We start from the raw sequence: 72,089 nt of genomic DNA on the forward strand, positions 1-72,089 counted from the left end.
TTGCTGCCCCCAACAACTTTCCACTTGTGTCCTCTTGAATGCAAATGTCTACCATTTGAACATCACACCTAATTCACACAGGACTGTAACTGTAAAAAACACGGGTAAGTAACCCAACTCGAAACTTTTAAAAATCATTTCAAATCGTCCTCATAAAATAAGCATTCTATTAAACATCGAGACAGTATTATTAACGAACATTATGAAAGGGAGAAGATCTAGGTGGCTACCTTGGGGAACACCTGATGAACACTGAATTTCCTTTGAGTATGTATCTCTAACTTTAACTTGTTGTGTTCCGCAAGATAAATATGACAATAACCAACGAAGAAAGTGAGAATGAAAACTAAAATCTCAAGTTTTTCAGAAGTGGGTAGTGGTTTACAGAATCAAAGACTTTACTAAAGTCAGGGTATACCAATGGCCAATTCAGGGGGTCGGGGATGTCGTAGGGGTTATGACGTGGGAGATAATTTGTTTGTTTTTTTTTCAAAGGAATTCACTTTAATTCAAAACTAATCGTATTGCGTTAATGGGCATGACCCCTATTATAATTTGAATTATTAATTTTTTGTTTATGTTTACAAAATTTGTATATTTCTTTCTTAAACGTTGTTGCTAAAAGTACAACTTTCAACTGAAGACTGGACCAAGAAAATAATATGAATCGGATTTTCAGCCCTATTCCAAAAGCACAGCACAAATTCACCAACTTTTGACCAATGGACGATCCAGGAAGGGGGGGGGGGGGGCATATGAGCCATAAGGCTTATACGGTCAAGTTGTATAAGTAAAGATTTCATTTAGGGATTTGTTAGTAATTTAACGACGTTCACCAAAAAACTGTTTGCTGTCAAAAACAACTCAAATTTTTGTTTTCACTAAATTTAGAATTTGAAAAAAACTTTAATCATGCTTAAATTATTTTTATAAAATTTGCTTCTAAGAAAAAGAGAAAATATTCAGGTTCTTTAGAGGAACATATTGTATAAGAAATCATCAATTTAAAAATATGTGATGTTTTTAAAACATTCTTTAAATTTTGTATTTTTAATTTGGCTTCTTTCTATAAGAAAAACATATTTTGATATTGCTCCAGAAGGGCACCCCTCACAAAAACCTTAATTTTTCTTAAGGTTTCTCAAGAACTAATAGAACGATTTCAATAATCTTCTTTTTCTGTGCAAGCTCTTGTCGATGATCAAATTTATGATGATTTTTGATGATCAAAAATGATTTTTTTTTTATAATTTAAAAAAAATTAATTTGTTTACAAAACTCAATAACGAAATTTAAATGTAAAATGTAAATCTATAAGCACTTTATTTAGTGCTTGCCAAAAATATTTTTAAGACAAAATGATTTATTTTTAAATCTTGAAATATGTATAAGAAATTTTTTTGAACAGACATTTTGGAAGACAATAAGCAGTTTTAGCGAACTATTCGTGCATTTTACTTCTTTCAAAATTGATTTTGTGTTGAATATAAAAAATTAAATAAATAAAAAAATAAATAAATCTACTGTTGAAGCGAATTAGCTTTGGATGCTCTAGAACTAAGATCCATAAACGAATTTCAATAATATTAATGTCCCAACAGCAAAAGTGACACTTTTGTTAAACTTATGGGTGATTGAAAAATATAATGAACGTTTCATATTTATTGATATAAAAGCTTTGAATCTCTTGAGAGACACACAAACGTTTCTTCTTAACTTATTTGTTTACCTTAATTAGTTTTATTTTATTTTTTTTAAGATAAATTATGTTCTTATATGCACCTATATCAAATTCAAGAACCGAGCATTTTTCTGTCTACAATTTCAAAGTTAAATTGACTCCTTTAAGGTCAAAATAAGGGTATGCAGATTGATAGCGATAGTAATAACAGACTCACGAAAATAGAGTCCGAAAAAACTGCGCCAAAAAAAGACCGTCAGTTCTTCATATCAGATCATCTCTCTTGAATTATCGTAGCGTTCTTCGCATTAATAGAAATGGAAACAAGAAAAGCATATTTTATTTTTCTAAAAAAAGCTACGTTTCAAAACAATTGCTGCATGAAATGCACCAAACACCCTTTAAACTATTGTGTTTTAGCTCTTAAATATGGCATATTAAAAAACTATTGGAATCTTGGAATGCATTCATATGTAGGGAATCATCCAAGTTGACTAGTTAGACTATTCCTTTGCTGGATAACAGTGTTCTAAAATAATTTGATAACTATAGTTGCCATAATTATTGAAATCTGTAAATGCAAGGTTAAGATACACATTATGTTATTTAAATTTTGCTAACCTCCTTTATAAAACACTAAAGAACATTTTTAAGCGGTTAGTAAAAAAACTCATTGAAGTGTGTGACTTAAGCTTAGTTTTCAGAGAGCTTACATATAATTTTCATTTTCTGAACCTGGTTCATGAATTGGTACCAATTAAGAATGTTTCCATTCTTCAATAACTTCCCATCCAGTCTGTCGATTCGTCTTGCTTAAAAGTTTGTAGGTTTTCGTGTCGGGTTAAAAAAAGTTGTTAGTTGAATTATTCTTAAATATTTTAAAATCAACAACAATATTTTCCATATAAAAAATAGTTTAGTTTGAAAATAGATTTTTACAAATTTTTACTAATTTAATATTTCTTAAATTTTTACAAATTGGATTTAATTCAACCAAGGGGTCTTGAGTTCAATCCCTGCCTGCGCCACCTAACTTTTTTCAAGAGTAATTCTTGTCATGAAAAAGTGCTTTCTCAAATTAGCCGTACGGATTCAGCATATAAACTGTAGGTCCCTTTCATCCCTGAGAACATTACTCACACACAGGAATGGTTGAGAGTTGTAAGTCACTAGGCCCTGGTTCTTCATGGACTGTTGCACCACCCAATTTATTTATTTTTTTTACATATATTATTCGCAATAAAAAAAACAAATTGGTACTCTTGCCTTTTAACATTTCATTTACTTTAAGGTTAAGTTTATAACATTTAAGGGGTAGTTAACTTATGTGCAATACGCAATACCAATACAAAATTTGGTTAACATTTTAACTTTGAGTCAAAATCTTTTTCACAGCATATTTCATGCATTTTTTAAGAAAATTAAAAGCTTAACATTTTGGATTTAAACTGCAATTGTACAGATAATGAAAGCCTACTTTAAGTCAAAAATTGGCTAACGGAGGTTGTGTTTAAAATTTTCTTGTTGAATGTATCAACATACGAACTTCACCAATTATTTTCTTTTAAGAATTGAATTTCATTCAAATTGGTGGCAAGGAGATTTTATCATAATTTTTGTTATATCCAAGAAAACTATTTGGGGAACTCCTGATTTATGTTTAATTTATGTTAACCAATATTTTTTAAACAAAATATATCTTTGTCTATTCCCTGCAAATTAATATGCAGAATAGTTTTTCCAAAACCTGTAACTCATAAGATGTAGAAAAAATGAAGTACTTTCATTTTATTGTTTATAAATGTATTTTTCCTGAAGGTTATCAATCAACTGAAAAGTAAAGAATCTACGATCAATTCTCAAATTTTGCTTGCATAACACCAGGCAAGTTAAATGCATAGTAATTTAAAGCTTTTATCGATTCAGTGGGGTGAACTTTTTTAAGCTTGGGTTTAAGATTCACGACGCAGAGCCTAAGCATATACTACTTATTTTTCGTATATTCTTCTTATTTCTAATCGTAGTTTGAAATTAAATTTTGAAATAAGAAAAACCGTTAATAGAATTTCAGTATTGTTATAATAAATGTCAAGATAGAAGTTTTTAAGTACAGAAAATTAACTTCCACCCGAGTCTATACTGTACCATTTCCACTCAAAATTTAAAGATAACATTTGAAGTATGTCATTTAAATACATATGTACTTCAAAAATACTGGTATTTGTCTTTGTAAATAAATCATTTTTTTGTTAGAAAAATGTTTACAAGAAAAAGATATATTGATATATTTAACTTTTTAATACTAACATACAAATTATAAAAAGAAATTAACCAAAAACGAATGACAACGAACAATGACTAACTAACCTTGTCTTATGTCCATAAGTCAATTTTCGATAATCGTTAGCACAGAAAAGTAAAATGAATAGAACTGCCAAGCTTAAGTTTAAACTTGTTAATTTAATTTAAGCTATTGCTGACGAAAAGACTGTTAAACTCTAACAGGCTAGTCATTTGGGCTCTTTCTGTACTCCATACAATGTGTCAATGTTAAATCTGTTAGGAATAAGTTCTAGCGTTATGTACAGTACACATCTTTTTCAACAGAACACACAGAACTATGCTTGTATAGTTTTTAGCCTTTTCTTACTTATGGCTCCTTAGTACTAAGTTCATAGCAACTTTATGAGGAACTAAAAACATTATGCAAAAAACGTTTCTTTAATTTTGCTTATAGTTTAATTTTTAATTTTTGTTTTCTTAATATTATATACATATGAAGTTCAAAGAACGTATTCAGTGACGCCTGTATTTAAGTTTTCTTACAACCTTATACCTGTATCCATCATTAGCGAGAACGGTCTCAGGCTCAAAGACAGCACTGGTTGGTGGCAAGTACTCTTGGGAAGGAGCAAACGACTGTTGAACTGGTGGAAGGTATTCGTTGGAAGGCAATTCATTGACATCACGACGATGACGGTATTTCAACCTGCGAACAGTCTTGTAACGGTAACCGTCATCAGCGAGAACGGTCTCAGGCTCAAAGACAGCACTGGTTGGTGGCAAGTACTCTTGGGAAGGAGCAAACGACTGTTGAACTGGTGGAAGGTATTCGTTGGAAGGCAATTCATTGACATCACGACGATGACGGTATTTCAACCTGCGAACAGTCTTGTAACGGTAACCGTCATCAGCGAGAACGGTCTCAGGCTCAAAGACGGCACTGGTTGGTGGCAAGTACTCTTGGGAAGGAGCAAAGGATTGTTGAACTGGTGGAAGGTATTCGTTGGAAGGCAATTCATTGACATCACGACGATGACGGTATTTCAACCTGCGAACAGTCTTGTAACGGTAACCGTCATCAGCGAGAACGGTCTCAGGCTCAAAGACGGCACTAGTTGGTGGCAAGTACTCTTGGGAAGGAGCAAAGGATTGTTGAACTGGTGGAAGGTATTCGTTGGATGGCAATTCATTGACATCACGACGATGACGGTATTTCAACCTGCGAACAGTCTTGTAACGGTATCCATCGTCGGCCAAAATGCCAGATGGTTCGTTTCCAAGTGGAGGCAAGTATTCGTTGCTGGGCAATGACAATGTACTTTCCAATGGTGGAAGATACTCATTTGATATTTGTTCAGCAACAGTACAGGCCGCAATTGCCAAGAGTACAACAAAGAATTTCTGAAAAATATTTTTTTTTTAGAATTTAAAACCTTTAAGTAAATATTACAAACAATTTATTTACCATCTTGGTGTTTTTTCCTTCAAGAAGAACCAAAACTAAAATGATGTTCAAGTAAAGTAACTTGTATTTATACAACCCTTAGAATAATATTTTAAGCAGTCTGGCATTTTCATTTTAACTTCACAACTTAAGCAAAGTTGCTTCGACTGGTTTTAAAATAAAATCTAAAATTGAAATATTATCAAACCTTTTTTCTAGCACCCACGGGCAAGTAAATAATATCCGTAGGCTTTTAATTACGTAACGTATAAGGGTGTGTCTCAAGTTACTAACTTATAATATAAGAATATTATAAAAACAAAAATAAACTGGCAAATAATTTAGTTTACGGATTCTAAAAATTATCGTAGAAGAATCTAAGATTCGATTTTGGTGGAATAAATAAATTTTAATAGTATCGTATTTCTAAATTAATTAAAAAGGTGAGTGGTACCACGATACATGAATTAATAATAAATTTGGTATCATCATTTTCTTTAAAATATGTAAATATAAGAAACACACAGAAGAACAGGATTTTCAACTTTTGCTATTCAAATTAAAATCATTTCATGTAAATAAAACAAAAACAAAGTGATGTTCCAAATAGAATGTTATATCTTTTTGTTCGCGATGGAAACTAGTTATGTGTGGTTTAGTGTCCTATCCTTGTTTATATATTCTTTTTATACATTGTTATTACTTGCGATATGAAGACACTATGCTTATATGTATGTCTAATTGGATTTGTAAAAAAATTCGAACTCTCGTTTTTAATCAAGCATGACATAACGATAGCAGAAAAGTCGAAAAAAGTGGGTCCTTCAAAACCGACAGATTTCATAAAATTTTTTTTTAATTTTTTTCTTAACTTGGCTTCTTTAAACAAACAAAAAATAAAAAGTTTTTTATTACTCCAGAAGAACAGTTATTTTGTTTTTAAGTTTTCTTAATGCACCAATTTCAATAATTTTCTCCACAAACTCTTATACTGCCTTTATAATATTTGATGTTCAAAAATTTCATTATTTTTTGTTTGAATTGTTAATATTAAAACATATATTTATTAGCAGGGTCCTCTTTAGACTTTTGGGAGCCCTGGAACCAATAGGATTTTTTTATGATTTCATATTTCATATTAAATGTGGCACGCGAGCTTCATACTAATTTTCGTTGCATTAAGTCTTTATAATTAGCATGCGGATTCTGAATTTTGGCACACGCTTCAAATTTATCAAAATTTCTCCCTTAGATCATTTATAAAAGAACATAGCAAATTGGCAGCAACGTCAATCGTTACTGTTTTTTTTTTAACGAATTCTTTCTAATATTGTGCTCCAAATTTCTGTTAAAATGAGGACAAGTTTTGACATTTTCTTTTGCTTGCAAACCAGAATATTTTCCCGACATATTAGACGAACCGTCATAGTTTGGCTTGCACAATCCTCTATTGAATAATGATGATTTTCCAGAAATGTCAAAATTGTGTCAGCCAAATATTCAGATTTATGCTCTTGAATAGTTATACATTTTAAGAACTTTACGATGTTAACACAATTTTTAACATACCGAATTACAAACGTCTAAGGGTGTACTGTCAACACTTGTGCAGAACTATATGTTCACAGCGTGTTCAGGTATATGATTAAGGATTCATGCTGCCAGAAGTTTAAGATAAGTTTAAGGAAGGAGAATTTCAACGGAACGGAGCGTAAAATGAAACTTGTTTTTCTGTTACTGTCTACTACACTTATTTCGTTTTCGATATAATTCTTGTATAAATTCATTCATTTTGAGTCAGTGGATTCGGGGCCAAATAATTGCGGGGCCCTGGGTCCTGTTTTTTAGAGGATATAAGTTATTCAAAGATACTTTTTCAGAAGAATCTTCCGGCTGCCGGCTTGATTTCCCAACGAAGAAGGGATTCATCAACACCAAAAGCAAGCATTTTCGATAAGAGAGCTTGGTGTCAAACTCTATCAAATGCTTTCGAAATATCAAGTGCAATAATCTTACTTTTTCCAAAACGATGTAAAGATTTGTTCCACTGTTCGGTGAGATAAACCATGAGATCACCAGTGGACCTATTACAACGAAAGCCATATTGCCGGTCATTAAGAAGCTTCCGTTCTTCAAGATATTTCTTAAGCTGATAATTAATCAGCGTTTCCATGACCTTGGAAAGAAGGGAACTGAGTGCTACTGGAAAATAGTTCAGGGGGGCGAATCATCTGCCTTTTTTAAGGACACGCTGTACAAATACTGTTTTCCATCCGCTCGGAAAGAGACCTGTAGAGTAGAAAAGATGGAAAAAGCTTACGCACTGGTTTTGCCAGCGTTGAAGAACAACTCTTCAGAACAATAGGGGGAATACTATCCGGGCCAGCGGATTTGTGTATGTCAAGGTTTCTCAGTTCTCTTGCAACTGCACGAGTGCGAAAGAAGATTCGTCCCATAGAATCGTTTACACTCTCCGATAGCGTCGAATTAAAACAAAATCTGCTGCAAGCAAATTGGCTTTATCGATCGAACTCACAAAGGGAGTGTCATTGTGGACGAGCATTGGAACCGAGGATGACGTGGTGTTTCGTACGTTTTTTACAACTTAATGTCTGGTCATGCAAAAATTTGGTTTGTCGAAAGTGCCGTTACAAGTCTTTCTAGATTATTTGAACTTATTCCGGTTTTTCTCAGTGGGGTTGGCTTTATAAATCCCGAAACTTACATCTCTGATCCCAATTACCTCTTTACAGCTCGAATCAAACCATGTGTTCTCTTTAGGTTCGATATATTTTACCCTATTCGGGATAAAATTTCTCGTTCCACAAAGAATTAAATTTGTAACTATATCTGCGCTTGAATCCACGTCACTATCGAGGAATCATAGTGACCAGTTAAAGTTCCTGAAGAATTCATTGAGACCGCCCCAGTTATCTTTCTCATATTGCCAAACGGTTCTCGTAGTAGTTTTTTCTTTAACTGAGTTTTTTTGACATGAATTTTGCAGATACGATGCAATGGTCTGATGTGCCTAGAGGCGGTAAAACACTGATTGTGTATTTATTAGGGTTAGGGGTAAGAAACAAGTCTAGGGTGTTGGCGAATTGACCTGCAACGTCAGGGATTCGAGTTGGCTCATCGGCAAGCTGAGTAAATTGATTTAACTCTGTGCTCTAACAGAAACATTAACTTCATGTGGTTAAACACAAACTAAAACTTCACACAGAGCATCAAATTCGTTAAAAGGTGAAGTTCTGTCTAGATTTTGACTTCGATATAAAAAGCATGTGTGGATGATGTGCCTATGTACCGTAAATTTCAACCACATGAAGTTAAAGTTTGTGTTAGAGCACAAACCATATTGTGGCTGAAGTTGGTACGCAACATCATTTCTTATATATACGGCTAATCCATGCTTGTTAGTTTTTGTTTCTATTGTAAATTATTATCTATCTATGTTATTATAAAAAAAAATGGAATGTATTCAAATTTTGTTATACAGATAATAATGCAGAAAGTAGTGTTTTTATTTTATGTCAGTAATCATAAAATTTGATTAAGATATATAAAATATTTTCCAAAATCTATTGTTACTTAAATACTATTGCTTAGAATAAAATTTAAGATACCTATTGAATAATTCTACAGTTAAATATTTTAACTCATATTTCCAATTATATACATTAAATACATTCTTTAAAAAACTGACTACAGCTCTTATTGATTCGACTAAAATAGTTTGGGAATTTTTAAAATTAATTTTAAATGTGTAAATTTAAAATAAAAAAAAAACTATAGTTTTTACAAAGCTATCAAATCAATGCATTCGATAAATTAAAAAAATACGAAATGAAGAATACAAAAAGAGGCTGAGATGCGACCCACACTGATAACTACCCATGCCATCGTCGATTTGTCTGACTTTTTAACTTTAACAAAATATTCATAACAATATTTTGAGTAGCATAAATAAATTAGATCCATATTTTTCTTTGTTCTCCTAATACTTGAGTCGAAAACCGTTTTTATCAGCTTTTTGTTGTTTTTATAGGTTTTCGTGTTTTGTTAAAAAAATTGTCAGTTGATTTTTTTTTCTGAAAAAATTGAAATTACCTACAATATTTTTCATATCATAAAACAGTTTGATTTTAAAATTTGTTTTGCTATCGAGATTGTTAATCGAAAATCAATTTCTACAAATCTTAGTTTTTATTTCTTATGTTAACAAATACAGATTAGATTTTTCTACGACAATTTAGCACAAAGTGATATCATTTATTAACGAGATATCAAGAATCAAACAAACATTTTTCGTACTATTTTTGTAGATCTTAAATTTTATGAAAAAACTGGTTGTCGGGTTTTTATAAAAATGTTACTGAATGTCGAACACGATATTTTCTATAAAACCAAAATAGTTTGAAGCCAAAATTTTTAGTTTTTGAATAATATTTGAGTCGAAAATTAATTTTTACCAACTTTAAGTAAAGTTTTCTTTAAAAAATATTCGAAGTGACAGTTATTTTTTTTTCAGTTTTTTCGATTTATAAAAAAAAACGTTAATTGAATTTTTTGCCGTTCGGATTCGGCCTTAAATTGTAGGTCACTTCCATTCCTGACAACAGTACTCGCACACAGGAATGGTTGAGAGTTGTAAGTCACTAGGCCCTGGTTCACAACGGACTGTTGCGCAACCCCATTTGATTTTTTTTGAAAACGTCGAGAAATGTCAAAGTTTTCAATTCGAAAAATCGCACCTATTACAATAACTTAATTTAGGAACGTAAAAAAAGTTATTTAAATTAAAAATTCAGGGAGATATTACCAAAATGACCTTCACCAATAACTTAACTGAAAAAAATTATTTGAGATCAAAATGTTTTATCCTTGGATCCTAAAACGAGTAAATTTTACTTTCTTTCTCTATAATTTGTTCTAAATATTATCTTAGATCTCTTCTCCGCGATCTCCGCCAAGATATTCACGAAAACAGCTATTGATTGTCTTCGTTTTTTTATTTCAAATGGCATTAACACTCTCATTGTAGTTGTCAAAAAAACAAAGTTATTCTGCAATCGATTAGCAATTTAAGTCAACCAGTGTTTTTAAAAATCTTTTTTTAAATTGAATTTTTTCAATGTTCATCTAAGCCTATTTCTATTTTTGCACAAACAAAAATAATTATCCTAAAAATTCAAACTTATTTAACTAAAAGCCAAAAGGATGGACTTTTAAATATTTAATTCTGTATCGTTGATCATAGCTAATCAAAAATTCAAATAGATGCCTTGTAAATTTCACAATACCAGAAGAAAAAAAAATAAATTACCGAAGAGTGATGATATAAAATCAAAATATACATAAATTTATTATGTGCAGGTAAACAAACAAAGCGGAGAGTTTTGTTTTGAAACTGGTTTTTCTTGATTAACACAAATCAAAAACTATATATCTAATTTTTGATTACTTTTAGGAATTTTAAACCTTATCAATTTTTAGTGAATAAATAAATAATTTTAAGAGCATGTAATTTAAATACTATTACACAGCACAAAATTCACTTTTGGTGTTTGGTATTTCGAAGACGAAAATAACTTTTCTTCAGTAAATAATGATTAAAAGTTTTGTGAAATAAATTATTTAATTTTGGAATATCTTAATATTCATTCTGTTTATAATTCTATACATGTGTAACAATCGTAATTTTAGTTTTATACACTAAATTTTAAACAGCTGTTCATATCTGGTGCATATTCTATCAGACATATAGAGAAGCGAAAGTAACACATAGCAGTTTATGGCAGTGGGGTAACAACAACATTGGCCACTCCGTAATTCCTAATTCCTAAGTATTTAGAATCAATTCCAAAGCACACAAATTACACATCCCTAAACTGCTATTCGAAAGAAGCTTCTAGATTTCTATACCCTCCACATCTTTTTGTTAAGATAGGGCATTCCTGGAAGACTACTCAGTCTACTTTTATACAGATGGATCACAAACAAATGAAGGGGTTGGTGGAATTGTGTATTCTGAACGACTCAAATTAAGTCTTCATCATTCCACCTTTCCAATCGTTTTAGTGTTTTCGAGTTAAACTTACTTACTTACTTACTTAAGGTGGCGCTACAGTCCGGAGCGGACTTGGGCCTCAACCAACAAGCGTCTCCAGCCAGCTCGGTCCCTAGCTAGCTGTCTCCAGTTTCGCACGCCAAGTTGGTTGAGGTCCTCTCCCACCTGCGTGCGCCACCTGAGTCGCGGTCTTCTTATGTCGATAAAATAAGTCTTGTCCTAGCTTAAAGAACACATGGTATCAACATCTGATATAAGTATTTTCTTAAATAGTCAGACGGCTATCAAATCTCTGGACTCTGTCTCTACAAATTCTATTAAAAAAAGCCCATAACTGTCGATCATCTCTAATGGAGATGGCACAGCAGTTTATTATTCGCCTTTGCTGGGTGCCGGGCCATTCCAGTACAGTATAACCCATTCTTCCACGTTTGGCATACACTGGCTTACCAATTGCTACTTGTAAATTGAAAAACATCTGCCCAACACTAGATTTAAAGCATTCAATGTGCTAGCTATCTTTAAGCAGATAGGTGTTTTAACCGGACACTGTCTTATAGGTAAGCACGCCACGCGGTTAGGCATATTCTCAAATGACTTTTGCAGAAGCTGTATAGACGAGGAAGAGGAGGAAACAATTCTTCACCACCTCTGTACAGAGTACATGCCCTGCTCTAGTTCAAAAACGCGAGAATTGCCTTCGAGAATTTCTTTGATAACGATCTTAACGACCTCAAACATATTAACATAACTGGTCTTTCAAAAGATTCTTGTGGCGTCACAATGGGCCATTAAACTGGCTTAAGTGTCTCCTACTTCTAGTAACTAACTCGAAACTTGTTTGGTTTTAAAAAATCTGTTTTCGACTGTATCCGCGAAAAAAATACTTTTTTACAGCAACAGAGTACCTACATGCTCCTTTGGTATTGAGTCTTAAGAACAGTCATTTTTGGTTTTGGTTTATGATTTCTTTATACAAATTTTGAGTTCTTCTCTAAAATATTTTATTTGTGCATATTCAAAGGTCCAATATAATTCAAGGGAGCATTAAAAAACTTGCTAATTTATTTCTTCCAAAACTTTCCAATAACATCAAACTTTTGAAACAATTTTTTTTTTAAACTAAAGACTAAAATATTATCATAAAAATAATATTGAACCGTTAGGGGTTTGTTATTCCTCTAAACGGCCTTTAATACTTAATTTTGTCACTCATTGTATTCACACATAACTGGAATGTTAAGATGACCTAACAACCAGCTTACAATTTTTTTGTCGCTTAGGTCAAACCAAACTATTATAACTTGCCATGACAAATTAATGAATTTTTAATTAAAAAATATTCACAGGTGGGTCTTGGTAGGTTTGAATATTGTTATTTAGTAATAAAAAGTTATGACTTTGACAGTTAAGTCATAAAATGTATTCAAAATATCTTAATACCTAAATAATTAATACATAAAGATGTCCTAACAGCTGTTCTGTTTCCATTTTCAAAACGAAGTTTTATTTTCAGTCTTCTGAAGCAGCTAGAGTTTGTTTATTTTGTTAAAGCCACGCTATTTATCTAAGATATTATATGACTTCAGGTTCTTTTAATTTAATTCCTTTTTAATAAATTGCGTCACAAAATTAATTAATAGGCATTTGTTTATAATTTATTTTGTTTAAAAAATTAAAAGTTGTTCCTTGCAAGAATTCATTGGAATTCCTTTTCTATGAAGAACGATATGATACTGTTTTCAATAACAAATTGAAAAAAAGATCACAAAATAAATGGTTAAAATAATATCCACAGAGAAAGAATAAATATTTTTGATTTGTTCCTAAATCCTGAGTTAGATCGAGGCGGTGTGTAGACAATGTTTGTTACTACGGCTATAGTACCAAATAATTTTCATGAAATGTTCCATGATTAATTTTTACACTTAACGTAATATGTCCCTTATAGCTTTTTATCTCATCTTTTAGGTCTTAAAGCAACGATTTCTACTTCTTCTTCGTTTCTGGCTGCTAGTAGTAGCACTTTAACTCCTTGAGGAGCTTAGGGCGGCAACCAGTTCCTTCCATCTCTCTCTATTCCGAGCACGATATCTCAGCCGGGACCACGTCTCCAAGTTTTGGGACCGAGCTTCCTTCATTACAGATGATCTCCATGTTTCTCTTGGCTTTCCTGGCCGCCTTCTACCTTGAGGATTCAGGATATAACGTAGACAGCGGTTGACAAAAGTTTGCAACCTTCTCGAGATGTCAGCAGAGCACTTCCACATTTCGCAGGCATATAGCAGCACTGACTTTACATTGGACTCAAACAACTTTAACTTGGTACGGAGCGCTATTTTGCTGGAGTTCCACACTTTAGAAAGCATTCCGAATGCACTACGGGCTTTATTTATTCACCATCGAGTGCCAAATAGCTTCCCAGATAGTTGAACTGGGTGACCTCTTCTAATCCTATTTGTCTCACTATAACCTGTTGTTGTTGTAGTCTTACTGGCATTAGTCCTTAAGCCCACCACCTTCCCATTTTGTTGAAGAGAGTGGCACATTTGCTTGACGTTTCCATTTCTGTTTGCCACTAAGTATATTTCGTCAGCATAGTCCAAATGGCTTAATGTTTCCTTCAGGCGACATTCCCAGTCTCTCGTGTTCACTCACCGTAGCAGTCATAACATCATCAATAGCAAGCAATAACAGAATCGGTGTTTATACATCACCCTGTCGCACTCTCTGTAGCACTTTAAATGCGTCGGAAAGCTGTGCATTGTGCAAAACGAAATACCCTGCGTTGTTGTAAGACTGTTTTATTATAGCAACAATTTTATCAGGAACGCCTCTAGCACCAAGCGATCTACAGATAACATCACGATGGGGTTTTCAAAATCGACGAACATGAGGTAAAGCAGCGATTGGTACTCCGAAGATTGTTCAAGAATAATTCGCAAGGTGTAAATGTTGTCGACACATGCTTTGAAATAGACCTTATTTTTTGGACGCATAAGAAAAGTTAGACACGTTCACCTATCATTTTTTTGCCTTTTTTTAATTCTGTCCAAGAGACTTAAGTGGCTTATAGGAGCACCTGTCCAAATATTGGAATTGTTTTGGACGAATATAGGCTTTGAAAATTATAGCTAGATCAGAAGGGGTAAAACACTTCTTGCATCGTCGGTCGGAGAAAACCTAAACACTTAGCAGTATTTTTGGCGATGTCAAATATGTGATCATTCCACAACAAGGGGTTTGTATTGCCTAGGACTGATAGCTGTTCAGTCTCCTTGATGCAAGTACCACTTATGGATAGTGGTATTAGGGGAGGGTTACGCTCTTGCGACAGTAAACAGCATTGAGTTTTTGAAGCATTAAATTCTACACGGTTTTGGATTCCCCATTGAACAATTCTGTCAAGATCAGAATCTAAAAACAAATATGAAAAGCTGAGCGTACTGTCACCCGCGAAACAATTTAGTGGGTTAGAAGTTTCAGACCAAAGATCATTCATAGAAATAAGAAAGAGCGAATATCAGATTTTAACCCGTCCAATACTACTTGAATTGAACTGTCCTAAAGGTAATTTCTAACCCAACGAAGAAGGGATTCATCAATACCAAACGCACCCATTTTCGATAAGAGAGCTTATCATGCTGCGAATTGCAACGAAAGCCATACTGCCTTCCATTAACAAGCCAACGGATTTGTGAATGTCAAGATTTTTAAGTACTCTAGTAACTGAACGAGTGCGAAAGAAGATCCGTTCCATAGAATCGTTCACGCTTTCAAGTACAGGCGGAGTCATGGCACTCACTAGCAGCATAGAATTAACAGCAAGCTGTGCTGCAAGCAAATTTATAAATCGAGCTTACATAGGAAGTGTCATTGGAAACGAGCGTCGGAACCGACGAACGCGTATTGTTACAACTCACCAGACATTTTTACTACCATTGGGATATTGTAATATTTTTTGCCGTAATTTCTGGTCTATATGTCCGTTACCGGTGGTATATGTCCGTTACCGGTCATTCTAGCTTGTTTGAACCTATTCCGGTTTTCCTTAGTTGGGTTGGCTTTGTGATTCCGGAAACTTACATTTTTCATCCTAATAAACTCTATACATCTTGAATCAAACCATGAGTTTTCTTTGGGTTTGATAGATTTTACCTTATTCGGGATAAAATTTCTCATTCCACAAAGAATTAAGTTTGTAATCATATCTGCACTGAAATCCACGTCACTATCGTGGAAACATAGTGTTCAGTTAAAGTTCCTGAAGAATTCATTGAGACCATCCCAGTTGGCTTTCTCATATTGGCAAACGGTTCTCGTAGGGGTTTTAACTTTAACTGACATTTTTTTGCATAAGAAATTTGCAGATTTGACACAATGGTCTGATGTGCCTAGAGGAGATAATACACTGGTAATATATTTATTAGGATCAGAGAGAGGTAAGAAGCAAGTCTAGAGTTTCAGTTTCAATCTTCTTTCAACTAGTATATACTTGGGTCGTAGCAGTTTTTCGAAATTTGTTGGTATAATTGGTACAGGCGGTACTTCTCTGTTAAGGTATAAGAATGACTTCTGCAATTTTCCAATGTTTAAGGGATGTGTTAATAATAAAGTTCTTTGAAGGATATTGAAAGCATTTTTCTCAAAACCTGAGAAGTGATCGTAACTTCGTGATTTTGAATTATATAAGTTATGTCGACACATCATTATCTTTATTTATTTTGAGCGTGACTAAATGAATTTTACATTCATTTTCAGCACAAAGATCAGTTTTTTTAAATTCGGTTTCCGATCCATTTGATTATTATATTGGCGGGTTTTGTGTGTGGGGTCTTTTTGGAAACATTGCTGATTTCCATAAAGATTAAGTAGCAGAAACATCTATCGTCAGACTTTTTCAGAAATTTGCTAAGTGATTCTTTTTGTATTTCGTTGTTTAAGAAAGTCTTCCCATTTCCCTCGAGGTCTGCTTTTTTCCAAAATCAACTCCCTTCTTTCGAAAGGGTATTTTATTTCTGTTTTTCATGAGTTCGAAATAGTTGTGCAACAAAATGATAAAAGTACAATTTCGTACTGAAAACAATTTTTGAAAATTACTTAATTTATTAACATTGATGCAGATGCTTTAAATATGAACAAAATATGAAAAATGTTAAATCAAAAGAGATATACAAAAACACGCGCAGCCCTTCTATTTTTAATGATTCTATTTTATTTGTTTAGATTTAAAAAAACTTACTTACTAGCTTTATATCAATATCTAACATTTCTGGGACAGCGTCAGCTGATATTTTATGAAAGTTAAATAACTTGAATGCCTACTTCAATTTAATTTAAATATATAAGAGCAAGTACTTAAGACCCATTCATGCGTTTTATTTCTCAAGTAGATATTTACACATTATATTTTGCAGATTGATGTGATTTTAAATTAACGTAGATAGGTTTCCATATTTCCTGTTATAAATGCGTCAACGGAGTTGTCTTACTCGTCATTGATGTTGATTAGTGTCTAAAAACATAGGATTGGCAGTCCATCTTTATGAAGTAGTTTATTTCTATCATTCAGATTCAGACTTAACAAGCGACACCAGCTTTGATCGATCAAAGTTTTAAATGTAAGCTTATGCTTGTGGATCATTGCAATTTTGTTTAACACCGAACGTTACCTTTTCGTCGCCCATCGCTGAAAATAAAACAAATAAACAGAAAACCTGTTGTTATTCTAATTGATTTTATTTTATTGTTTGTTTTGATTATTGTATAATATGTCAAACAAATGGAATGACGCGTTTTATAAAGAAAGTAGTTTGCACATTTTTTTCTGTCAGCAAGCTCATTAGCCTTACTGAAGAATGTCAATTTAGATGACTCGTATCTTCTATCGTCTCTTTATTGCTGGTCAAATCTGATTGGAATATAAATAACACTTATCTGTTTTAAGCATTCCTAGTGGCAGTATATTTAATGTTGATAGGGAAAGGAAAGCTGCTTTAAATAGTTTCATTTTAAAAGATTCACGAAAGGGCCCTACACACAATAAAGTATTATTACCCGCGTTTTGTTGGAAAATCTATCAATAGTATAGTAGGATTTTAGTAGAAGTAGAATCTTACTACGGATGTGTTTTTGATATTTATTCGAGTCACGAATGAAACTTATTTGAACTTATGTGTTTTTCATTGGGGAAAAAAATCAATCTGTAACTGTTGATTATATTTCGTTTTGTTTATGAAAATGCAAGAATAGAAAACTTTTGCTATGTTTCCACTAAATTTATATATCAGTTTAGATCAAAAAAATCTTTTTAGTATTTCCACCGCACAAGAAGATTTAAAAATGATTAAGTTTGACAGCACTTTCTAAAATGCTAATGGTGTTTTGATGTTTCTGATTCGTGTTAAACAATAAAGAACTGAATAGTTGAGCACCATTTAAGAATATACGTTACCTAAAACAAAACTATATTTTTTGTTCACAAACATGCAAATAAACAGACCATAATGCATTATCTGTAAAACCGACTCTTCTACACAGGTTTTTCTTCACAAATTTTGACTCGTCAATCAAGCTCATTTCAACTCGATTCAGATTTATAAAGAATTTAGACGAGCTTCAATACCACATGTTAATGAAGTAGTCTACGAACAAACCCCCTTCTTATGTGAAATGATGTACATATTTTTATAGAAACTCAATTTCCACATGTTTTCTTACCATTTTTTCCCGAAAATTTCCGTTTTATTAGTTTTTGTTGCTGAAGTTAATTTTAACTTTTGATTTTCACAAAAGTTTCTTCTATTTGTGTGAATACCTACCAAAAAAACACGGGTATTGACGGTTTTTTCTGTCAGGTTACATTGATGAAAACTAGTCACCACACGTAAAGTTGACATTGACAACCATTTTCCTATATTTGTGTTAAATTTTTTCTGGATTTTCAAAGACAATAGTGATTCGTGTGTGCTTGCAGCAGAATCTGGAACAAGTTGCTCAACCCACTTCAGGAGATTATTGATCCTTTAGGACTAAATACTCATTGAAATACAATAAAGTGGGTGGGTATATTTCATCTTCTGACCTTTAGGAATTTATAATTTATTTTGTCATGCTCGTTTTAGCTAATACGACAGTCTTCAACTTCAAATACCATACGTTTTATTTCACCTTGGCCAAAATCGAAAGCGGCTAACAATCTCATTAAATGTAAAGACTCTAAATCCTTTTGGAGCAATGTCAGGGTCTTGGGATGGAGTACTAAATCGGTGTCATTAAGTATGTGCACATTGATCACCTCGCTTTATACTTTAAAAACCTTTTAATAGCGATCCAAAATAAAATTCAATAAGTTTTGCACTCCCAACTTTAATCCAACTTTACAATGCCTGAGCTTCTTATATCGTTTTTAAAAAAATGAAGAACAATAAATCTGCAGGGTCGGACAGTATTCCCATAAAGTTTTACAAAAAGTAAACTCCGAAATTTTAAAAATATTTACTTGGCTTATTGAGTAAAAGGTTTAGTACGAAGACCTTCTCTAACTATTTTTGCATGGCAAGGATATCTGCCAAAAAGGTCATTCAATTCAGTCAGAAAATTAACGAAGTACATATTTCTGCTTCAAGTTCTCTGAGAGTGATAGGTTAGGTTGGAGTGGCTGTCCAGATGTTATTGACGCACGTAGACCTCAAGGGTCCATTGTGATACCACTAATGGTTCATGGGAGAGTAATGAACTTAAACAAACCATTTCGTACTTTTCATAAAGTTAGAGAGACGTTTTGTGTCAATCGTTGCCAGTTCACTGGTATTATCGAAGAAGGGATTACCGAGAAAGTTATTCCTTCTAACGGAGAGTGCTGGACATTTACAGTACATAGAAGGTGTTGGACTGTTTCCTCTTCCTCCTCGTTCATGCAACTTCTACAGAAGTCATTTGTGTAGACCCCTAGCCTCAGAGCATGTCTTCCTATGAGGCAATGTCCTGTTATTACTCCAATTTTAGAGCTTATACTTTGTCTGCTCAGTGATATCAAGCCTTTTGACAGTTTTAAGTCTATACTTGGCCATATTTGCTTAGTTGCTAGGCAGGTGGTACTCTGTATTTGCATGTAGCAAGTGGTGTTCCTATGTTATGTTTTTGTCTAACATAAGGCAGAAGTGTTCCGTTTTTGGCGAGCTCATCGGCTTTGCAATTTCCCGGAATGTCTCTGTGGTCCGGCACCCAAATGAGGTGAATGTTAAATTGTTCCGTCATCTCATTCAGAGATGATCGACAATCGTGGACTGTTTGAGAGTTTGTGGAGACAGACGCGAGAGATTTAAGAGCGGCTTGGCTGTCTGAGAAGATTTGTATATCCTTACAAGATATAACGTTTTCTTTGAGCCAGGATAGTGCTCTTTAATCGCCATTACTTCTGCCTGGAATACACTGCATTGATTGGGAAGACTATAGGATAGACTGAGATTCAGTTGCTCCGAAAAGATACCACTTCAAATCCGTGATCGGTCTTTGAACCGTCTTTATAGAAGTGTACCGCATCGTCTTCCAGGGGTCTCTCTTCTTCCCAGGAGGATCTTGAAGGGATGGACACATGGAAGCTTTTACCGAATACCATTTTTGGGGTGGTATAGTCTAATCGATCTGGGATAGATCTGAAACTCGCTAGAATAGTAGTATGTCCAGTATTGTTACTGGTGTGATATGTGTTGGACAAAAAGGAGTCAACATCATTTTTTTCCGAAACTGTCGTCCCACAGGTATGTGTTTTGAGTCCCTTAATGTTCGCCCTGTTTTTAAACCATATGACGAATTATATAACAGGAGGAGTTTCTTTTCGAGATATATTTGTAAAAATGTCATTATATGTTGACACTTCAGCCTCCAGGTGTTTAGCGATTGATGGCATCTAAAAATGAATTCTGCAAAATTTAAAATAATCATACAAGTCACCAGTTAATTTAATGTGGTCACAATTCGTTTCAAAGCCTTTTGTATACAAAACGCCCAAATTCAAAGTGGTCAACGCCACAATTAACACCTGTTTCTGCTATTGTAACGAAGTCTACGGCTATTAATAGATAGAAACAGTTGAAAAATCAAAAAAAATGTCTTCGAAAGAATAGTTAATACTCAAAACTATGATATCTGCGTTGAGTCCGGTTTACATCAAATTTGTATGCAAAACCTGAAGGCTAATGCTGAATTTTTAACCTAAGTTATAAAAGATCTGACAAAAAAAAAAACCTTATTTCTCTTCGTTTCGGTTATACTCCTTTTCAGAATTCGGAAGAACTTTGCTTTGAAACGTTGTTTCCCTCTCAATTTAAGTACAATCAATGCAGTAGAATGGGAAAATATTTTGTATGAGTTTATTGCAAAAGTGCACATTGATAAGTATAGAAAGTCTACCTATAAATAGAGTTTTGCGCAGGTAGATTTTTGCGCCTCGTGACGGCCATTTTATTTTGGTGACATCTGTCAGAGGAATCTGGAGGTCTTTGTTCGTTGCAGTAACGAAAAAATGGTGAAGCAAGAAAAATTAAGACTAAAGCTATTCTTTTAATAATGCTTGCTTTTGATCGAATGAATTTTAGGCGCAATCCCTAATTTTTATTATATACAAATTATTTCAGCGTGATCGAAAGAAGTTTAAGCCAAAATGCCCAATTTCCGACCACTTTTTGCAGCAATAACGAGTAGAATATTCTTTTCCAAGGCTTTTATCATATCTGGGGATTACATATCTGCGTAGACATCTGACTTCACATACCTAACCCCACAAACAAAATTCCAGCGGTGTTAAATCGTACGCCGCCGCAAGCCCACGTACAACGTGACGTGCGATGATGCCCTTACCAAAAGATTTCTTCTTTCTTCAATTTCTTATGGTTTTATTGAGTCAAGTCCAAGAACCCTGGGTTAAAACAGTACACGGCCATAATTTTTAATCCTAATTTCGGAATCACTTTGCTTGCGATGTTTGACCAATAAAACTTTTAACAAGAATTTTGACTAAGGATCGATATTTTAGCAGCCCAGGAGGCGATGGATAATAAGTCCTTTTTGGTGTGTATAATCAAAAAACCAACTTATAACGGTTCACTAAGCTGATAAATTCCCTTCTTGATGCGAACTTTAGTTAATTACACCCTTCTTATATGAAGACTTGGCTACCAAGTAATAGTTCAAACCGGCAGGCGGTAAGGTGATGGCCTTAGACCTAATGCAGAAACTAAAAAAGCAATTAATCACATTAATCGCTTAGATTAGCATCTTTATGAACAGATATTTATTTTATATAAGAAATGGTTTAACATAAAAACAATACCAATTCTATATGAAAATTTTATATTTTCTTTAACGAGTATAGTTGCGTGAAGCCTTAAACAAAAAACAAACAAAAACACAAAGACATTACTTCTATAGATAGAATAGCCCAGAGGTTCAAGGTAACGGACTTAAAGTTTTTGAAAATTTAAAATTAATAGCACTTGGGTGTTTCCCAGTCGGAGATCCGCTTATAATACCCTAACACAAAAGCTGCAGCAGATCGTAACAGGTTGAAGCCAAGCCGATGACCAACGTGTGAACTATGAAGAGTTCAATATCTAACCAGAAATATGACGATTCCATTTGCTTCTACAGCCAAGATGTCAGATTTTTGATGAACGTTAAACATGTATCATCTTCAGCATGGCTTAGGTTTTATAGCTTCATATACAAATCGATAAAAATAAAATTGAAAAAATTAAAAAAATAAACAAATAAACTTGTTTAAAATGTGTACTGGGATCAAAACCACACAATAAATATACTAAGATTATTGTCTTTCATTTAAGCTTCAAACTTACGATCTGTTCTATCTTATTGGGGGGGAAAGTAAAATCTGAAAATCTACGTACAGTCTTTATAAAATTTTGAATGAATGAACTTCCTCTGATGACCTACCTCATTAATATTTTCTGGTTTAGGCTGAAATATGCTGTTTGGTTGTATCTTTTGTTGATTATTATCAATTTAGAATATCAAGAAATTAGTGGATTATGCTAACCTTCACAGTTTCTATTTAACATATTTGCACATACCAATAAAACCCAGAAATATTAAATAAATTATGAAGGAGTTTTCGTATGGTTTTTTATATTGTTGTAGTGGTGATGTAGAAATCCGGTAGGTAGCTCAAACAGCTTTGGGTTTATTTTTTATTTTTTTGTCAACTTATATATAAAATGTGAATATATTCTTAGTCAAGTCATTCGTCTACATTTTGAAGTAGAGAACACACCAAGTTCTTGATTGGGAATATTTTTGAAAAATGGTAGGTTAAGGAGAATTTTACACTTTGGATTGAGTTAAATGTTAAGTGTATATACTTTTTTTCTGTTACAGAAAGTCGTTATTTTGTTCGCTCTGCTAGCTGCTGCATGCGCAGACGTATCACATATTCTACAAGAAGATGGATACCATTACCAAGTTCCAAGCCAGCCTTTCCCTGCCCAAACACCGGTAGTGGATATTCCAGTTCCTGCACCAACTAGACCACAACCAACCTACGCCCCAGTGCAGCCAGCTCCAAGGCCACAACCAACTTACGCCCCAGTGCAGCCAGCTCCAAGGCCACAACCAACTTACGCCCCAGTGCAGCCAGCTCCAAGGCCACAACCAACTTACGCCCCAGTGCAGCCAGCTCCAAGGCCACAACCAACCTACGCTCCAGTACAGCCAGCTCCAAGGCCACAACCAACTTACGCCCCAGTGCAGCCAGCTCCAAGGCCACAACCAACCTATGCTCCTGCTAAACCTGCTCCCACACCAGCACCATACAAACCAGTAGCACCACAATACTTACCCCCGGTTGCACCTGCCCCTAAACCACAACCTACTTTTGCTCCAATCCAGCCAGCCCCAAGGCCACAACCTACTTTTGCTCCAATCCAGCCAGCTCCAAGACCACAACCAACCTACACACCAATCCAGCCAGCACCAAGGCCACAACCCACCTACACCCCAATCCAGCCAGCTCCAAAGCCACAACCAACCTATGCCCCTGTGCAGCCAGCTCCAAGACCACAACCAACCTACGCTCCAAGGCCACAGCCTACTCCCGGCAAGGAATACCTACCACCTTCCCCAATCGCCCCTAAGCCCCAACCCGCTCCTCAACCAATCTATAAGCCACAGCCAGCTCCTCAACCAATCTACAAGCCACAGCCAGCTCCTCAACCAACCTACAAGCCACAGCCAGCTCCTCAACCAATTTACAAGCCACAACCAGCTCCTCAGCCAATTTACAAGCCCCAGCCAGCTCCTCAACCAATCTACAAGCCACAACCAGCCCCTCAACCAATCTACAAGCCACAACCAGCCCCTCAACCAATCTACAAGCCACAACCAGCCCCACAACCAATCTACAAGCCACAACCAGCCCCTCAACCAATCTACAAGCCACAACCAGCTCCTCAACCAATCTACAAGCCTCAGCCAGCACCACAAGTACCAGAATACGAAAGTCACCAAGATGGTTATGTTTATAACAACAACCCAAATCCATCCTTCAACTTCTAACTTTAAGCACTACGATAAATTAGATAGCAATCGACTTAATTTGCCATGAGTTCCATTAAGTTATAAAAGTTGAGTTTTATTGCTTTTTAATTTTTTTTTTAATTAAATTGTTAATGCAACTTAACTTTACAAACAAATTAATAAACAAAAACTATGTTACATTTTTGCCAAAAAAGAAAACTATGTAAATATAAAAAATACAGAAAACTTTGCTAGACTCTTTTTGAACGAAGAAAAGATGACATAAGATAGGAACAATTTATGATTCGGTGATGACGACTTGAGGTCATCAATATTTCTACAACAGATTGAACTGTAATAAGTTGTTTTAAGTGAGTATGCGAATATTGAACCGGTCTAAAGTATTTTTAGATTTTATGTATAATTTGCTAGAACCTACCTGTTTACCCTAAATGCGATGTTGCAATACTAAAGGTTCATTCACACTTGAAAACGACACAAAATACAAGAAAAGCTTTAAATGTTTTCTAAAAATTAATTCCATTCCAGAAGTCACAAGGTCAGGAAGTCTTATAATAGTTCTTGGTACTTATTTTAAAAGTGTGTAACTTTACAAATCGTTACAAAACTATTTGATAATTAGTCGTATTTATGAATGCTGCACAGAGGCTACTTAAAGTTACTTAACCTCTAAACGCCAAAAGGTAATTTGAAAAAAGTTCAAATACAAGCATTTTAAGCTGAAAACTTGAGGTTGTTTAGAGCTTGTTGGTAATTTATCTGACACAAAGCATCGTGGCTATTAAAGACTGGAATTGATTTGACATTTGAAAAAGAGTCTTTAATTCTTCTAAAGGCCTGCAAATGCTATGCTCATCCTAAATCAATCAACATCATCAATTTTATTTTTGAAAACAAATCATCAACTCATATCTAATCTTTAAAATACTGGAGAATTGTTTCAAATGTAAGAAAACAAATACAGTTTACAAGAACGTTTTTAACTATTTCGTAAAGCAAAACGAAACAAGTGTGTGCGACCCATCACGAATGTGTTTAGTTTTTAAAATCTTAGAATCAAAAATATTTTATTTAATTCTTCTTTTTTATTATAATTTTTTGATGAGAATAAAATTGATACTAAGCTTGTATATTCCGAAAAGTTACCTCATGCGAAAGGTGAGATGTTAATTAATACTTGAGCTGCTTAAGGTGTTGTTTTCGTAATCGTTAGATTAAAGTTAGCGGTACTGTTTAGATCTGACGATAAATCAATGCCATAATAATTAACATACGACTTCTTTTGGTTAATTCAGAACAAGAATACGTTTTTAATAGCAGTCAAATTAGTAAAATCTGTTGGAAAATGTTTGAAAATGTTGAGGGTTTTTTTTCCAAAAATGTATGAGACTTATGTAACTTATAGAATTCAAATTTTCCAAAAGGGTTTGTTAATGGTTTTCAAATAAAAGTTGTCATTTTTGACATTTGGAAAGCAAAAACACCGACATTACTGACCAAACTGTGACCGTTTGTATACTTCCAACTGACAAGAAAAGAACTTGCAATATATAACAAAATAAGGAGGAAAATGAGGCTGGGATGTGACCTACACTAATAATTTCATATCCCGTCTGTCGATTTGTCTTACATAAAAATTATATAAACCATTCATAAGAATATTTAGTTTGAGATAAATTATTTTAAATCGATATTTTTCTTTGCTATCCTAATACTTCAGGCAGAAACCATTTCTTATCAGTTTTTTTGTTATTGTAGGTTTTTGAATTTTGTTAAAAAAGTTGTCAGTCAATTTTTTTCTAAAAAAAATAACTAAAAATTACAATATTTTGCAAATGATGAATTAGTTTGATTTCACCATCATTTAGTGCTAGGTTTTAGAGATTTTTAGCCGAACATAAATTTTTAACAGTTTTAGAATCATTTCTTATAAAAATCAATACAGATTGCTTTTTTCTAAGAAAACTTAACACAGAATGAAATCACTTTGAAGTTAATTATTTTATCTATACACGAGATATCGAGAATTGAATGTCAATTATTACAATTTTGCATATTATTTTTTGTTGGATTTTATATAAATTTTACTTAAAATGTCGAAAACAATATTTTTATAAGATTAAATTAGTTTGAAGATATTAATTTTAATTTTTAAAAATATATTAAAGTCCAAAATCAATTTTTAACAACTTTTATTATTATTATTGTTGCAAACTTTGATTGCCTTATTATTACCTTATTACAATATTATCAACCCAATGTTGTAAATGCTCATTAAAGTCTGACCTTAACATCGTTGTTCAATGGGGATTCAAAAACCGTGTAAAATTTAATGCTTCAATAACTCATTGCTGTCTACTGTCACAAAAGCGTATCCCTCCCCCAATGCCACTATCCATGAGTTGTACTTGCTTCGAGGAGATTGAACAGTATAAGTCCTAGGTATGTGCAATTCAAACCACTTGTTGTGGAGTGATCACATATTTGACATCGCCAAAAATACTGCTAAGTGTTCAGGTTTTTCCGACGCTGCAAGAAGTTTTTACTCCTTCTGATCTGACTATAATTTACGAAGCTTTTATTCGTCCTAAACTCGAGTATAACTCTCATATTTGGGCTGGAGCCCCAATAACTTACCTGCGTCTTCTATTTAGATAGAATTGAAAAAAGAGCTCTAAAAATGATAGGAGATCGTTCTCTCTCCGAGACATTTTCTTCTTTTGCACACCACTGCAAGGTCTCATGCCTGTCATTGTTTTATCATTATTTTTATAAACAATGCTCTCGCAAAATAGCCAGTAGCATTCCTCCCCTTAAACGATTCAACCGTAATACCCGTACTGCTAGGAATGCCCATCAGTTTACCCTTGAGCCCAATTTCGGACGTACTCTTAAGTACAGAGAATCTTTCTTTAGCTGTTCTACGCGAATGTGGAATGCTTTACCTGACTCAATATTTTCCACTCATTACAATGTGCAGACATTCAAAATCATTACATTACATTTCACACTACTCAGCAGATTAATGTGCAGAGTAGAGAACACAGCACCTTGAGAAACTAGGCTATGGAAGGTGATAACAAACACTAGACATTAATACAAGACAGAAGGGCAGAAGAGAAGGAACAACAGAAAGAAAGAATACATGACAACAGCACGCGGTAGGTTTCGAGACGGTCCCCATTCAAAATCAATGTGCATCGGTTTCTCCTTTCTGTTCGGACTGTGTTTAATCATTATAAGGGTATTCATAACCCTTTAGTGCGCGCTCAATATAAACAAAAATTTAAAAATAAGATAGATACGTACAATTTTGAAAAGTTACTGATGTTGGTTACCTCAAAGCTATCCATGTGTCTCTATTTTTGGCTTCTTTGTACCAATTTTTTCTTATTTATGATAGATCAGCACTCTGTCGTCCTGCTGGTCCAACTCCCCCCTGGGAGATAATTTGTTTGTTTTTTCCGTAGGAACTCCCTTCAATTCAATCGTATTGCATTCATAGATATAAACCCCATTATATTTTGAGTTAGTTATTTTTTCGATATGAAAACAAAATTTGGATTTTAATTCCCTAAGCTTTGTTGCTAAAAGTATTACTTTTAACTGATTACTGGACCAAGAACTTTATATGAATCGGAAATTCTGCCCTATTCCAAAAACGCAGCACAAATTCATCAACTTTTGACCAATGGATGATCCAGGAGGGTCATATCAGCCATAATATAATTAAAGATTTCACCTAAAGATTTGTTAGAGATTTAACGACATTCACCAAAATGTGGTTTGCTGTCAAATTTTTAAATTTTTGTTTTCAATATATAATTTGGAAAAACTTTAGTGCTTAAATTATTTTCATAAAATTTGTTTCTAAGAAAAAGAACAAATATTCAGGTTCTTAAGAAGAAACATTGAATAAGGGAACGTAAACTTTATATTAAGTTGCCTTTAAATTCCTGAAACAAGCCTTCCATTCCATCTTATTTTTTGATGCACATAAATAGTGACATCGAAGTGATTTTTATATTGCATTCGTAAAAAAAATCTAGCTCGAGCTCAGATGTGACATTACGATGCTAGAAAGTTCGAAAAAGTAGGTTCCGTCCGTCTATCTGTCCTGTCCCCTACAGCTTAAACCATTGTGCCGATTGAAATTAAGGTTTTCAACCGTTTAGCGTAAGGTTCTTTTTTTTCATTTTTTTAATACGAAAAATAAAAGCAATCCCCATAAAAATTTACTGATGATCAAAAATGTCATTACTATTTTTTGGTTTTTAAAAAAACATAATTTTTTTAAGATTCTCGATATCTTAGAATGCGGTGAACGTTTTTTAACGAAATTTAAATATAAAATGTATATTTATAAGCACTTTATTTAGTGCTTACCAAAAATATTGTTAAGACAAAATTTACAATTTTTGAGACCAACTTATTTTGCAGGTAAATTTTCAAATCGTAAAATATAGGAAATATTTTTAAACAGACTTTTTGGAAATAAGCAAATTCTAGTGACAGAGTCGTGCATTTTATTTCTTTTAAAATTGATTTTCTATTGAATACAAAATTAATTAATAATCAAGAATATAAAAGTCCCAAATCAGCAAAAGTGACACTTTTGTTTAAATAATTACTAATTGATAACATTATGAACGTTTCGTACCTATAAGTAACAAACCTTTGAATCTCTTGAGAACTGAAATAAAAAGAAATTCTGAAACGCGTAATTTGTGAGTGCCAGACAAAAGGTTCTTCCCAAACTATTTGTTTACTTTAATTTGTTTTTATTTAATTTGCACCTATTTCCTTAAATTCAAGAACCAAACATTTTTCTCTCTACAATTTTTAAGTTTTTTTGACTCTTTTAAGATCAAAATAATTTCTAGCATCAGCTCCAACCTACGAGTAAGCAGACTGATAACGATAGTAAAAAGAGGCTGGGATGCGACCCACAATGATAACTTCCCATCCCGTCTGTCGCTTTGTCTTGCTTCAAAGTTTGTCTATATGTACTCGTACCAATTTTTACCAAATTTGCGTACTATTTTTGTAGATTTTTTTTTAATGAAAAAACGGACTGTTGGATTCTTATATACAAATTACTGAATATCGAAAACAATATTTTCTGTGAAATAAAATAAGTTTCAAGCCAATATTTTAAAGTTTTGAACAGCTATTTGAGTCGAAAATAATTTTTTACGAAGTTATAGTATTGTTTTTTTTTTTAAGTTTTATTTTTTGTAAAAAAACTGTCAATTCGATTTTTTTCCAAATTTTATCGAATATTGAAAACAATATTTGTTGAAAGATAAAAGTTGTTAAAAGCCAATATCTACAATTTTTGGAAAAATATTTGAGTCGAAAATCAATTTTTACCAACTTTTATTAATTTTTTTTTAGGTTTTTAGTTTTTGTAAAAAAAACTGTCAATTCGATTTTTTTCAAACTTTAACTGAATGTTGACAACAATATTTTTTGAAAGATTAAAGTAAATCAAAGCCAATATCTCAAAGTTTTGAAAAGATATTTGAGTCGAAAATCAATTTTTACCAACTTTTATTAATTTTTTTTTTGGTTTTTAGTTTTTGTAAAAAAACTGTCAATTCGATTTTTCTCAAAATTTTTCAAAATGTTGAAAACAATATTCCTTATAAGATAAAATAAGTTTGAATCATAAATTTTAAGTTTTTGAAAAGATATTTGAATCGATATTCAATTTTTACCAACTTTCGGTAATGTTTTTTTTAGATTTTTATTTTTTATAAAAAAAACTGTCAATTAGATTTTTCTCAAAATTTTATCAGGTATCAAAAACATTATTATTCGTTGCACAAAATTGTTTTGGAGATGAAATCATATTTCAGTCGTAAAATTTTGGAGGTGACAAATTTTTAACTTCCCATAGGAAGTTATTGTAATGGGTCCGATTTGTCAAATTGAAAATTTTGACATTTCTCGACGTTTCAAGGTCCCTAGAGTCGAAATAAAAGATTCTTAGAAAGATGTCTGTGCGTGCGTGTGTACGTACGTTCGTACGTCCGTACGTCCGTACGTCTGTACGTCCGTACGTCCGTACGTCTGTACGTCCGTACTTCCGTACGTTCGCGACGTTTTTTTCGTCGTCCATAGCTCAAGAACCAAAAAAGATATCGACTTCAAATAAATTTTGTTATACAGATAATAAGGCAGAAAGATGCAGAAAGGGCTCTCAAGAAAATTGCGTGGGTGGTTTTTTTTCCATAGCAGTTTAAAAAAAAGGTTAACATTTTGGTTAACCCTAAATATCTTACGAACCAAAAACGCTAGAGACTTGAATTAGATTTTATTTTATATAATATATAACGTGATACCAAACAAGTATATTTTTTGAAAAAAATCAATACAACGGTTTTTTTTTCTAAATCAAAAAACCTGAAAAAAAAATTTGTCACCTCCTAAATTTAACGACTAACATATGATTTCATCTCCAAAACAATTTTGAGCAACGGAGAATAATGTTTTTGAAATCTGATAAAATTTTGAGAAAAATCGAATTGACAGTTTTTTTTATAAAAAATAAAAATCTAAAAAAAAAACATTACTCAAAGTTCGTAAAAATTAAATATTGATTCAAATATCTTTTCAAAAACTTGAAAGTTAGACTTCAAACTTATTTTATCTTATAAGAAATATTGTTTTAAGCATTCTGAAAGATGTTGAGAAAAATCGAATTGACAGTTTTTTTACAAAAAATATAAACCTTAAAAAAAAATTTATAAAAGTTAGTAAAAATTGATTTTCGACTCAAATATCTTTTCAAAACTATAAAATATTGGCTTCAAACTAATTTTATCTTATAGAAAATATTGTTTTCAACATTCGATAGAATTTTGAAGAAAATCGAATTGACGGTTTTTTACAAAAAATAAAAATCTAAAAAAAACAATACTAAAACTTGGTACAAATTTACTTTCGACTCAAATAGCTTTTCAAAAATTAAAAATATTGGCTTCAAACTTATTTTATTTTCCAGAAAATATTGTTTTCGATATTCAGTGATTTTTCGTACGGACGTACGAACGTACGTACACACGCACGCACAGACATCTTTCTAAAAATCTTTTATTTCGACTCTAGGGACCTTGAAACGTCGAGAAATTTCAAAATTTTCAATTTGACATATCGGACCCATTACAATAACTTCCTATGGGAAGTTAATAATAGACTCCTGAAAATTAAGTTCGAAAAAATCACGTGTTTAATATGTATGTAAATTAAGTTAGACTATTCCTTGATGGACAACAGTGTTCAAAAATATATTAATAACTAAAGTTGTCACTTTAGCCTTTATAATGAGGTAATTTAAGGTTAATATACACAATACTTTTATAAGTTTCCTTTACCAAACATTAAAGAACATTTTTTAAGCGGTGAGTAAAAACTCGTCTATATGTTAAGTGTGTAAGTAGTGAAGTAATGGCGTATTCACTAAGCTTTGAAAAAAAAGTAGTGAAATTTTGCTTAGAAAGCTTATAGGATGGTCGTGCCACAGAGGTATAAAGCGATTGTACAAAACTGTCCACAAGTCACGTCACCCGAAAAAATAAAGGAAGTTAAGTTATTGGTAGATTTGAATTATTTGTATGGGAATGCAGAGAATAAACTCTCTTCGTATTTAGAACGATCTAGAGACTTCATCGTGATCGTTATCTTCAATTTTCACATGAACTGCATTAAAGGCTTTAAAGGAAGCATCTAAAACTTCTACACGAACTTGCAGAACAGGCAAAGCAACTGAATGCGAATCGTTCTTGGCTTGGAGAGTGAATGTGTTTGTTCTTTCGATTTGATCGATTGCCAGAAGTCGTCAAACTTTAAAAGCTTCTTGAATTTTATAGGAAGTAAGAAATCATATTTTGACAACCGGAAAGTATACATTAAAGTCTGCATTGTCATTATAAACGGTGATTTTTTAAGAGCTTGAGAACTTTTTTAAAAAAAAAACGCATAAAATTTGCAAAATCTCATCGATACTTTATTTGAAACGTTAGATTGGTCCATGACATTTACTTTTTGAAGATAATTTCATTTAAATGTTGACCGCGGCTGCGTCGGAAAGTCCAATTTTGGGTAACTTTTTCGAGCATTTCGGCCGGAATAGCCCGAATTTCTTCGGAAATGTTGTCTTCCAAAGCTGGAATAGTTGCTGGCTTATTTGTGTAGACTTGACGTAGCCCCACAAAAAATAGTCTAAAGGCGTCAAATCGCATGATCTTGGTGGCCAACTTACCGGTCCATTCCTTGAGATGAATTGTTCTCCGAAATTTTCCCTCAAAATGGCCATAGAATCGCGAGCTGTGTGGCAGGTAGCGCCATCTTGTTGAAACCACATGTCAACCAAGTTCAGTTCTTCCATTTTTGGCAACAAAAAGTTTGTTAGCATTGAACGATAGCGATCGCCATTCACCGTAACGTTGCGTCCAAAAGCATCTTTGAAAAAATACGGTCCAATCATTCCACCAGCGTACAAACCACACCAAACAGTGCATTTTTCGGGATGCATGGGCAGTTCTTGAACGGCTTCTGGTTGCTCTTCACTCCAAATGCGACAATTTTGCTTATTTACGTAGCCATTCAACCAGAAATGAGCCTCATCGCTGAACAAAATTTGTCGATAAAAAAGCGGATTTTCTGCCAACTTTACTAGGGCCCATTCACTGAAAATTCGACGTTGTGGCAGATCGTTCGGCTTCAGTTCGCATTAATTGTTTACTCACTTGGTCGATTATGTAGACCATAAATCGGACGTAAAGCGCGAAACACATTTCGAACCGAACACTGATTTTGGTAATAAAATTCAATGATTTGCAAGCGTTGCTCGTTAGTAAGTCTATTCATGATAAAATGTCAAAGCATACTGAGCATCTTTCTCTTTGACACCATGTCTGAAATCCCGCGTGATCTGTCAAATACTAATGCATGAAAATCCTAACCTCAAAAAAATCACCCTTTACTATTGAACTTATTTTCAAAACAAAATCATAGAATTATTAATAAAATGATTCATTTTTAAATAGAAAGTTAAATTGTTAAATTCATAATTCATGATGATAAGCAAAAACAAATAAATCAATTTACATTATGTTAAAAAAGTATTTAAGACTTAACAGTAGGTACAAGGCATAGTTATACATACCGCAACAAAAACCTCCCAAGTGCCAAGTGTATATAAAATGTTAAAATTGCAACAAATAAATTACAATATAATCAAAATCCAATGATTGAAATGAAAACCATCCGAAACAATTCCGCCAGCTGACCTCTATTATGTATCTTTGTACTCTACTCGTATGACCATTAGTGAGTGCAGACTTCACTTATTAATGATCTCAGATGAGAGAAGAGCTCTTGCGATGATGGTGTATTATATTTAAGCTTAAGTATATTACTTAACGTTAAATTAGCAGTATATTTTGTATAACAATTAAGGAATTTAAATATGTGAATTTATTTTTTGATCAAGGTTATTTTGGGTAGGTAATTAAGTAATTTAAAGATTATGCATAGTTTAGAATAAAAAAGAAGAAAATTGAAAACAGCACCATTTGTACAAAATGTTACCGATGTGGACTTTATTTAAGACTTCTTTAATTGTATGTTTTTTTTTTGTACCGCGATTTTAAGTACCAACAATGCATTCCCGCCATAGGCCAAGTAAATCAATAAATAAATTATTAATTTATTTACATTATTATAATTATTATTATTATTATTATTTTTTCATAGACAATTGGACTGATTTATTGAAATGAAAATTTTGGCATTTCTCGAAGCCTCTAAGATCTAAATAAAAGGTTTAAAGAGAAATGTATGTACGTACGTGTGAACGTTCGGTATACCTTATTTCGTCGACAATATATGGAGATATAACAAAATTCCTTGTACAGATTATAACATCAAAAGTGAAAAACTTGGTTGACTCCAAATATCACCCAAAATAATTACTTTAGCTACTTTTATTACACATTGTGACTTAAATTACGTGAATAACATTTTAAAACTCAACTAGCTGACCCAGCAGACTTCGTACTGTCCGAATCGATAAATAAAAGACTTTAAGTTTTGAATACATTTATTTCAAAACAAAAAAAACGTATTGAATAAAAAATCATTTTTTTAAGGAAGCGTACATTTTTATTACTATTTTCGACACATCATGTTGCTTACTTAGAAAAACAGATTTTTCCCGAAATACTGGCTATTTATAAGGTTTAAATTTTTAGTTACAGACACACACTGTTATGATACAGTTTGTTAATCAATTTAAAGCAAACAAATTTGTTGTTTTGTTTTGTGGTGCGTAAATAAACAAAGAAGACGGTTTTCCGACGAGCGAACACGCGACGCATAATTGTCAATGCGAGAAACAGGGAAACTCCAAGCTGATTCCGCAAACTTCTAAAGACTGTTCTTGCGATTTGTTTATTGTCATCGCAAAGGCCAGACGTACTGAAAACTGTAAGCATTTAAAATCGAATGGTAAATCCGTTGGAATCATCGGTATTCGCGGGATCAAGACTTCCTCTCTTTTGTATTTTCCTTTTATGATTATTGATATTTGACGATAATCATTAGCTTTTCACAGTCAGCCTTGTTTCATTGCATAGTCGAGGTTGATTAATGTTACGCAGCATGATGAAACTGATCCTACTTTTAACTGCAAATTGTGATGTGGTAATCTATGCAATTCCAGTGAATTAAAAACTCCGTGGGATAATTGACCACGTCATCCTGGTTCATAACGGTGTGGCTTGATTTGAAGGAAACCAACCGTCCTGGAAGAAAATTCTGAATGGTTGCATTGAGATCCTCGACATCTTTATTTTTCGCTGCCAATATTGCTCGTTCACCCTGCCAATTATGGTTATTGAACTTTTGCGCTATATCTGGGAAAACACGCTGAATAAGCTCCTCTTTTGTATCTGTGATGTGGCAGAAATCTGTGGGTAATGTGATGAATCCGGTCCATTGAAACTTTAATATTTCTAATATCTAACAACTGCTTCGCAAACACATTTGCAGTTTCATCATGTTGCAAAAATGCTCTCATGTTAGTTATTAATTAGAGTGCCTTTACGTAGCATATCCACTTCATTGTCACTCACTAAATAACGCAATTCTGACATCTGTCTCTCTCTGGTCATCAGTGCGGTTAGCACGTAAGGTAGTTCTTCGCACATTTGATTGACTGCGACGAACTAAGTCAGGTCGTCTTCTCCTCGGCATCGTAACGTAATTAATCAAAGTGAGAAAATTTCCTTCCAATTTATTTAACATAACCTGAAGTGATGACGATGTGGAGTAGTATGATTCCTCATTATTCATTATCCGATTGAGTTGTAGTTTTAATTTCGATGGGATGTCCTTCTCAAATTTTTAATTGAACCTTTTGAAAGTTCGCGAACGATTCCATGAGTGCCTCGTGTCGAAGTTTGATTTCTGGAATTGATGCTAAATCGGGTTTTTGCTTAACTCGCAACACAAAATCACTGCAGCGTTTTATTTCATCGATGAGAACAGATCGTCGTGTTCGAAGTTGTTCCAATTGCTTCTGCTTCGTTTCGTTCACTGAACCCTTGTGCCCATCGTCCTCTTCGTTTTCTTTACCCATGTGGTTGTGGTAAGGTTATAAAAAGTTTGTATTATTTGACGTGTTTCTTGATGAAATCATTAATAATACAAATTTTTAGTTTGTTATTAATTTGAAATTATGACTAATTTTTAATTTCTTAATGATTTATGTATGTTATTTTATTGAAAAATTACAATTATGGCAAGTTGTGAGTCCAAGAGAAAAGAACACATATAGGATTTTGCAATTCATTTTATAGGTTAGTTAAGTTAAGTTGAGTGAAGTGAAGATGTTTAGCATGCAAAATGTACTAAACACCATGCTTTGAATTACTATTTTTTATAAAAAGACGATACTGGTTTTTTACCCTGGAGTCCATTGAAAACTATGGAATCAGTAATGAATTTCAGTTAACCCTTTATAGTTTTATATGTAATCAGACAAGTTATTGGACAAAATATCACCTCCTTAAAAAATAGTCATAATTTAAATATAATAAGTTCTTCAGATACAAGCAAATAACATGATACAGTTAAATCAACAAAATACACTAAAAGTTTTATTGAAAATAGATCACATTATTATTTTTCTTCAAGCATTATTAATAAACAGTAGCCTAGGAGAATTAGATTAGATGTTTCAGATACCACAGAAAAAGTTAAAGTCTTTCTGTTCCCAACTCGACGAAGAAGTTAACTTTGGGCCGCTATTACTTAAGAACTAAATATAACGAACACATCCTTAATGTGTCGTTTTGTAGATAACTAAAATGTCTCAAAATTGTAAACAATTTAGTTTATTGTTATATCCATTCTTAGCAATGTACTAGCTAATTTTTAACGATTTTAACATCTTAATATCTCTTGACAATTGGCTAAAGTCAAAAGCATAAAAATGGCTACTTTTACTTTAAGCAATTTGCCAAATCTATATGACATCTGTACAGTTATTGTTATGAGAACAGTGGATGGAATGATCGAGTACACAGTTCGGAATTCCAACTAATAGGTCCGTTTAGGCGTATTTCCTGCGTTTATTTTAAAAAACTGTCACTTTTTAGACATGTTTGGAGCTCGTTTTTTAATAAAAGGCAAACAGCAATTTACTAGTTACAGGTTTAACATTTTGTACTCGAGGATAAATTGCTAAATATCTAGATATTGCTTAATAGTAAATTGTTAAACCCTTAACAATAGATTCTTTAAAACTTTGCGCCAATAATCTTCTAGAGAGTTATAAAGTAATATGAAAAATCTTATATTTCTACAAAAAAAATAAATAAATCAATTCAAAACTAGGTAAGCTTTTAGATTTGTAAGTCAATATCCAAGTCAAGAAACACAAAATAAATTTCAACTGATAAGATTTCATTACACTTTAACTTTACTAATGATTTTTTTCAAATTTGACCTACAACTTTTATTGACAGTTTTTTTCAATTTTTGCTTCTAATTTATAACAAAAACATATTCTAAGCTGATCGGAATAGGAATAAAGAGGCTAGCATCCGATTTACACTGTTTACAATATTTCATCCGTGCCCGTCTGCAGATATTTCTGTTTGTAAGTTATGTACAAAACATAAATAATAGTAAGATAAAATAAATTTGAAATAAATATCTTTCTTTATTCTCAAGATACTTGAGTTGAAAACCATTTCAGTTTTCAGAGCTTTAATTTGTATTATTTTGGATTTTAGTTGATTGTAAAAAAAGTTGTCAATTGGATTTTTCTTAAAAAAACAACCAAAAGCTAACATCGTCATCACTTCAGGTTATGTTAAATAAATTGGAAGGTCTATCGTTGCACAAAGTTTGTTAATTATATAGATTATTGATACGAAATCCTTCTCAAAAAGAGGCTGGGATGCGATTTGTCTTGCTTTAAACTTTGACAAAGTATTCATAACAATATTTTTTGTTCTATAAATAATTTGAAGCCAATATCTTCCTTTGTTCTTTTAATTGGTACTTGAGTCGAAAACCAATTCTTACCAGCCAGTTTTTTTTTTTGTTTTCATGGTGTTCGTGTTTTTTTTTTAAGTTATCAGTTGAATTTTTCTAAAAAATTAAATCAAAATTAAAAAAAACAATATTTTGCATATGATAAAATAAGTTTTATTTGAAAATCTTGCTGTTGCGAGATTTTTAGTCGAAAACTAAATTTTATAAAGAGGAAAGATTTGTATTTTTTTTTTTGTATGTAACTGGACCGATTTTAATAATTCTTTTTTCATTGAAAATTTACAATATCACTTAGTAACATAGGCTTTATTTAATACTAGATTACTATAGAAATCTTTAGAAATTAATATTAAAACGAACCAAAGAAGGTGTGGGATGTTCAAATGGCATTCAAGAGGACACAAGCGTCCATAGGTTTTTTTTTTTTTTTTTTTTTTTTTTTTTCTTAAAACCAACCTCTGTCTATCAACTCCTACTCTCACCTCCACGTGTTGAACATCGGGTGCCTAGTACCTCAACTGGAGATTGGGTTCCAACCCCAGTGGAAAGTTGTTGGGGGCAGCAAACGAGAGAGGTGGGAAGAGGTGTTTCCACTAAGGCACCTCTCCTTATCCAGACGGCAGCGGAGGAATTCCCGAGATGGAATCAACGGTGGCGTCTACAGTTCCAGTAAGGTTGAACTACTTAGTGAACACCTTATAGGGCTTCTTCGACTTATTCGGAGCCCAGGCCTGTAAGGAGCGGTTTTATCCGGCTCCCCATCCTTGGAGTTATACTTAGGATCTGGCCCTCCAGGTTGGAGGTTGTGCGTCGGGGTGACTTCCTGGCCACGTAAAAGCTTTCAAAGTTGCGAAGCACCAACAAGCCTCGGATACGGACGGATTTACTGTTGACAACCAACGCAAACGAATAAAGGACAACGAACTTCGGATATGCACGTGAAATGTTAGGTCCCTTAACAGACCACGTGCGGCCGAAGAATTAGCGGAGGCCCTAGAACGATATAAAGCAGATATCACCGCCATCCAGGAAATACGATGGGATGGGCCGGGCAAAAAGAGGATGAAAAACTGCGATATTTACTATGGTGACTGCTACCACGAAAACCAACAGCGCTTATTTGGATGCGGATTCGTCATTGGAGCCAGACTTAGGCAAGAAGTCTTGAGTTATAGGTGCATCAATGAGCGCCTCATGACCATACGCATCAAGGCTAAATTCGGCAACATTAGCCTGATATGCGCGCACGCCCCCACAGAAGAGAAAGACGACAACACCAAAGATATGTTCTTCGAGCTCTTAGACAAAACATATGAGCAGTGCCCTAGCTACGATATTAAAATAGTCCTGGGCGATTTTAATGCCAAGCTAGGAAGGGAAGACATCTTTGGTGGAATAATCGGGAAAAACAGCCTGCACGACAACACTTCCGATAATGGATTCAGGCTCATAGATTTTGCTGCGGGGCGAAACGTCATGGTAGCCAGTACGCGTTTTCCACACCTCAACATCCACAAAGGAACTTGGACTTCTCCAGATCAATCTACCGTCAACCAGATTGACCATATTGCGATCGACGCCAGACACGCTTCCAGCATTATGGATGTACGAACTTTCCGAGGAGCTAACATCGACTCGGACCACTACCTCGTTGTAGCCAGGGTAGCACTTCGGATTTCCAGACCCAAGGAAAAACAGGGAGGTGCTGGGAGAAGATACAACGTCGAACGGCTACAATCGCCAGAGATCGCCAAATCCTTTTCCGACCGAGTGACAAGTAACCTCTCTCGAAGTTCTCTGCCGCCAACACAATGTATCGAAAACCAGTGGCAACATTGCCAAGATGCAATCAGAGAAGCCGCCTCTGATGTGCTGGGTTTCAAACAGCCACCAACAAGGAACCCCTGGTTTGATGAGGAATGTCGGCAGGCAAATGCAGCCAAACAACAGGCACGCAAAGCGGCGCTGCATAAAAGGACGAGAGCTGCTCGTGAGCTCTATGAGCAGAAGAGGCGAGAGGAACGCCGACTTTTCAGAAGGAAAAAGAGAGGGCATGAGAAGCGTGCGGTCGAAGATGTTGAGAGGTATAAAAGCAGGAATGAGGTTCGAAAGTTTTATGAACAGGTGAAAAGAAATTCACAGGTACATAAACCTAGAACCGAAGGCTGCAAAGACGAAAGTGGAAACATCATAGTGGAACCGCAGTCAATGCTGAGGATATGGAAGGACCACTTCTGCAGACTGTATAACGGCGACGAAGAACTGAATCCCGCTGTCAGGCAGGATGACCCATTCGATATAGACGACGAAAGCCAACAATCCCGTCCTCCCGACTTAGACGAAGTAAAGATTGCCATATCTAAGTTGAAGTCTAATAAAGCCGCTGGAGCAGATGGCTTGAATGCCGAGCTCTTTAAAGCAGCTGGAGATAAGTTGGTTAGGAGCATGCACCAACTTATCTGTAAGATATGGTCGGAAGAAAACATGCCCGGTGAATGGAACCTCAGTATTGTTTGCCCGATCCTGAAAAAAGGAGACCCTCTAAACTGCACCAACTATAGAGGAATAAGTCTACTTAACATCGCCTATAAAATCTTCTCTGCCATAATATGTGAACGTCTAAAGCCCATCGTCAACAACCTGATAGGTCCTTATCAGTGTGGTTTTAGACCAGGAAAGTCCACAGTTGATCAAATATTCACATTACGGCAGATCCTGGAAAAAACTCAAGAGCACCAAATCGACACCCACCATCTTTTCATCGATTTCAAGGCCGCATATGACAGCATCTACAGGGACGAGCTGTATAGAGCCATGTCTAGTTTTGGCATCCCTGCCAAACTCGTCCGTTTGTGCAGGATGACCATGGAGAATTCACGCTGCTCCATAAAGGTTGGAAACAACTTAACAGAACCTTTTGATGTCAAAAAAGGTTTTAGACAAGGTGATGCGCTGTCATGCGATTTTTTTAACATCGTGCTTGAAAGAATACTGCAGAGCTCACACGTCAACACTAGAGGCACTATCTTTCAAAAGTCTGTCCAATTACTGGCATATGCTGATGACATTGACATAATCGGAAGAACTCAGCGTGATGTCAATGGGGCTTTTGTGAGTATTGAGGCAGAGGCGGCAAAAATGGGTTTAACGGTTAATGAGGGCAAAACAAAGTACATGCTGTCGTCTAGAAAGGACATACAACACCGACGTTTTGGTCAAAACGTCACAATCGACAGACGTACCTTTGAGGTAGTCAAGGACTTCGTCTACCTAGGCTCCGCTGTAAACGCTGAAAACAACACCAGCGCTGAGATCAAACGCAGAATAACTCTTGCTAACCGCTGTTTCTTTGGACTAAGAAAGCAATTGAGTAGTAATGTCCTCTCTCGAGGGACCAAAGTGTTGTTATATAAGACCCTTATCATCCCCGTCCTGCTATACGGTGCAGAAGCATGGACCATGACAAAAGCGGATGAAAGCACCTTGGGTCGCTTCGAGAGAAAAGTTCTTCGTGTGATCTACGGTCCCGTATGCATCGAAGGGGAGTGGAGGAGAAGATGGAACGACGAACTGTACGGGCTGTACAGCGACGTAGACTTAGCAAGAAGAGTAAAAGTCCAACGACTAAGATGGCTGGGTCACGTAGAGCGCATGGAAACCAATGCTCCGGCCCGGAAAGTCTTCGAATCCGCACCCACAGGACAGTGCAGTAGAGGAAGACCGCGGATCAGGTGGCGCGCACAAGTGGAAGGTGACCTCACCCAACATGCAGCGCGAAACTGGAGACATCTAGCTAGGGACCGAGCTAGATGGAGAAGTTTGTTGGGTGAGGCCCTAGTTCACACAGGACTGTACCGCCACCTTAAGTAAGTAAGTAAAGAAGGTGTGAAAAAATTAGAATAAAATGTCTTTCATCGCATACGCTGCGAAGAGTATTCATGATAGGACAAAAATATGTTGAGCAATATTATAGAATATATCAATATCTACAAAAAACTTCGTGAGACCATATGTCTAACTATTGTAGTTACGTTACTATAACTACTTCTTTACATTTAACAAATTGATAGAAATGCCAATCAAAATCAGACCGTGTCATCCATACCATTTATGAATTTGTATCCAAATAAATAATTAAGTATTCAAGACTATTTTAATACCTGATGATTACTTTTTGAATTATTGAAATCGGACATTCCATTCAAAAGTTATCATGAAAGTAAAATAAAAATACATGCCCTCGGCGGCAGCCACGCAGCGCATCGCGTAACTAACTCGTCGATAGAGGGGTAGTGCGGAAGAAGGGGGTGTGCCATTATGAACTTGGTAGCCGCACGGCTCAAGCGATATTGTATATTTAGAGATTTTTAAACACATTTTTATGCTTCACTTAAAAAGTTCTTTTCAGAGCTACTTAGTATTAGGAATCGCACTTTTTAATAGTATTTGTCAAAGTTCCTTTCAGAACTATCTCTGTGAACTTGAATAATTTCTTTTTTATTATTATAATTATTAGTTTATTCTTACTTATAATTTTATTCATAATTTCACTGATTTAAAAAAAAAATATCCTTCATAGCAGAGAAGTTTCCATTTCGAATCAGTAAATGAAATAAACAAAACTATTATTCTTAGGGCCGAAAGGCATTAAATGTAAGTGTTATAGTTTAACTTAGAGTGTTCGTATGGGACCATTAAGTTAGTTGTAAGTTATGGATAATTGGGCTGGTTTTATGAATTTTTGTCTAGCTTTAAGATAGGTTGAAGAATTAATTAATAAAAATGAATTTAAAAAAAAACTATTATTGAAAAGGTACCAGGTGATTTTTAATGTTACAAATCTGTTGATACCGTGTCCCAAATCGATACAGTGCACAACCCACAGGAATTTTTATATTCCATCAATCCTGCTGGCTTGCCATCTCATGAACTAAAAATTAAAAACTTAAGCCCTCCCAATATGTGTAATGGTACAAGACTATTGATCAAAGAATTATGAGATAATGTGATCGTAGGAACTATCATTTTGGGTCCCGCGGCCGGTACGCTTGCACATATTTCGCGCATATCTTTTAAAAGGTTACGGTTCCTTTCAAAAATATCCTTTGCCCTAACAATAAATAAATGACAGGGACAAACATTTTCCATAGTTGGTATCGACTTAAGCAAAGAGTGCGTTTGTATGTGGCACTTTCTCGAGTAGGATCTCCTGAAAATTCCGGCGTAATTGGTCCGTACTTTTTTGAAAACGACGTTAGGGGGACGGTCAAAATTTTCTTCAAAGAAGCATTAAGATTTGAGCTTTTTTTGGAGCAACGCGAAGTATAAGAATTGATTTGTTTGCCAAAATTCAGTTTTAGTAAATTATTTTAAGAATCATTTTTCATGGTATAAAATTTTATACAAACGTATGTACAATTAACATACACATGAAATGGAAAAAATAACTTACTCGCAGCGTTACTCAATTTAACTTAGTATATTTTTTACCAAAAACCATTGTTTTTTTAACTATTGGAAATAATAACACTAAATTAGACAATTCAAATCATTAAGTTTTATATTCCTGAATTAAATTTTTATAATACTAAATATAATCGAAGATAAGCTTTTTTTACATATATTTTTATTTCAAAACTATGAATTTATATTCCTTGCAAATACGATTCTTAATCTTAATACTTCTTTTCATCCATTCATTCATTAAATTCAAATAAGGATTATTAAAGTTAAATTAAAATTAAATTATTAAAGTTTAAATTTTTAATTTAAATAATGTCTTCTTATATAAGCCTATAATCTAGTTCTAAAATCTAGTTTTCAAGCTCTGAAGACCAAGTATGGATGATTAGCAGAGAAGTTACGTATCTTTATTTACGGCTAAAAATCATTAAGGTATCTTATACTAAATTAAAAGATTTTTGTATGCAAATCAGATGAAATGAATTTTTTGCCTTGAATTTGTTTTGGAATAAACTTAGTCTCTTAAAGAAACAAACATCTACATCAGACATTTTTAGTGACTAACAAATTTTATTTCGAAAAAAATTATACGCATAAATTTAAAGCTAGTACGGATACATAATAAAATAAAAACAACAAAACACTTGAAATTAAAGATTAGCAACAAAAAAGGAAATTGACGAAAAGCGATTGCCAATAAAAATTAAAGATCAAGAACAAATAAAGAGCAATAGAGGAAGTACGAAAAGCAGGGAAGAGAAAAGACAGAAAGGGATACGAAAACACTGGCGCAAAATATTAAACAACCTTTTTTTAAGGGTTATGAATTTGCAAGTTAGCAATTTTCTAAATATTTAGCTATTTACTAAGTGAATCTAAAAATTTGAACCTTTGCTAAGTAGTAAATTGTTGTCTAAAAAGTGACAGTTCCTGAAAATAAACAAAGCAAATACACTTAAACGGAACTATTATTTGGAATTCATAAAATGTTGACTGGACGATTCCATCCATTATTCTTATAAAAATTATCATACAGAAGTCAAATCATGTTATCAAATTGCTAAAATTTAAATAAGGCAATTGTTAAGACGTATTATGATGTTAAAATCGTTTATAATTAGGTAAATCATCTGTTAATCTTAGTAAATTGCTAAAAATGGCCTTAAAATTTTACTTAATTGTTTAAAATTTTTAACCACTATTTAAGGCTTCCTTGTACAAACGAAACTTCAATCTGTAAACTTTACTTTATATGAAAAAAATCAATTTATTTTGTCCAATGGAACCCAAGGGGAAAATCTGCATTTTGAAAAAAAAAAAGTAAACTGATTATTTTCCCTAAGACCACAAAGGTCTCCAATCTTTTTTATTTACGTACAGTAGATCAATAAGACCTTCTCTTTCCTAATTTTGTATTGAATAGCTTTTTTTAAACGTTTGTTGCATTAGATTTTAAAAGAAAATAAAGAATTTTTAAATTTGATTTAATTGGAACCACAATTTTCAGAAGAGCAAATATTGTTATAATGTTTTTTTTTGTGTGGACGAAAAATTATAGGATACGCAGTTTCACTTCCGCGGTCTTGACATTACTATATTCTGGCAGACAGTTTCTCCTAAAAGCTGTAATTCAAAACTTCTGACTAACTGCAAACAGAAGAAAAAGAAGAAGAATTTAAAGAACAGATATGTTAAGAAGTAACTTAAAATACACACAGAAAAAAAAATAATTAATAACTTATGTAATTATGACTGACATAAGATATTTTTAAAAGTTTTATAAAGCCTTAATTATAGCCACGCGTTGTTCACAAAAAAATATTCCAAAGCAACTTCAAAGTCACAAGATTTATTAGAATTATGTTTACTATTGTCCTTTATTTACATAAATTTTAATTTATTCTAACAATTTAACTTAATTTTATTGGAATGTATACAGACAGATGAAATCGGAATAAGAGGAAATTTTTTGTCTGGTTTTAACAAAATATAGTTCACTAAAATATTAGGTATGCTTCCTAACCGTTTAAACACACTTTGAAGAGTGATCTGATAAACTTTGCTGGACAGTGAAGGTATGCAGATATATACATATGATATTTAATTCCAGCTCCCACAAAGATTTATTAATACAAAATAAAAAAACATTTCAATAAAATCACATCTCGAAATGGATCTTCTTCAAAAATATTTGTATGAGATCAACTTGTTTGGGTGCCCAACGCATTCACTTGACCTTCCAAAATAAAGAGAAGCTTCAAGAATTTGGTGTATGGGTAGACATTAGGTATAAACAATTAAAAAGTCAATGATGCTTTAGATGCTTAACCTGAGAGTCTCCGAAGCAATTAAAAACTCAATTGATTTTGCTTACGCATTGCCGCCGCATATAACTCGCATCACACAGTGGATTGTTTGTTAATTTTTAAAATGCCAACAAATATTTCTCAAGCAAATTTACCGAAATAAATGAATTGAAATTTGGTTAACTGAGTGATTCGGTGCTTTTGGAAAATTATTTATATTAGAATTAAACCATCATATTACTAAATATAAAGTAATTTCGTTATTATATTTTTAGCTAAAACCACAAAATCTTTTAGAAGTAAAATAAAATATTTCATATTTTGAAAAATTAAATTTCTCCATATTGTTAACATTAGTATTTTGATTACTTTATTGTATTAAGGACTTTAATGCTAAATACTTGCAATTGTAATTGAAATTTGTAATTAAAATTACTCGGTAACTTCATTTTGAATACATATTATGTAATTTTCATGCATTTAATTAATAATTCAATTACAATCAAATCTACCAGTAAGACAATAGCATTTCACTAGCAACGTGTTTCTGATTTTTCTGTTGCAACTTTAGAAATTTAATTAAATTTAAATAATATAAATCTATAAGCAAAACATCTCTCAATTTTTGAAAAATAAGATCAGCGCCATCTTTTAATTTTATGAACTATGACTTAACAACAAAAAATGGTTAACAAATTGAAAACATTTTTTTATGAGCCCGAAAACGAAAAAGTTATTTGACGCATCATATTCACGTTTGCCAATTTGGTCGCTTACGATCATTCCATTGTTATTCCATTTGAAATGCAAGCCTAAAGTAGTTTTCATTTGTAAAACCGCTACATGGAATGCAAACGGTCTTATACAGCATTTATCCGAATTAAAAATCTTTTTAGATCTAGAACATATCGATATTTGCCTGGTGCCTGAAACTCATTTCTCCAATGGGCAAACTTTAGATAATGTAATAGAAAACTATTCATGTTACCACGCTCCACATCCAGCTGACAAGGCAAGAGGTGGATCGGCGATTCTTATAAAAGAAAGCTTAAAACATTATGAAGGAACCAAGTTTACTAGTGAAAATATGCAATTAACAACTATTAGTATTGGTATGAAAAAGAGAGAGAGTTTAAGATAGCAGCTATATACTGCCCACCAAGGCGCTCCCCGACAGAAGATGACTATACAGATCTATTTAATCTTCTTGGGCATAACTTTCTTGTTGGTGGACACTTCAATTCTATCACTAAGTGAATCGGAAGTACTAGAAAAAAGTAATTCAAAGCTTGTAAATAAGAAAAAAAACTAGAATGATTTTAGAGAAAGGCTTTTAAGTTTTATAAATTTAAGATCTCCCATGGATAAAATCGAGCAAATTGACCATGAAGTGGAACAATTTATTGCTGGTGTGCAACAGGCCGCTAAAGAAAGTACTCCAACATTTTCTAACAGAAGACAAAATGAAATGAAATATCCTTTAGAGATAAGAGAGTTTATAATAGAGAGAAGAAGAGCTCGAAGAAAATGGCAAAATACTAGATTTCCAGATAATAAAACAACGTTTAATAAGCAACAATCTTAAAAAACAAATTCAAAAATAATTCACTCAGAACATTCCTAAGGAATTTATCGACTGATGATTTAACCAATTTTTCGCTATGGAAAGCAGCCAAGCGGAAAATTGCTGAAGTAATTGTCATACCAAAGCAAGGTTAGCCACCTACAGAAGTGACGGCTTACAGACCAATATCGCTTATACCAATTATGGCAAAAGTTTTTGAAAAACTGCTTCTGAAGAGACTTAACAAAATCATAGAAGAAAGAAAGTTAATCCCAAACCATCGGTTTGGTAATGGCTACTTTTGCAGATGATACCGCAATTTTGGTACTCGACAAATGTGTCTCTAAGGCAGTAGTAAAACTACAAAATGTCATCGACACAGTGAGAGGTTGGACCGAAAAATGGCGTATCAAACTCAATTAAACAAAATCTTCACATATAAACTTTACAAATAAAAATATTCTAATATTCATTAATAATCAATAATAATGGCCAAATACCTTGGAATAACTTTGGATGCAAAGCTAAAGTGGAAAGAGCACATCAAAAAGAAAAGCGAAGAACTAAACTTGAAAAATAAAAAAATGTACTGGTTACTTGGTAACAACTCTGATTTATCAATCCAAAACAAAATAATGCTGTATAATCAAGTACTTAAGACTGTTTGGACCTATGGAATCCAATTATGGGGCAGTACAAAGAAAACAATTACCGAAATCATCCAAATATTCTAAAACAAATTCCTTCGTGGAATAGTTAATGCACCTTGGTAGATACAAAATACCGATCTACATCGTGACTTACAAATAGAAATAGTTACAGAAGTTGTTAAAAAATACGCTGTATCGCACAACCAGAGACTGCAAAGTCATACTAATTCTGAAATGGAGTGAATTTAAGAACCCTTATGGTCTAAAAAAAACATGAGAAAGTATTAAAAGTTTTAACTTCCCCCAAAGTAGCGTTGCCATCCGTCCGGGTTTTCCCGGACATGTACTCTTTTTAACCTATGCGGGGAACGTCCGGGATAGTTTTTGCTGATTGTCCGGGATTTCCCTTTTTTATCACTAAAAAAAGTTTTTTTAATATTCTTTATGTATTTCCTATTCTAAAACTCAATCGCGGCAGACTATATTCTGGCAGACAGTTTCTCCTAAAAGCTGTAATTCAAAACTTCTGACTAACTGCAAACAGAAGAAAAAGAAGAAGAATTTAAAGAACAGATATGTTAAGAAGTAACTTAAAATACACACAGAAAAAAAAATAATTAATAACTTATGTAATTATGACTGACATAAGATATTTTTAAAAGTTTTATAAAGCCTTAATTATAGCCACGCGTTGTTCACAAAAAAATATTCCAAAGCAACTTCAAAGTCACAAGATTTATTAGAATTATGTTTACTATTGTCCTTTATTTACATAAATTTTAATTTATTCTAACAATTTAACTTAATTTTATTGGAATGTATACAGACAGATGAAATCGGAATAAGAGGAAATTTTTTGTCTGGTTTTAACAAAATATAGTTCACTAAAATATTAGGTATGCTTCCTAACCGTTTAAACACACTTTGAAGAGTGATCTGATAAACTTTGCTGGACAGTGAAGGTATGCAGATATATACATATGATATTTAATTCCAGCTCCCACAAAGATTTATTAATACAAAATAAAAAAACATTTCAATAAAATCACATCTCGAAATGGATCTTCTTCAAAAATATTTGTATGAGATCAACTTGTTTGGGTGCCCAACGCATTCACTTGACCTTCCAAAATAAAGAGAAGCTTCAAGAATTTGGTGTATAGGTAGACATTAGGTATAAACAATTAAAAAGTCAATGATGCTTTAGATGCTTAACCTGAGAGTCTCCGAAGCAATTAAAAACTCAATTGATTTTGCTTACGCATTGCCGCCGCATATAACTCGCATCACACAGTGGATTGTTTGTTAATTTTTAAAATGCCAACAAATATTTCTCAAGCAAATTTACCGAAATAAATGAATTGAAATTTGGTTAACTGAGTGATTCGGTGCTTTTGGAAAATTATTTATATTAGAATTAAACCATCATATTACTAAATATAAAGTAATTTCGTTATTATATTTTTAGCTAAAACCACAAAATCTTTTAGAAGTAAAATAAAATATTTCATATTTTGAAAAATTAAATTTCTCCATATTGTTAACATTAGTATTTTGATTACTTTATTGTATTAAGGACTTTAATGCTAAATACTTGCAATTGTAATTGAAATTTGTAATTAAAATTACTCGGTAACTTCATTTTGAATACATATTATGTAATTTTCATGCATTTAATTAATAATTCAATTACAATCAAATCTACCAGTAAGACAATAGCATTTCACTAGCAACGTGTTTCTGATTTTTCTGTTGCAACTTTAGAAATTTAATTAAATTTAAATAATATAAATCTATAAGCAAAACATCTCTCAATTTTTGAAAAATAAGATCAGCGCCATCTTTTAATTTTATGAACTATGACTTAACAACAAAAAATGGTTAACAAATTGAAAACATTTTTTTATGAGCCCGAAAACGAAAAAGTTATTTGACGCATCATATTCACGTTTGCCAATTTGGTCGCTTACGATCATTCCATTGTTATTCCATTTGAAATGCAAGCCTAAAGTAGTTTTCATTTGTAAAACCGCTACATGGAATGCAAACGGTCTTATACAGCATTTATCCGAATTAAAAATCTTTTTAGATCTAGAACATATCGATATTTGCCTGGTGCCTGAAACTCATTTCTCCAATGGGCAAACTTTAGATAATGTAATAGAAAACTATTCATGTTACCACGCTCCACATCCAGCTGACAAGGCAAGAGGTGGATCGGCGATTCTTATAAAAGAAAGCTTAAAACATTATGAAGGAACCAAGTTTACTAGTGAAAATATGCAATTAACAACTATTAGTATTGGTATGAAAAAGAGAGAGAGTTTAAGATAGCAGCTATATACTGCCCACCAAGGCGCTCCCCGACAGAAGATGACTATACAGATCTATTTAATCTTCTTGGGCATAACTTTCTTGTTGGTGGACACTTCAATTCTATCACTAAGTGAATCGGAAGTACTAGAAAAAAGTAATTCAAAGCTTGTAAATAAGAAAAAAAACTAGAATGATTTTAGAGAAAGGCTTTTAAGTTTTATAAATTTAAGATCTCCCATGGATAAAATCGAGCAAATTGACCATGAAGTGGAACAATTTATTGCTGGTGTGCAACAGGCCGCTAAAGAAAGTACTCCAACATTTTCTAACAGAAGACAAAATGAAATGAAATATCCTTTAGAGATAAGAGAGTTTATAATAGAGAGAAGAAGAGCTCGAAGAAAATGGCAAAATACTAGATTTCCAGATAATAAAACAACGTTTAATAAGCAACAATCTTAAAAAACAAATTCAAAAATAATTCACTCAGAACATTCCTAAGGAATTTATCGACTGATGATTTAACCAATTTTTCGCTATGGAAAGCAGCCAAGCGGAAAATTGCTGAAGTAATTGTCATACCAAAGCAAGGTTAGCCACCTACAGAAGTGACGGCTTACAGACCAATATCGCTTATACCAATTATGGCAAAAGTTTTTGAAAAACTGCTTCTGAAGAGACTTAACAAAATCATAGAAGAAAGAAAGTTAATCCCAAACCATCGGTTTGGTAATGGCTACTTTTGCAGATGATACCGCAATTTTGGTACTCGACAAATGTGTCTCTAAGGCAGTAGTAAAACTACAAAATGTCATCGACACAGTGAGAGGTTGGACCGAAAAATGGCGTATCAAACTCAATTAAACAAAATCTTCACATATAAACTTTACAAATAAAAATATTCTAATATTCATTAATAATCAATAATAATGGCCAAATACCTTGGAATAACTTTGGATGCAAAGCTAAAGTGGAAAGAGCACATCAAAAAGAAAAGCGAAGAACTAAACTTGAAAAATAAAAAAATGTACTGGTTACTTGGTAACAACTCTGATTTATCAATCCAAAACAAAATAATGCTGTATAATCAAGTACTTAAGACTGTTTGGACCTATGGAATCCAATTATGGGGCAGTACAAAGAAAACAATTACCGAAATCATCCAAATATTCTAAAACAAATTCCTTCGTGGAATAGTTAATGCACCTTGGTAGATACAAAATACCGATCTACATCGTGACTTACAAATAGAAATAGTTACAGAAGTTGTTAAAAAATACGCTGTATCGCACAACCAGAGACTGCAAAGTCATACTAATTCTGAAATGGAGTGAATTTAAGAACCCTTATGGTCTAAAAAAAACATGAGAAAGTATTAAAAGTTTTAACTTCCCCCAAAGTAGCGTTGCCATCCGTCCGGGTTTTCCCGGACATGTACTCTTTTTAACCTATGCGGGGAACGTCCGGGATAGTTTTTGCTGATTGTCCGGGATTTCCCTTTTTTATCACTAAAAAAAGTTTTTTTAATATTCTTTATGTATTTCCTATTCTAAAACTCAATCGCGGCTAATAAGATTAAAGAAATAAACATAACCAATCATTTAGAAAGAGAAATTCCAAACGAACAGAATTTTATTGAACAGAATTTACACAAACAGAATTTTTTGGCTGTCAAATGTCAATGTCATCTTTTTCAGTTGGTGGATTGGATTTACATCTGTATGTTTTTGTTTTTAATTTAATTTTGTGGGCGTAAAGAAGACAAATATTTTATTATAAAAGAGTGTTAAAGGTAAAAGATAAAAGTTTGCGAGAGTTGTGGTTTAAATTATATAATTATGCTTTTAGCTGCTCACAATGCCAAGACAAAAATGTACTTTCATTGAAGATTTGAGTTTAAAGTTTACTTCTTTTAAAAAAAGGAAAATACCACTGGGATGTGTGCTGCTCTATTTGAAATTTTAGAATTTCAATTGCAAATATAAGTAGAAGAAACATTGAAGATACATATCGTTAAGTTCGAAAAACATTCCAAAAATGTACGAGCGTCAACATCGTCAGCAGCGTTGAATTTGTTTGTTGTAAGGCGATCGGCAGCTGACCAAAAACATTTAAAGGCAGCAGAGGCAACAATTGCATACCACAATGTTTTCATCACCAATCGTTAAATTCACTCGATTGCACCATGAAATTAAATCAAAAGATATAGGTACTTCGACTCAAACATTTGCAAGCAACTGTCCTGTACCCGAACTAAGGCTACAGCGATAATCACCAACGTTATTGTCCCTTTTTTTGTATCACAGGTACCAAGTGATTTAAAAAAATTGCTTTTATAAGTGTTCAAACAGATGCTATTAGCTATTAAGCCTTGAAAATGTTCCCTGTTTTAAAAAGATATTACGGTTTTAAAAATTGTGGCACTAAAAGCAAGATTCTGAATCTTGTTGATATGAAATTTGATGACAAATGTACCTACATAATATGTAACTAGATATGTAACTATTTATAAATTAATTTATTGTTATTATTTAAAAATAACTGAAGTACCTAAATAAAATATTTCAAAAAAAGTAATTAGCCTGTGTGTCCTCGTTTTGTAGTCTTTTTTGGACTCTAATTTGTCCGGAAAAGTCCGGGATTGCAAATCTCGCTGCCTAGTTTCATCAAAATTCTTCTGGCAACCCTACCCCAAAGTGATTGTACAAAGTTAAGAAAGAAAAATCTCAAGTCGATCCTTCAAGATTGGTCCTGATGAAGAATTGGTTTTAGTGGTTAAGATTAAGAGTCCCACACTACTTGGTGTCGAATACTGCCAAGTGTCTTTTGAAGATTTCCTCCTGCCAAAAAAAAAATTTAAACGGTACACAAATGTATTTAATCGAATGCACCCCATAAAAAATGCACGATCATTGAATGCACACGCTGAATGCATTCATTTCACAATTTACTGACAGATGGCTTAACATCTCAAAATCATCACATGTCAGAATTTTGGGAAAAGTTCTTTTATCATAAAAACGGTTTAAATGAATATTGTTTTTGAAATTTAGATAAGTTCGTTAATAACTTGATGTTACTTCCTCACAGCTCAGCTGCTGCTAAATGGACATATTTGTTATTAATTAAATTAAAACTCTTAATTTTGATACCATTAATAATATAATGCTGGCCAAAGAGCTTCAAGACGATAAAATAAACAAAATTTTTTTAAGCGATAATATTCGATCTCCTGACATAATGTTAACATATTGTGATCTTAAAAAAAAGAGCATGCTACCCACAGATGCGGCCTGGTTTGAAGATTTTTTTGTTTTGTAAAAAAAGTTGTCAGTTGAACTATTCTTACATATTTAAAAATTACCAACAATATTTTAAATACGATGAAATAGTTTGATTTCAAAATCTATTTTTGTTAACGACATTTTTTAGTCAAAAACCGATTTTAGTAGCGTTTGAGTAATATTTTTTGCAGAGTTAATTTTTTTATGAAATAAATGACTTTTGGATTCTTATAAAAAAATTTCGGAATGCAGGAAACAAAATTTTTAAAAGAAATTAGTTTGAAGCCAATATTTTTTTAATTTTTGAAAAGATATTTTTCGAAAGTAAATTTTTACCAACTTTCAGTAATTTTTTAAATAATTTTATATAATTTTAAAAATTTGATTTTTCTTAAAATTGTACCATATGTCAAAACTTTATTCTTCGTTGCATGCAATTATTTCAGAGATATAACCATTTTTTGTTCAATTTTGGGAATATTTTGAGACTTAAGATAAATCGTACTACAAAAATGGTTTCCCAGGGGACCATATGGAAAAATAAAAACCCAAATTTTATCACAAACACGTTTTTTACTACGTTATCCTACAACCAGGTTTGTGTTTTGGGTTTATATTCAGCTGGGTTTCCAAACGGAGAGTAAAATGAAATCAAAATCTTGATTGAAAATCGAGTTAAATTGTTTTTATTGTTCTATCGCTCCATAGATTTCGTAACTTTAAATAATTTTCGAAATCACTTCAAGTAAAATTAAAGCAACTAATATAATGTGTATCACATCAGTCATTAAACAATATCGTTGATTGTCATAATTTATAAAATTTCTTATCTTTTTAAATAGTTCTAAAATTGTCTGCTTTTAAATTAATAAATATTCTTATAAAATATTTGTGTCAGATAGCTGCCAAAATTGTGGTTCTTAGCAATAAGCATTTTCCAAATATTGGTTGAGAAAGACTCTGGTTTCGAAGTACGTACATATGTACAATTACTCTAAAAATTGGGCGTACACCAGGGAAAAAAATGTTTTGCTGTTTTAAATTATTAAAATGTTATGTTTTAGAAATTTTGATTTCAATTTTCTTTTATTTAATACTTTATGTTAAATAAACAAGTCGAAAAAACAACAAAAGCAATAAACAAAAAATAATAAAAATTAAAAAAAAATAAACAAGTCTTCAAATGCATGCCACAAAATTAGGCGTACACTTGGAATTCAAAACATACAAAAATGTAAATTAGTGGTCAAATTAAAATTTTAATATTTTGTAGGGCCAACTTTAGCCATAATGAAAGTTTATGGTCGCCGCAGTATTTATTCAACAATTTTGTAGTAAAAGGCGGGGATATAATATTTTCCCAAAATTCCGTGATCTTCGCTTTCAATTAACTTTTGTCATGGTTGAATTGCAATTCTGCAACCTTCCCTTTATTTTGTCCCACAAATGATCGATTGGATTGAGGTCCGAAAGTCGTCTATGAAGAACGTCCAAAATTTGCCACTTGTCTATTATTGTGTCAATAAATTCAAAAGTTCCCATTCCCACATGCCACCATAACATTTCCTCCCCCATGTTTAACAGTGGCAAGCAAATTCTCTTTCTTGAACTGAGTAACTCGTCCGAGAACAAAACATCGTTCTAGAAACTTTGGGATTTGTTGAGGAGCTCAACACGTTTACGCTTATTAATTTTGGAAAAAAGAGTTTTTTTCCGAGCAACCGTTAAATTATTCTTCCGAAGAATCGTTAAACATTTAATAAGTGTCGCCATTTCGGCTGCAAAGTTTAGTACACTCGTTTTGAGGTTTGCCTCGAATTTTCTTAAAATTATTCGTTCATCTTGCTGAGAAAAGATTTTTTCGTCCTTTTTCAGGTTTGTTTAGGGTCGTACCTTCACATCAATATTTGTTAAGTATTGTTTGGATCGTTGAATGTCTCGGCCGACGATTTCACCAATTTTACTAAAAAGATTTATTGTTTAAATGTAGTTTTAGTCTTGTAGCAACGTCGGTTTCTTTTCTTTTCTCTGCCTTTTCACACAAAAAATGAGGAAGTGAATATTGAAACGAAAATTATTTCTGCGAGGAACAATGGCTTCAAATTCAATTTAAAAACAAGTAAATATAGCTTATAGCAGTGCATTTTTTAAGAAGTCATAAATGCAAAGTTTAGGCTTAATTTTGTGCGATGAAATGTTAAAATAATGAAATTTTCTTTTTAATAATAAATTTAGTTTAGTGTTTACGTTATGTCTTTTTATGTATTCGTAAGAGAAAAAAATTATATAAAACATAAATTAAAAAGAATTTTCCAAAAACATTGCATCTTAAATTTGAGAAGTAACAAATGACTAACTTTCAATTGAGTGGACGCTCAATTTTGGGAGCCACTGTACATATAGTTTCTATATGTGTCTGTAAAGTTTTTGAAAGAACGTTGTTTTTGGAATAAAGAAGACGTTTATGTGTGTGTTGAAAAATTGTTTAAAATGGTTTATTTTAATTTAAGAAAAACTTTTGCTATATTTAAACAATTTTTCTTGTCGAATTCAAGTCACACCAACTTAATCTGGTCGAATTCAAATCACTTGAACATCGCAAATATCGAAATGTAGAACACGAAAATTCATAGATGTTTGATAAACTCTAAGTTGTTACTAAGGAAGTCCAGGGTTAAGGCTATTTATAAATAAATGTAAACCTAAGTATAGGACCAAGCTTAAGGCTTATTAAAACAGCCAAATGTCATATTTGACTTTTGTCTGTGAATCTAAAACCTGAAAAATTAAATGATATCAAATAAATTTTACGTAAACTTGCTGTCCAGAAAAATGTCGATTAATACCGCAATTGAAGAAGATATGGATTTCTTTGAGGAGTTTTAGTTATTTGGTGATCTGCAAAATATGCCACCAAGAAAAAAAATATATAAACCGTGGTTCAATCCATTTGACAAGGATTTCTACGAAAGATATCGTTTGAATAAAGATACGGTCACATTTATTATAAATTTATTTAATATTGGAGAACTACCGAGTAAGAGAGTTTCTAACAGTTTCCAAGTTTTAACAGCATTAAGATTTTTCGGTAGAAATATCCATCAGAGTGATATATGTAGGTGAGAACAAATCTGAAGCAGTATATAACTGTATACATAAATCCCTTATTTTTATTTATGCTGATCTTCAAGGTATTTCACATCCAACGGTTAGCAGAATGATCACCAAAATTGTAAGAGTACTGGCACAACAGTTACCAAACTTTGTGAAATTTCCATCAACAAGTCAGGAACTTTAGAAGACAAAATCATTTTTTTCGGAACGCTGTTTTTTGGCAATCGCCTAATTTTGTACATCGGAGTATGATCGTTGGGAACATCAAGGGGCTTTTCTTTTATAGATACCGAATAGCGGTCTTCGTCTGTGGGGCCTGGTTCATTTTCTATAGGCAACACACTTTCATCTAGAAATTCGATCTCGCGAGCCTCCGTGTTGCTGTCTATCAAATTTGAGTCCTCCTTAAAATCTTCATTTATCATATCTCGCTAATAAATTCTCCTCGGGTAGTTCCGGAACTTCAAGTAGATTCCCAGTGGCTTTCAGAGCCCTCTTTACTCCAGCATTGATTCTTCTCGCAGCAACTATCATCTGATGCCACTGCTCCTTTCATTTTTGTAATGGTCTTTAATAGCCAGATGTCAATATTGGACCAAGATAGTTTCTTTTTCATTAGGTATCATCTTAATATTATTTTTCAAACTATGGATCAAGAAACCACGACTTTAGTAATTCTCTATGAACACGCCCAATTCGTTTTGATTTTTCTTTTTTCTCTTTCAAATTCATTTTTTTTAGCGGAACTGCCAATCTATCCTGTATCAGACAGCATCTATCTAAGAGATCATGTAGCAAATTACCTTCACTCTGGGCTCAAGCCGACTGCTTAAAAACAGCCGTTCCGTCAGAGCGAAGGCTCCTCTGGCCCTGGTCAGAGCAGCATTTATATGTCTGTCAATAAAATACGGATCTAGCCAGATACCGAGGTACTTCACTACACTTTTGCTCGCTAATGGCTTCCCCTGAAGATCCCTCGTGGCCCTAGCCAACGTAGTCCGGAACAGAATTGTCTCCGACTTGTGGACATTCATTTTCAGTTTAAAGTCGTCGCAATATCGCTGAATCTAGTCGAAATCACGCTGCAAGAGAATTCTAATAACCTCAACCTTTCGGGCCTTTCTGTACGCAATTAGATCGTCGGCGTTCATAATTGCTGTTACATTGACAACAAACTTTCTACCGTTAAGCATATCATAAAGTATATACAACAATGGCTTGCTTATGCCAAGCCTGCTCAGTTTTAGGTAAAGACCCTCTAACCATAGGATGTCAAAAGCTTTTCCCAAATCAATCAGAATAGCACCTGTCATTGTTGTTTTGATGGCCCGCCTTGAACCCGAACTGTTTATCCGGAATTATTTTGTTGTCCGCAGTCATTTTAGTTAGAGCCCTATTTTATTATCTATTGACTTATCGACCGAAGATTTGACGGATTGGAGTTGTTCTTTCCCTTTTTCGGGAGAGGATGATTCACAGTGGTCGTCCAATGCACTGGATAATATGCATTATTCAGTGCATTATTGAAGAGTGTGGTGTGAATTTCAATTGCTTCCATCGGCACCTGCTGACAAATTCGTTTTGAGCTCAAAAGAAATGAAATCGATATTGATAAATTGAATTTCAGATTACCAACTTACATTTTGAATCGAATAAAATTTAATTTCGAGTGAATGTTTAATGTACTCGTAGAACCACGCTTATAATGAATCCTTGCAATAGCCTAGAATCATTCTGCCGTTTACTCGTATGTAGAACGCATTAAAGTTTTTGGCAGTCATGAGGAAAACACATTTCAAATAATTTTTGATAATCATGAATTTATCGACTACCGGAAATTGGTCTTGAAGAATTAACGAAAGAATTTTGTATGCCTTTGGTTTTATAATTTTAAGAGAAGTGGATTCACATGCCCCTTAATACGCCGCATCGTAAACAACAATTTTTGATTTACAATAGTAATACTTAACTCAGAGCTTTCTTAACTGTACCACAATACATCACTTGATTTTTTACCCTTGTTTCCATTTTGTTTCCAGGCTTCCAATTTTTCAATATATATTTGCCTTTTTCCTAAAAAAGTAAAAGTACAATTTTATAGCCCCATTTTGTATACAATTATGTAAATCATAATGCGTACCACCTTCAATAAGTCTGACTTGGTCCATAATATTTGTCCCCAAAATACCACAAATTATCCACTGTGCATCTCCGTCATTGCCGCCTTGCCATTCTAAAACTTGACGAACAAAAAAGTGAATGTTAAGATTGTTCCGATAAATAAGTCCAACAAATTATAAAAAAAAATAATAAACTAGAACCTTCCCGAAATGTTTCCTCTCGCATAGAAAGGTATAGAATTTTATTCAAATTAAGATGATTTTTTTTTTATTTTAATTTTGACTCATTCAAATGGTGGCGATAGCACGACATCAAGCACGCGAATCGATGGCTAACGCTTAGCAAACCCATTCTTTTGATACCTAATTTATTTTTATCTTATTTTTGGCTTTGACGAAAAAATACCGCCGCCGTACACCGCTCTCACTCTTCTCCCAAAAGGCGGCATCATATACCAGTATGTTTATGCGGATAAGTATTAGGTGTTATGGAAGGCGTTGGGATTGGTGATGGTGAGAATGAGCATCTTCTTCGGCATTGATTTGCTGATGATGGTTTTGGTCACTTTTGAATGCCATTATGGTGTTCCATATAAATATCATAGTGATTTTGAAAATCATTATCATTCGTCTTTAAACTTTGTGGTGATATAGAAACAGACAAGATTGTTACCAAAATGGTAGGTGATTGATATTTGCCTTTAAGTTCAGTGATCTATTTCATAACTTCATAGTTTTTGTTTAAATCTTTTTGAAAATTAATTATTTATTGTATTAATTGTGAATGAATCCTAAAGTTTGTGTTTTGAGTATTTTGTCTTTGATTTATTGTAAGAGGAAACGGACATTCTTCAAATAGTAGGAAGTCTTGAAATGTTTAATGGTTTAATTAAAATAACAGTTTCAATTATTGTGTTACATAAACGGTGTTCATGTTTACCTGAGACATTTAAAAACAATTTAACCTGCTCCTTTTGTCGATTCTTCACTGTGCAATATTTATAAATCGAAATGACAGATCTATTGGATTCATCGATAAACTAGCATCTTAGTGAAAAATCTATGGAACAAAATTCCTAACAACTTTTTTTTAATCCACAGAAATTCACATTGATTGTTGCTCTTGCCTTAATTGGATGCGTTGTAGCCGATGTCTCACACTTGGGACGTCGTCCAGTGCTTGATTCAGCCACCCAAGGGCCAAACCCACAAGACATTGCCACCCCCGAACCCGAATACATTGATATCGATCTTCCAGAGCCACCACGACCAGCTCCAGTGCGTGCTGCCGTTGCTCCTCGTGCTCAAGCCCCTGTCTTCAACACCATTCCAGCCCATCATGAACCCGCACCAGCTCATGTCTACTCACCAACCAGTGGATACCGTTACAAGCGTCCAGTCTCTTACTACAGACGCACTCATCGCCTCCGTTACTAAACAATCTGCCATAATGTCTATTCAATCGTTGTCATCAGTTTTCAGTTAAACGTCATTAACTGCTTTTTGGTTGCGCAAGCTTTTCCATGTGATAAAATTATGATGGGATTAATGCGATGACCTCTTATCATAATTGAAAACATTTAAACAAAGTCTAATAAATTATTTATAAATCTCAAGACTTCGGCTTTAATTATTCAGTTGACGAAAATTGCATAACACTCGTATAGCGGTTCAGATGCTATTAGCATAGTTTTTGAATTTTCTACGCTTACCACCACTTCCGATAGCTACAGCGGCTACTGCCTTCTAGACGTGAAGTTGTCTTGAAAATGAAATGATCATATTTCTTCTCCTTATTATTTAAGCTGAACTTAAGTAAGATTCATCATGAGATGCCATTTCGTTAATTAATTCTAAAATCAAGCAAATGACGCTTCTCAATAGATGGCGGTAAGATATTTATATTCTCTCACACAAATCTTTAAGTGTTAATATACTTTCTAAATTATTAATAGTTGTTGCTATGGCCTCTTGCTTAGTTTTGGCCTTGCAAAGATCATTTCCGCAAGAGGTGTATTTTTTGAAAATTTCAGTGTGCTTGTGATGTAATGTAATAAACCATCGTGTAAAAGGGTTTTTAAATTGTTTTTAATGGAGCATTATTCTTCTTCACCTTCTCCAATGTTTTCTTGTAAGCTTTTTTAATATGTTTGAAGAAGTTGTTAGCCTCGAGTCTTTGATGTAAGCCTTAAGTTTATTCGGTCACGGATTGAATTACATGACGAATGAGATAGTGTTACCTTGTTTCGATTATCGCTATAATAAATGGATATAAAGGTCATTTATCGATGGTATACTCGTACAAATTACAATACGGAATTACGTATTTTACATAACCAATAAAATTTTCATTAAGATAAGGGCTCTTCGACGAATTTAACATCGGTTACAAAATAGCTTACCATTCATTTTTGGTGTAGCAATGATTAAATTACAATCGATTTGTTGTAAAAAAAATTCTGGTGCACTTTAGGCTCTATGAACTTATTACTATTTCAAGGCAGGTACTATTAAATGTGAACGTCATTTTAACTACAACTACAACAACGACAGAGTTGCATTTTTTATCTTGCGATATCTGAACTAAAATATAAAACTTTGAAAGATTACCAGACATTTAATATTGGGTGTGATGTTCATTTCTAGAAAGATCACTTCTGATGATCCATTCAATGTAGACAATCCCATCATTGCCAATTAGATGAATTAAAGATTGACATAATTTGGTTAGGAGCATGCCTGATGAATGGAAACTGGGTATTATTGTCTCCTCAACATTGCATGCAAGATATTTTCATCCGTGATATGTAAACGTTTAAAGCATGTCTGATATCAGTATGGTTTTAGACCATGTCAAAGAAAGTCAACAGTCATAAATGGTCTTAACGGTTAGTGAGGTAAAACCAAAGAATATACTGACATTAACAAAGGACCCAAAACACCGGTATGTCACGGTTTAAACGTCACCAAAGAGAGTTGCAACTTTAAGGTAATTTAAGACTTTGTATACCTGAGCCACGCTATGAACGAAGAAAATAAAACCAGCACTGCGATTAAACGAAACATTACTCCTGCTAGCCTTTGTTTCTTTCGGTTTAGAATGCAATTCAGTAGCAAATCCCAAAGTGTCCCTATGTAAGATCTCTTTTTCCTAGTTTTTTGTTTAAAAAAATTAAGATATAAATCGTAATACTAATAATAATTATAATAAAAAGAGGCTAGGGGTGCGACCCACGCTCGTAACTCTCCATACCTTCTGTCGATTTTTCTTGCTTAAAATAATCATAATAATAATAACAAAAAGTCAATATCTTTCTTTCTTCTTCTATTACTTGAGTCGAAAACTATTTTTAGTCTTAGTTTTTTGTTGTCTTTGTTGGACTGGGTGCTTTGTTAAAAAAGTTGTCAGATAAATTTTTCTATAAAAATAACTGAACACCAGAATTTTGCATATGATGAAAGAGTTTGATTTCAAATTCTATTTTTGTTAACGAGAAATTAAGTCGAAAACTAATGTTTACGAATTTTAGAACCATTTCTTGAAAGTTTTTATTTCTCATAAATAAAAACTGAACTTTGCTAAGAAATTTAGCACAGAATGAAATTTGTATGAAATCAATGACATCAATTTTTACTGAATGTCGAAAACAATATATTTTTTATAAGATGAAATTTATTAAAGCGGATGTTTTTAATTTTTGAAACGGTTCAAATCATATTTACCAAGTTTTAGCAATATTTTTTAAACGTTTTTGTTTTTTTTTAGAAAAATGTCAATTCGATCCAAAATATTTCTGAATGTTGTAAAATATATTTTTATAAGATTAAATATATTTGAAGTCAATATCTATAATTTTTAAAAAGATGTTTGAGTCAAAAATAAATTTTTACCAACTTTAGTAATTTTTTTTAAGTTTCTATTTTTTGTAAGAAAAACTGTTCATTCAATTTCTTAAAATTTTACCAAATGTCAGAAACTCCATTCTTCGTTGCGTAAATTAATTCGCATACAAAATAATTTTTTTTCATAAAATTTTTTGGTGAAAATAATTTTTGTTTTAGTTTTTTTTTGCTTTTTTATAAATAATTAAATTAATATTTTTCCAAATTTTTATTAATTTGGTATAACGTTACAATAAAATATAATGTACAGTTTAATTCAAGTAGCTAGTGTTATTGGTTCGTGAGAAATTCTTAATTATTGTAATTGGTGTGATTTGTTAAATTGAAAATGTTTACATTTCTCGACGTTTCAAGGTCCCTAGAGTAGAAATGAAAGATATTTACAAAGATGTCTGACGTCCGTACGTTCGCGACGTTCCTTTCATCGTCCATAGCTCAAGAACCAGAAGAGATATCGACTTCAAATGAATTTTGTTATACAGATAATAAGGCGGAAAGATGCAGAAAGGGCTCTCAAGAAAACTGCGTATTTTGGATAACCCTAAATATCTAAGGAACCAAAAATGCTAGAGACTTAAATTAAATTTTATATAGTATATTGCAACGTGATGCCAAACAAGTATATTTTTTGCAAAAATCCAAAAAACATTACTTAAAGTTGGTAAAAATTGAATTTCGACTTAAACATTTTTCAAAAATTTTATATTTTGGCTTCAAACTAATTTTAACTTAAAAGAAATATTGTTTTCAAAATTCTGAAAAATTTCGAGAAAAATCGAATTGACAGTTTTCTTACAAAAAATAAAAACCTAAACCAAAAACTTAATAAAAGTTGATACAAAATTAGAGATATATAGAGATATTGGCTTTAAACTAATTTTATCTTTTAAAAAATTTTGTTGTCAACATTCAGTAAAATTTTGAGAAAAATGTAATGGACAGTTTTTTTACAAAAACTAAAAACATTACTAAAACTTGGTAAAAATTTATTTTCGACTCAGATAGCTTTTCAAAAATTAAAAATAATGTCTTCAAACTTTTTTTATTTCACAGAAAATATTGTTTTCGATATTCAGTAGTTTTTTTAATAAAAATCCAACGGTGCTTTTTTCATAAAAAAAATAGTACGCAAATTTGGTAAAAATTGAGGTTCGGTTCTTGATATCTCTCAAATTAATTTCATTCATCCAGTTTGTAAAAATAAAAATACTAAAATTGGTAGATTTTCAGCCTTAACTATTTCTTTATATGAAAAATATTGTTGTAATTTCAAAATTTGTAAGAATAATTCAACTAACAACTTTTTTAACCCAACACAAAAACCTACAAACCTAGTTATCAGTGTGGGTCGCATCCCAGCCTCTTTTTTTAAATTGATATGGCAAGAAACTTACGTAATCCATTTTCTTGAGAGTCCTTCTTGCATTATTATCTGTATAACAAAATGTATTTGAAGACGATATCTCTACAGGTTCTTGAGATATAGACAACGAAAAGAGCTTCCCGAGCGTACGGAAGTTCACATTCATCTCTCTAAAAATCTTTTATTTAGACTCGAGAAACTTTTTTCAATTTTTTCAATTCGACATATCGGAGCAATTACAATAACTTCCTATTAGGAGTTAAAACTTAACAGGTGTAAAAGAGTCCAAGACGGCTGATTTATTTGACTATCATTAGGATATTTTCACGCAGGCACCGCATTATGTGCTTCGAACCCATTGCTTTCTAAGAAAATGGCATTGGCATAGCTTTTTGCGTTTTTCTTTAAAAAGCTTGCCAAATTATTTTAAAGAATTTCTTAATAGCTTTGGCTAATGGTTTTACAGCAGCTCGAAGGGAAAAATAATTTTTCTGTCTCAAAATATTGTATAACAAAGTTCAGTGTGAACAAAATATTGTGTGTTTAAAATACTTTAGGACGAAATTGTAGTCGGCCAAAATTCTACATTTCAAAAAAACACTCACTTTCATTTATTATCAAAAAATGTCCTTTTTCATCCTATATTATAGCAATTTTTAAAACTAAATATTTTTGAAAATACACAATTTTTCACTAACTATATTGTGCATGAATTTTGTGTAAATAAATGTTTGTTAAATGTTAAATGACTTTTTTTCATGATCTTTTATTTTGAATTTTTGTTTTTCTTTTCGATGGTGTTTTTGTAATAATATTAATAATAACAAAAGTTGTTACTGTTGCTTATTATCTGTTATCTATTTGCTTTTTCATTTAACTCTGCTTTAACTTTAGTTCAGATATTCAAAAACAAAAATTATGCATTAAATCAAGTACTGGTTTTTAAAAAGAAGAACTACGCAAAAACACACTTTTAAATTGTTAAGTTTACCTTTCCAGAAGTAAAGGCTAAGCGGTATTTCAAATTTCAATATTTATTAGTTGAAAATAATAATAGTTATTTTTTACTTGATTTTCGGTATTGAATAAATCTTAAAAATAATATTTTCGAACAAGTTAATGTATGTTTTTACAAAGATACGAATAATATTAAAATCAAGTATTCTCTTACAAAATATACAATATTCTGACATAAAAAATGTATGATTTGTTCATACAGAATTTTTTCTATACTGTATTTTTAACTTATAATAGCCGTGTTTTGTTGGAAAATCTATCAATAGCATAGTAAGTTATTGCCTGAATAACAAAAACAATATCCGCAGTATGAATACTACCGATAAAGTTAGAGTAGATACTTACCACGGATGGATTTTTGACATTTATACTAGCCTCGAATTGATCTTATGTGATTTCGTTCTCAAATGTTGGTACATTTGTATCTCGATGGCTGTGTTCGTTGAGTAGTTGTTTATTTTTTATTAGTTTTAGTTAGTTTTTTTTCCTAAGTTAATTTCAACTTTTGATTTTCACAAGAGTTTCTTCTATTTGTGGTTTTTTTAAATATAAAAATCTGTCTACTGCCGATGCGTATTCTGGAGAATTTTTTTACTATGCTATTTATAGAATGCCAAAAAACACGGGTAATGTTTAGTAATGCAGAATGGTAGACTTACGGTTTTATACAAAATTCTGAAAAACAGTATTTCAACCCGTTCCTTGCGGAAAAAGACTTTCCTAGAAAATTGTACTCAAGATACACAAAAAAGTACAAAATCTTGTCGAATGTTCATAATTATGTTCTAGTCATCATTTTATTTTATTTTATTTTTTCAAGTTTCAAATACAAAAACAAAATTATTAAGTTCCTTCTATCTTGTTAAAAAAAAAAATATTCGCTCCACTTTATGTATACATATTTAAATAAATGAAAAGAAATCAAAACAAAAATAATAAATACAACATATTAACAAACATGCTCCATGACAAGATGCTTCGCACGAACATTAAGTGAATATGAATTTATAAACTATTTAATATATAAAATAAACAAAGGTTAAGTGTCACACTTCTCAAATTAATATGTAAGTCACTCCAAGTCACTTATACCAACGAGCTCTCTCACATAAAATAAAATAAATTATTTTTCTGATTGATTAATGGGTTTTATTTTAAACTTATTCATCCTTCCTGATTGGCTTTAAATGGTATATAATATTATATTATATAATTATAGCAAGAATTTTCAATCGACCATTAGCTATCTTGTTCATTGATTGTTTAGTCTTGTCTTAAAGTGAAATAACAGACAAAAGTCAATGACTATTTCCTGCTTGAATATAATTTATTGTCTTTTTGTATTTTATGAACATAATTTACAAGACTGCATTATAAAAATGTTATTTTTGTTTGTCTCAAAGGAAAATAGATGTAAACATGTAAATTAGTGTTGACATAAACGTGAGTTCAATTTAAGTTTTCAAAAAAACCGTGCCAAAAAAACATGAACTTTGACAAGAAGTTTAAGTTTAACATAATTTGTATAATTTCAATTATATTAATAGACATACATAAATAGATATTTTATTTCTTTCTCAAAATAATATTTGGTTTGCTACCACTCAATTCATACAAAGATATGATATTAAAAATATATCTTTCTATTAAATACGTTATTTTTACAACATTATAATCTATGTATATAAAAGAAAGTCGTGCTTGTTACATGGTTTTTGATTTGTTTTTTTTTCCCGAATAGCAGAATACGTCTTAAAAACAATGAAAACTCGATATGTGTAGGTAATGAATACTTAATCATTTCAATAGATGCCAATTTGTTTATTACATGTCAAACATTTGTTGTCCAATCCTGTCAAATAGTGTCAGAACTATTTTTTTTGGAGCTTATGGCCTGGTTGCTGAGACCTTTAAGCCACAACTTTATTTTTTTTCTGAAGACATCATGTGTGCGTTCAGAAATTTATTTTCTGTAAAATGTCTACAAAGTTCAGGTACTGTTATTATATTTGGTGGTTTTATGCGAGTGCACATTTTTATAATAATGCCGCGTCCTAGAAGATCTAATCTTTCCCAGCGAATCCGTGATGCAATTAGGCAACGGAATATCGCGAGTCAATTATCTGATGGAGAACGAGAAATTGCACGAGAACAGCGCCGCGGTAGTATGGAGCAAAGAAGGGCCTTAGTTCGTGCTTCTCAAACACAAGAGCAAAGAGAGGCAGCCCGTGAAACGGCTAGGTTAAAAACGAGAAATCGTCGAGCTTATCATACAGATGAACACAGGAAATGGTTCAAGTATTGATTTGAATCGAGCAGTGTTTCTGTATGATTGTTGTTGATTATGGACGTCGTTTGCCAGCATTGTGGAGCATTGAAGTTTGCTGGTGAAACGCCTGGTTTGTGCTGCCTTAGTGGTAGAGTGCCATTATTGGTCCCGCCACCAGAGCCATTGTGCTCCCTGCTTTATGGCGAAACACTAGAATCACGACATTTTCTAGCGAACACTCAAAAATACAATGTCTGTTTCCAAATGACTTCATTTGGGACGGAAATTATCAAAAAGCCCATATATAATCCGACATTTAAGGTAATTTACGTTAAAAACTTTATTTTATATAATTGTAAAAAAATTTGGAATATAGTTTGTTAGATTTCTGTTTTTGTCTCTGAAATAAAAATGTTATTATTTGAAAAAAAAAGTAAAACTATGGTTTTGACTTTACAGATTTAGAGACCTTTACAGGCAACAATGGTTATCCATTGTCTCGGCGTCGATCGCCCGATGATAATGGTGGAACTATCACAACTAAAGTGAAAGGAAACGATTTCGTATTTGACAACAGTTGGATTGTTCCATATTCGCAACTCATTTCCAAAACATTCAAAGCACATTATAATGTTTAGTATTGCAATTCGGCCAAGTCAATCAAATACATTTGCAAATAAGTCACGAAAGGGAGCGACATGGCGGTTTTTGGTATCCAAACATCCAATACCAACGATGAAATCACGCGCTATCAAGCTGGTAGATATGTGAACTGCAATGAAGCAATTTGGCGTATATTTTCATTCCCTATTCACGAACGTCATCCCAATGTTTTACATTTGGGGGCGCATCTAGAGAACGGTCAGAGAGTATATTTCACAGCGTCGAATGCTGCTCAAGGTGCCGAAACACCTTCAGCGACAACACTGACCAGTTTCTTTGCGATTTGTCAAAGCGATCCGTTCGCACGAACTTTGCTTTACTTAGAAATGCCACGTTATTACACTTGGAACGCTACATCGAAGAAATTTCAACGTCGGAAGCAAGGCGATGCAGTTCCTGGTCATCCAGATATGCGCTCTACTGATGCTCTTGGTCGTATTTACACAGTTCATCCGAAGAATGATGAATGTTTCTATTTGCGGTTTTTGTTGGTACATCTTCGAGGGCCAACATCATTTGAATCACTACGAACTGTTAATGGTATCGTGTGCCCCACATTTCGTGCAGCATTTCAAGAACTAAATTTGCTTGAAAACGATACTCATTCGGACACGACAATCGCTGAAGCAATTATTTCTGCATCTCCAAGTCAGATACGCACATTATTTGCTATCATAATTTCAACATGTTTCCCATTCTCATTCTGTATGTATGTTTTCATCATCATTCATCATAATAAAATACTTTTTGTTTCTGTCTACGAGTATATAAAAATATTATTTTGTATCATTGTCTTACGTTCATCAAAGCCTAAATTAGCTGAGCTAAAAAGTAACACGACATTCATTGATTGTTAGGCGGTACGAAGTTCGCCGGTTCAGCTAGTTACAAATTAAAAAAGAGGCTGGGATGCGACCCACACTGATAACTTCCCATCCCGTCTGTCGATTTGTCTTGCTTAAAAGTTTGTCTATATGTATTTTTACCAAATTTGCGCACTATTTTTTGTAGATTTCATTTTTTATGAAAAAAACTGACTGTTGGATTTTTATATAAAAAATACTGAATATTAAAAACAATATTTTCTCTGAAATAAAATAAGTTTGAAGCCAATATTTTTAATTTTTGAAAAGCTATTTGAGCCGAAAGTAAATTTTTACCAAGTTTTAGTAGGTATTGTTTTTTTTTAGAGTTTTATTTTTTGTAAAAAAAACTGTCAATTCGAATTTTTTTAAAAATTTTAGTAAATGTTGAAAACAATATTTCTTATAAGATAAAATTAGTTTGAAGCCAATATTTAAAATTTTTGAAGAGATATTTGAGTCGAAAATCAATTTTTACCAACTTTTATACATTTTTTTTCAGGTTTTTATTTTTTTTGAAAAAACTTTTTTCTCAAAATTTGTCCTAAAGTTGAAAACAATATTTCTTATAAGAAAAAATTAGTTAGAACCTATTACCTCAAAGTTTTTAAAAGATATTTGAGTCGAAAATCATTTTTTACGAACTTTTGTTAATTTTTTTTCGGTTTTTAATTTTTTGTACAAAAACTATCAAATCGATTTTTTTCAAACTTTAACTGAATGTTGACAACAAGATGTTTTGAAAGATAAAAGTAAATTAAAGCCAATATCTCAAAGTTTTCAAAAGATATTTGAGTCGAAAATAAATTTTTACCACCTTTTATACATTTTTTTTTAGGTTTTTATTTTTTGTAAAAAAAACTGTCAATTAGATTTTCTCAAAATTTTATCAGATGTCAAAAACATTATTCTTCGTTACACAAAATTGTTTTAGAGATGAAATCATATTTCAGTCGTAAAATTTTGGAGGTGACAAGTTTTTTTTTCAGTTTTATTGATTTATAAAAATAACCGTTATATTAATTTTTTTCAAAAAATATACCTGTTTGGTATCACGTTACAATATATTATATAAAATTTAGTTCAAGTCTCTAGAGTTTTTGGTTCGTAAGATATTTAAGGTTAACCAAAATTTTCACCTTTTTTTCAAACTGCTATGGTAAAAAAACCACCCACGCAATTTTCTTGAGAGCCCTTTCTGCATCTTTCTGCCTTATTATCTGTATAACAACATTTATTTGAAGTCGATATCTCTTCTGGCACTTGAGCTATGGACGACGAAAAAACTTCGCGAACGTACGGACGTACGGACGCACAGACATCTTTCTAAAAATCTTTTATTTCGACCTTGAAAAGTCGAGAAATGTCAAAATTCTCAATTTGACAAATCGGACCCATTACAATAACTTCCTATGGGAAGTTAAAAAGAGGCTGGGATGCGACCCACACAGTCAATTTCTCTTGCTTTAAAGTTTTTAGTTTTTCAATTTTTACCAAATTTGCGTACTATTTTTTGTAGATTTTATTTTTTTATGAAGAACAGACTGTTGGATTAAAAAAAACTACCGAATATCGAAAATATTATTTTCTGTGAAATAAAGAAAAGTTTGAAGTCAATATTTTTAATTTTTGAAAAGCTATTTGAGTCGAAAGTAAATTTGTATCAAGTTTAAGTATTGTTTTTCCGTAAGAATTTTTATTTTTTGTAAAAAAACTGTCAATTCGATTTTTCTCAAAATGTTGCCGATTGTTGAAAATAATATTTTTTATAATTTAAAATTAGTTGGAAGCCATAATCTCAATTTTTTTAAGATATTTGAGTCGAAAATTAAAAATTAATAAATAAATAAATACATTTTTAAATATTTAATTTCACTACCATGGGAGATTGCGCAATTACCCCAAACTCGACATCCTTACAACAACATTTCTTGACACACAACCTTTTGTGTAATATATAACATTACATTACACCTTGAGCAACTAGACTTTGTAAGGTGATAACAACACAAGACATTAATACAAGACAGAAGGACTGAAAAGAAAGAACACATGACAACAGCACACCGTAGGTTTCAAGGCCGTTGCCCTTTTGTATAATAATTTTATTTTCAAGACTTAAATGCTATTTTCTATTTATAACCGGTATAACATTTTAATTGCAGTACAGTGGTGGTCCGGTATAACGAACGATATAATGTCCAGAGTCAATTCAAATTAATACAAATCTTTAGGATAATAAAAAGTACATTTGTATTTTTCGTTCATTTATTTCAAAAAAATAATTACATACTTCACTTAAGGGGGTATTCTGGTCTAGAGACATGAATTTTAGGTAATTTTTGAAGTGCTGTAGAAAAAAGCAAGCAATAATTTTAGCATCTATTTTTTTGTACATTATTTATTCACATTAGAAGCATGCAAAAAAAAATAAAAAAGTAAAAAAAAAAATCAAAATTCCGTTAGTTATCAGCTGATGGAGTGGTGCGTCTTAAAAATTTGGTGCGTGACCATACCCATGATTTTAACTCTCCTAGAAATCTGAAATCAAAAACTAAAAAAGATTATTAATCTACAATAATGTCGCAATGTCTGGAACTACGGAAAAGTTACAAACATTTTTTTTTACAAAATGGCGGCTGTCTAAAGAAAAATACAAAAAAATTACCATTTTTTTGAACATTCTTCGATTTGTTAAAAATAGTAAAAATTAAAATTTGGGGATGGCCGTAGTTCCGGACGTAGACAAGTCACTAAAGAAGACTCTCTTAAAATTTCAAGTAAATCGGTTCGGCAGAACCTGAGAAATAGTGGGTATCAGATTCAAAAAGACAGTTCTGAGAAAAACGCGTTTAAAGTACTCCATTATGTCTTTTGTTCTATTAGTTGCAGCCCAACCGATTTGGGTGGCTGCTCAGCAAAATACTTATTTCTCCGAAAATAATTTGAATTTGGGAAAATCCTTTCATAGACATGTTCTTAAATAGTTAAACTATGAAAATATGAAAAGAAAAAAAAATCGATTTTTTTTAATTTCTAGACCAGAATACCCCCTTAATAGAATAAAAGACATATATAACTTCTTTACATATAACGAAACATTTAAGGAATATTCTTGTATTAGTTTTGTTCAAATTATGTACATAAATAGTATCTACATGATTTGCCCTTTGCTTATGCAGAACCAATGGTTATTGAGGAAACTTTGGACTGTGAAATAGACGTAAAGGAAATAAAAATCAAAGAGCAAAAGATGGAAAAGCACCAGGCGAAGACGGAATTCCATATGAATACATCAAAAATGAAACACCAGCTATCATTGATAAGCTAAAGCAGCTTTTCAACAACATTCTTTCAACCGGCTTTATTCCCTACTCGTTCAAAAAATCTGTAATTTTCCCTATTCATAAGAACGGTGATCCAAATAACGTCGAAAATTATCGGGGAATATCATTTATGAATGTTATGGCTAAAATATTTTGCGGTGTTTTAGTGAACAGAATAGAACAGTGGGTGGCATTTTATCTGACTTTCAGGAAAAAGTATTGATCAGAAATTTGTTTTAACGTCAATTGTCAAAGCATTCCAA

The 72,089-nt window shown here is 32.6% G+C and overlaps 3 protein-coding genes across 3 annotated transcripts; 2 read left to right on the forward strand and 1 right to left on the reverse strand.

Moving 5' to 3' along the window:
• Window positions 1-4,392: 4,392 nt before the first annotated feature.
• LOC129946426 (uncharacterized) lies at window positions 4,393-5,563 on the reverse strand. Its single transcript, XM_056056611.1, has 2 exons — window positions 5,430-5,563; window positions 4,393-5,365 (listed from the first exon to the last, which is right to left on the reverse strand). The coding sequence occupies exons 1-2, from the start codon at window positions 5,430-5,432 to the stop codon at window positions 4,478-4,480; spliced, it is 891 nt and encodes a 296-aa protein (XP_055912586.1). The 5' UTR covers window positions 5,433-5,563; the 3' UTR covers window positions 4,393-4,477.
• Window positions 5,564-22,717: 17,154 nt separating this feature from the next.
• Window positions 22,718-24,262, forward strand: LOC129944460 (uncharacterized). The gene is made up of 2 exons (XM_056053892.1): window positions 22,718-22,804; window positions 22,876-24,262. The coding sequence occupies exons 1-2, from the start codon at window positions 22,802-22,804 to the stop codon at window positions 24,049-24,051; spliced, it is 1,179 nt and encodes a 392-aa protein (XP_055909867.1). The 5' UTR covers window positions 22,718-22,801; the 3' UTR covers window positions 24,052-24,262.
• Window positions 24,263-58,950: 34,688 nt separating this feature from the next.
• Window positions 58,951-60,038, forward strand: LOC129944462 (uncharacterized). Its single transcript, XM_056053894.1, has 2 exons — window positions 58,951-59,102; window positions 59,524-60,038. Exons 1-2 carry the CDS (start codon window positions 59,100-59,102, stop codon window positions 59,857-59,859), a joined length of 339 nt encoding a protein of 112 aa, XP_055909869.1. The 5' UTR covers window positions 58,951-59,099; the 3' UTR covers window positions 59,860-60,038.
• The last annotated feature ends 12,051 nt before the right edge of the window (window positions 60,039-72,089 follow it).

The sequence above is a fragment of the Eupeodes corollae genome, chromosome 2, assembly GCF_945859685.1.
Source record: "Eupeodes corollae chromosome 2, idEupCoro1.1, whole genome shotgun sequence".
In the NCBI taxonomy this organism is placed as follows: Eukaryota; Metazoa; Arthropoda; class Insecta; order Diptera; family Syrphidae; genus Eupeodes; species Eupeodes corollae.